This window comes from Sinohyriopsis cumingii, unplaced genomic scaffold (genome assembly GCF_028554795.1).
Source record: "Sinohyriopsis cumingii isolate HCF-2022 unplaced genomic scaffold, ASM2855479v2 utg000576l, whole genome shotgun sequence".
Classification (NCBI taxonomy): Eukaryota; Metazoa; Mollusca; class Bivalvia; order Unionida; family Unionidae; genus Sinohyriopsis; species Sinohyriopsis cumingii.
Window position 1 is genome coordinate 274,929 of NW_028315913.1, and position 72,089 is coordinate 347,017.

The 72,089-nt window shown below is 36.7% G+C and overlaps 1 protein-coding gene across 3 annotated transcripts; it reads left to right on the top strand.

Annotated features, from left to right (window-relative positions):
- Positions 1-12,265: 12,265 nt before the first annotated feature.
- Positions 12,266-48,103, top strand: LOC149773774 (uncharacterized). Of its 3 annotated transcripts, XM_089946025.1 has the most exons (11): positions 12,266-12,351; positions 17,687-17,839; positions 19,298-19,432; positions 21,913-22,015; positions 23,671-23,864; positions 24,529-25,057; positions 26,661-26,839; positions 29,027-29,188; positions 37,149-37,402; positions 40,752-41,704; positions 42,336-48,103. In XM_089946025.1, the coding sequence occupies exons 5-11, from the start codon at positions 23,690-23,692 to the stop codon at positions 43,246-43,248; spliced, it is 3,165 nt and encodes a 1,054-aa protein (XP_089802151.1). In that variant the 5' UTR covers positions 12,266-12,351; positions 17,687-17,839; positions 19,298-19,432; positions 21,913-22,015; positions 23,671-23,689; the 3' UTR covers positions 43,249-48,103. The 3 variants fall into 3 exon arrangements, with proteins under 3 accessions (XP_089802151.1, XP_089802152.1, XP_089802153.1); XM_089946026.1 differs by lacking the exon at positions 17,687-17,839 and having other exon boundaries at positions 12,272-12,351; XM_089946027.1 differs by lacking the exons at positions 12,266-12,351; positions 17,687-17,839 and having other exon boundaries at positions 18,585-19,432.
- The last annotated feature ends 23,986 nt before the right edge of the window (positions 48,104-72,089 follow it).

Below are 72,089 nucleotides of genomic sequence, written 5' to 3' on the forward strand. Positions count from 1 at the left end.
ATGTTGAATTTGTCTTTGCTGCAGTATGTCTTTAATGTTTTTAATAGAATCAGAATTTTTTTACCTCTTGTCCCTAATTTGAATGATTGGCAATGGGCATCTCTGCATCATGTGTTAATTTGACTATGTCACATGGAGGAAAAGATGTATAACCATTGCCTCAGCCCTTCTGAAATTTATTTCTTGTAAAAGATTATGTCAGTTTGAAAGAAACCATGGAGCCATTGACCTTTGTTGGGTTTGGAACTGCATTTTGTGAAATTCTACTGGAGGTGATTATGGTTGAAATAGATTTACCAACTTTTGAGTGGAACATGATGTTAACTGTCACTGACTCTTTCAGGAATAACACTTCTGGACCTTTAATTTAAATGCATTTTTTCCAGTTTGACAATAGTAGTGCATGACATTTTGTTACATCTTTTTGAAACTGGTCCAACTTATGGGAACAAAATTGTCTGCCTTGATGAGAAGGTCTTGTTAGAGCTGGCAGGTCTGGGTAGGGTGTTTTTTCTATTTGATATTTAGGTGTCACTTTTTTATGACTGTTTTAAAAATATACCTTGCATTTCCAAACTCAAGGTGGCAGTTATGTCAGTGGTTAGTGCAGTGGATTTGTACTCACTGGTGTGGACTTTTATTCCAGCCTGGACTAGTCTGAGTCAGCTGCTGTGATGCCTCTCTGGTCTAGTTGCTTTAATTCTGTTACCTGTCATTGAATAGTCTGTAATATACTGATGTGCCATCAAACATTACCAATCATAAAGAGTTATGACATATTATAATCTATATTTTTAATATGGATGCATGATATTTTTGTTTTTAAGGCCCTGAATCAACTGTTTGTCCATCCATTCACAGATCTTGTAAAAACTTCATGTCTACACATAATTGAATGCCATATGGTAGGCAAATTGCCTGTGACATGCCAATGTGCCTTTTAAAGGTTGCATTTCTCATGTCACATCTCTCATTGGGCATTTTAATGGAACTATTGCACTATTTCCATAATTTCTAAATCTGCACTACTGAGATTATTGTAACTAGCTTTCAGCATGTTGGTGTATATACATAATTGAATTCCAGGCTTCTAAACGGTCTCTTTTGATGTCAGGTGCCACTTTAAGGTTACATTTCTCAGTTCCTATTTTGATGGAGTTGTTGCCCTTTCTTCATCATTTAAAAATCTTCACAACAGCAGATTCTTGTATATAAGCCAGCATTTAGCATGCATGTGTATACATTGTCTCACACTTTTGTCAGCCCTTCCTGTTATCAACAACATCTGAAGACGCAAGGTTCACTGCAGAAAAGTGCTTGTCAACTGCTGAGGTTGTGCCCTAGTTGTGGACAAGGCATATGTACCAATAGTGCCAAGGTACACGTATGTCGAGGAAAGAAACTATGTAACATTTGTCACCAAATCATGGACTTGGAACACGAATGCTTCATTCAAAAATACCATTCCAAACTTCAAGATGAAGACGATGACCAAAAGAAAGACAATCTCATCTTTTTAATTTCGAATGCATGCAAGAGACTGGCATTCACATTCCTAATTTCTGCGTGGCTCATCGAGCGTGCGAGAAGTTCATCCAAGAACGCATCTTTAGGCATTGCCGTCACTGCAGCAAAATTCCTGGAGGACGTGAAAAAGTATTTCGGGGACCGAACACTCTGGCCGATTTCGCCCAATGCATCTTAGACCCCATCGACGAAACGTGGAGCCAAGAGGACATCGAACGTTACGGAGATTGTCATCGCCATGCCACGATAATGGCTCACAATTTCTCGGGATACGATGAACAGTTTCTTTTGAGATACTACATAGAACAAGGTACCGAAAGTGGGACAAGTGCAGTTTAAAGATTTGACGAGTTACTTGGCCATGCCTTTGAGTCGAATGCATAAAACGTTTGGAATGACAGAAATGAGCAAAAGGTTATTTCGGCAGTTTTTCAATACCGAAGCCAATCAACACGCCGTTCTACCCACTTGCATGAGGCTCACGACTACGATCCTGACAACATGGTACCGAAGAACGAGAAGCTTTCTACGCTTGGTACCTGGCTCACGCCTCGCATCCCTTCGACTTTCAGGAAGAAATGTTAAAGTATTGTCGTTTCGACGTAGACATTTTACGTTGTTTCTGTAGAAAATTTCGAGAACTGTGCATTGAACACGGAGGGGTAGATCCTTTGAAAGAAGCCTGCACTATTGTCAAAGCATGTTCCTTAGTGTACCGCCAAAGATTCATGTCCGAAAACACCCTGGCTGTCATGAGCAAACAACAAACTTTGTCAAACGTCAGTACTAGGTCAAAGCCCTATGCTGGCTACATTACTTGTGCGACAAGGAAGACAAATGGATCCAGCACGCACGCAATGGAGGAGGCGAAAAGACCATCTGAACGTATTCGGTGGATGGTTGGGACTTCGAAAACCCCAAGATCGTGTACGAGGTTAACGGTTTTTACAACAAACCATGGAAGACTTGTACCACTTGTCAGAGGCGTTCGAAATTAGAACGGCATGGATACCAAGTGGTGGAAATGTCGGAACACGAATACTATCACCGTTTGAAAACCGATCCAGAATTTAAACGCATCGTGGAACGTTACAAGCTGGTGGACCCATTGAACCCGCGGAATAGTTTGTACGGAAGAAGGACAAATGCCTCCTGTTTCTTGTACCACGCTGATAGAGAGAAAGGAGAAGAAATCAAATACTTGGACGTCTGTTCGCCGTATCCTCACGTGTGCAAATATTGTCACTTTTCCGCAGGTCACCCGCAATTGCTGACGGAACACATTCATTTGGACAACATTCGACAATACGAAGGTTTGATCAAGTGCAAAGTCTTGCCTCTCAATGACTTGTACCATCCCGTGTTACCTCACCATTGCCAATGAAAACTGGTGTTTCCCTTGTGCCTTACTTGTGCTGAAACGTGTAACCAAGAACAGCCTTGTCAGCACACCCAGGAAGAACGTGCCTTGACGAGAGCGTGGGTGAGCGTGGAATTGTTCAAAGCTCTGGACAATTCATACCATCTGTTAGAAGTGTATGAAATTTACCACTTTCCCAAGACAGAATAGTACCACAAGGGCGAAGAAACTCATAAAGGCATTTTCGCAGACTACGTGGATGACCTTTTGAAAGTGAAACAAGAATTCAGCGGCTATCGTTCCTGGTGCCAGACTTTCGAAGACGAAAATCAATTCAAAGAGAAATACTGGGAGCAGGAAGGCATCACTTTTGACCACATCGAGATCAACGATGGAAGGCGATCGTTTGCCAAAGTGATGTTAAATTGCTTGTGGGGCAAAATGGCACAACGACCGTGTTTACCTAAAACGGAGTATTTGACAGAACCTTCCATGTACTTCCAGATGATTCACGAGAAAACCAAATAAATGAAACAAGTGGACGTCGTTCGTGAAGATTTGATCTTAGTCAATTATGAAGAAGAACTGGACTTTGTACAAGCCGACGAATTTGGAAATATCATCATTGCGGCCTACGTGACAGCCCATGCTCGCTTAAAATTGTACGAAGCTTAAGAACTGTTAGGTGATCGCGTTCTGTACTTTGACAAGGACAGTTGCATCTACATTGATCGCCCGGGTCAACGTCACCCTGACATCAAAAGAGACCGTTTAGAAGCCTGGACAGACGAACACCTGGACGAGAAGATTCTAAGTTTTGCTAATGGTGGTCCTAAATATTACGGCTACGAATACCGGGACAAACAAGGTGAAGTGCACACGGAGTATAAAGTGAAAGGATAAGCTATCAATTATCGCAACAGTCAAGTGGTGAACTTTGGCGTATTGAAAGAAGCCTTGCAGTCTGGAGAGGATGGAAACTTTAAAGTGACCACCTACGAACCGCACAAGATTATACGTTTACCCACCCACCAAATCGTCAGTCGACCCTTGGAAAAGCTGTATCAAATCGTGTACCACAAGCGAGTGTGGATTCCCAATCAATTCACTTTACCTTAAGGACATGTCGGTATAAAACATTGGTTCCAAGAGGATAGCCACCAGCAAGAATGATGAATTCACCACAGCAAGAATCGAGTGAGACACCAAATGAGAACTCCTTGTTCAAACCATACCATTTTCCTGTCTTCTTGCCCGACTATTGTAATTGTGACCGTCGATTGTAAACGTGTCAGAAATGGTCGTAGGATAGGGAAGGATTACCTACTGAGAATGTTTTAGCTAGTACAGGATTTGTCTACTTAGGACCTGAGACTGAAATGGGATACGAAGTTCAGTGTTTTACTTGTGGTCTGAAGCTGAGAATGGATCGATGTATCTATAAAGATTCAGCTATTCTGGAACATACTCGATGGTCTCCGCAAGGTCCTTACCTTTCTATGGCTTTTCCACCCATCACACTGCGATACATTTATGACGGTACCTTAGAGAAGGTAGTACCGTTGTCCAGGAAGAAAAAAGGAAGACTTCCAAAACCAGACATAAGAAAGGAACGACGTATAAGCTCGATACTTCATTACTGCTAGTATAAAAAGGGACAACGTGCAAGACCAATAGTTCATTGTCACTAACAAGACTACGCGAGAAAGTTCGGTGATTCTGAAGAAGACTGCGATGCTGTGCATTGCGATGAGAGCGATGCCGTAAGTTGTGAGCTCAGCGATGCAGTAAAGCATCAATGGACGTTTACTATAACTACTACTACTAACACTACACCTACCATGTAAAGGGGTGCTTTCCGTGTCGAACCTGACCGATGCGAAAGCGATGTCACTCGTTATCGTGGACTCTTTACTGAGTCAACCTTCATGCGCCATCTACGCTACGGATATCATCCAAAACTGAGCAAACTCCTGTCAATTTCACCCTGCCCTCATCGAAATGAACCTGTGAAAGACGAATATTCGTTCCCTGTGCGTTTGCCTGAATACTGCGACTTTGAAAATCGTTTTCAGACCTTCCAAGGAAAACGGCTTAAATATCTGGGAGGACCTACCCCCGAAGAATTAGCCAGAGCCGATTTTTTTCTACTTGGGCGAAGGGGATAAAGTCAAGCGCTTCAGTTGCGGTGTGTCACTTTACCAGTGGGAACACAAAGATTCAGCATACCTGCAACATGCTCAATGGTCTCCGAATTGTCACCACCTACCTTTAGTGGGATCGAGTTATTGAAGTGACATACCATGTCGTTTAAGAAAGCAGACTGGCTAGGAATCAAACCTTGGACACCACCGAGACCAGTATTTAAACCCCATTTAAAAAGTAATATTCAAGCATTACCAAACGAACTGCAAGAGAAGATCTACAAGGAAGTTTGGCATGGACTTGACAGAACAAAATCTAAATGGGTGACTGTAGAACCTTTGTGTCGAGAAATTCACAATAGGAAATTGAAAAAAGTCAACAAACTGGTCAGATTTCTCTGGATCAAGTGGGCTTTCATCCTATTATTCCGCTTTAGACTATTTACATCAGAAGATTTTATTGACATTCTAGATTGTTACCCTGAATGGCAGTGGTCAGAAATTATTCACTATGTTCATTATTTTCGCTCGAGGAGAAGATTTTAAATAAAATAATACTGACTGACATTATCATAGATACTTTACAATAGAACATTCGTGGTTTGCCTGTAGAGTTGAGAGAACGCATTTACTGAGAGCTGGTGAAAATACAAGTTCAACGCAAAGAACAAATGCATCCGTGACGTCACCGGTGTTTGAACCACTGGTAGGTGAATGCAGTAAGAGGACTGATTCAGATGAAAGTGTTTCAGTGGTCAGACATTGTTAAACTGGACATGGGCGAGAAGGGATGGATTTATTTTTGCTACAAGGTAGATATTCTGCAAAATATTCCAGAAGAAGAGTTAGAGGATTACCAAATTTCTTTACACAACGTAAACATAGTTCAAGAGGAAACTTCTGAACGCAGTCTTATGCAGTGCAAGTTAGTGACTAAACCATTTAGATTTGCGACTGGAGTAAAATCATATCTGTGCAGAAAGTACCCTTATTACCTCCAACAAAAAGGGGTATAAAAACAGACTAACATGCCACAGCCTTTATCAGAAGTGATACAACAGATTCCGTGTAAGGAAATCAATGACACTATTCAGATGGTGGAGGATTACCAACACTTAGTACAATAACTGTGTCCATTTAATTGGGGTGGTTGTGTGGTGTGTGTCTTAGTGACTTCTCTTCTGGGATTTCGTTTACCAGCCGATTCCTTGTGGACTCTTTACGAACAGTAATTACCACCAAATAAAACATGAAAGTGCTCCATTTAAATGAGCACGAGAAACTCATTTTGTTCAAAGCCTTACCTTTTCATCTAGACACTTCTCGACCTCTACGGGAAGAAAAAAAGATTCGTGAACTTTTAGGTACTGATGATGTGTATGACGATGTGTGTGTACCTTGTGACTTACACCCTCATTGGACAGATGTACGTGATAGGGAAAAATGGGGTTTTGAGGCTTGGACTAAAGAAGTGGCCCATTATGCCCAAGAGTTGTGATCTTCAATTCAAACTTCCATGGAAAAAAATCACTTTTTGAACATGTGTTAGCGACAGTGCTAGAAGAACCAGTCACCGAGGACAACCACTCCCTTCAGGACAGGACTGTCATGGACATTCCCGAAAGACCATTCCGGGAGGGCACCTGTGTGACATGACCCCATGTAAAGGTTGAAAGAATATTACACACTTTCCCTAGGACATCTTGGTTGCCAAATACATGTTGTACAGTGACTTGTTTATACTCCACTTTGATCTTTTTTATGTGTTTTTATTGCTGTCCTTGATCATTCGGCTTTCAAGTATTTTTGTATTTCGTGTTGTTCCATTTTAACTTGCAATAAACATGTTCTGAAAAAGTAAACAAAACTCTTGTCTTATCTGTCTTCTTGTCAAAAGTGACATTCCTTGTACTATGGCTACCTCTGCTGTTTTTGCTTCCTCTTCCTCCACCTTCAACGTCATCGACAAATACTTCGTGTCAGTTGGGAGGCCTTGTAGCTTTGCCATCCCTTTAGCATGTTAATTGCCGGCCCTAGTGGTTAAGGCAAAACCGAATTTGTAAAACGTTTGATTGAACATAAACATCATTTGATCGATCGTTTACCTCAACGGATCGTGTGGTGTTACAAAGAGTGTCAATCGGCGTACATCCTCTTGCGAGAAAGTCAAGGCGATTCCATCGTGTTTGTGGAAGGCTGACTTATGCGTACGACAATGCCATTCAAACCCCATACGCCTACTTACTCGTGGGTTTCAAACCTACCTCCCCCGATTATTTGCGATTTCAAACCCATTTGTTTCACCACTAGTGTCAAGACGGAGGGCCTGTCCTGTACACGTCCCCGTCGTCGACTTAACAAATAAAACTATAAAAACCTCGGAGACTTTATGTCTGTCTCATACAGCGTCAAGAAATCCACAAATACGTGCTCGTGTCTTAGAAGCCAGTCTCAAAGAAGTCTTACGATTGTTTACGGTGACGGCACGTCAATTACTGCAAGGCATCATTCACATTCCTCATCAAACCAAACGCTTTTTTGAGAGAAACATAGTAGCCTTGACGCAACTGGCCGATCCCCGCATCGACACTGAAACCAAAAAGCAAATCATTTTGAAACCTGGAGGGAGTGGTTCTCTACGAGGTGTCATCATTCTTTCCCTCTTAAAATGGAATCTTAATGCTCCCAAAGTTCTCGCCAAGAAAAAGAAAAAAGAACCCCGAAAAAAGCCAAACGAAGCCCAAAGAAGAAAAACAGCAACGGTGTCAAGACCATATCACAGCCGCAGAAAAATAAAAGCCCTCAGAAAATAGCATCTACCCGCAAGATAGACAATTCGGCTAGGACGCAACCTTACATTCTCAAACCACGACCTGCAGCGACTGTGACAGTGACCGCGCCTCCAGTAGCCTCAGGTTCTGCCACTTCTCCGTTGATGGTGATGCCTGCCAAACCCAATTTGACACCCGTTCTTCCTCATTTGATGAAACGATGGAAACCCGCGTCCCCAAAATCTTTTCCTCTAGCGGCGACACCCTCCTCCTCCTCTTTAGCTGCAGTAGCAGCTGCTCACAAAGTACCTGCTCCCAAAGTTAAAGGCCAAGAGAGATCGGGCATGTTACAGAGTTTACTGTATTTGTCCAAGCAAGAGCTGTCCCGATTTAGTCCGTTGAGAACCCCTCCTGGTCGCGTGATGCCTCTCATCAAGTTGATACGACCTAAAGACAATCAGTGGCGACGCGTTCCAGTATAAAAACGACCTGAGGAAAAGCATAGGCATCAGTGTTTTTGTGATCCTGAACACCCAAAGATGTCACCCCCGAGAAACCATTCCTCTTCTAAACCCAAAGGAATTAAAAGGAAAGGACTACCTCCTCGTTTAGTCAAAACATGGAGACATGTTTTCCATCCTGTCCAAAGCTTATCCACCCATGCGAAAACACTTATTCAAACTGCCTCCAAAGATGTCATCGATACCGTGTAAGAATGCTGTTTGAACGTCTTGAAAGGTACGATACTTTTGTCTAAACACCAGAATAAATGCTTAGCCAAACATAGTCACGTTCTTGGCCAAATGGTTCAAAAGAAAATACATATTCGTCAAAAGATGTTGGTACAACGCTGAGGAATTTAGCCTCTGTTGTTATGACCTTTGCTGACAGGAGTATTGGGAACAATGTTGGGAGGACTCGTGGGAGAAAGATAAAACGGGACCAAGATGACAAAAGGACCTCAAATCTCAGACATGACCCTTGAAATCGAATGGAAGGATAAAAACTGGCTTTACCAACGATGGATTGAATAATATCGTTGGCAAGAACAACGGACCTGCATTTGCCTCCGAATCTAAATTTGACCGAGATGTTCCAGTTACAACACGAATTGCAGTCGTTGATGGATTGCAATAATTTGTACGAAACCGAAAAATTGCAAATGTACGGTCTACTCTTGCAGCGACTGCAACTCTTTGACCAGAAAGCTTTTGATGAAACAGCTCTATTCACTCTGAAAGATCTTAAGACCCTGATGAAAAGTCCATCACCACAACCACCACCACCACTACCCCCATTGGTCAAGACATACGCAACCCCACGAAAGCCTGAGGAAGAAGGGGTACGAGAAGTCTTTTAAACACCGTCAGCAGCTCCCATTTCCTAGTAAGACTTCGTCACTGTTGACCCTTCCCCCACACCCCAACGGGAAGAACTGAAAGCTTGGGTTAAAAAGATGATGTCTACTCCTCCTTCGAAAGAAGTGAAAAAGAAATAAGGGAAACCAGAAGTGAAAAAAGAAAATAAGACCAAAGCCATTCCATTATCACCTTCACCACTCCCTTCGATTTCTGCTCCCGTGGCCCATCCGACACGTAAAGCCGTTTCCAAACCACCCTCTAGCCCCGTCCAAAGATGCATCAGCGAAGAGTGGGTGACTTATTAAAAAATGGAGAAGGTGTTAGCCAGAATTTACTACGATCCATCCCATACTGCAGGTTACGGAGGAGTTCTAAAATTGTATCGTGCTGACAAAACTCGAGTGAAAAGTCTCCTTTTATCTCAAGTGCAACGATGGTTACAAGAACAAGCCACCAACACTTTACACAAACCCATTCGACGAAAATTGTCCAGAAGTCGCACTCGAGTCAAGGGCATCGATCATCAATGGCAAACCGATTTAGCCGATGTCTCTCATTTGGGCACCTACAATCGTGGCTACAAATATTTGTTTTGTGTTATCGACGTCTTTTCCAAATTTGCTTGGGTCGTACCATTAACTTCCAAATCGAGCAGTGAATTAGTGCGAGCCCTCCAACTGGTGTTGAAACAAAGTGGTCGTCACCCTCTTCAATGGCAAACCGACAAATGCACAGAATTTCTTAACCAAGCTTTCCAAAAAGAATTAAAGACACGTGACATTCATTTTTTTTTCACCACCGAGAATCCCGAAACCAAAGTCAGCATCGTGGAACGTTTTCAACGCACTTTGAAAGGACGCAAATGGAAATATTCTACGCATCGCCACACTCTCAAGTACATCGACATCTTACCCCACCTGGTTCAAGCGTACAACCAATCTTACCATCGAAGCATCGGACGTACCCCGCAAGAAGTGACTCCCGACAACGAAGTGCTCGTTTTCGAGCACATGTTTGGTACGTCCCCGACGGTGGCTGTCCCAAAGAAAAGTGGAGTGTTGGTAGTAGGAGACAGGGTGCGCATTGGCAAAACCAAACGCACTTTCAACAAAGGTTACTTACCCAACTCGACTACCGAATTGTTTTGTGTCACTGGACGAGTGCGTTGTCGTCATCCTACCGTCTATAAATTGGAAGACACGAACGGGGAAGTTTTAAAAGGAACGTTTTACTTGCACGAATTACAACGTGTGACCAAAAAAAGAAGACGACGTGTACGACATCGAAAGTATTCTCGAACGAAGAGCTCGTCAAGTTTGAAAACGCCGTGTCAAAGAAGTCAAAGTACGTTGGAAACGATATCGTCCCAGTTTTAATTCTTGGATCTACGCTTCGCAAGTTATCGACTGTAAAAAGAAGTGAGCATCATGCCCTTCCACACAGCCTCAGCCTCGTTAGACCATTGTGATGGGTAAATGTCCTACTCTCTTATATAAAACAATGTAAATCTCAGAGTGACTTACCTATATCAAGGGGCCCCGAGTGGTCGAGTGGTCTAAAGCGCTCTCCATTACGGATCACTGCCATCTCACCTCTTCAGGGGTTCGAGTCTCCGATTCGGCCAATGTAGGTATGTGATAAAGCTTGCCAGTAGCTTCTCGTGGGTCGGTGGTTCTTTCCGGGGTTTTCCCGGGTTCTTCCTCCACCATTAATACTGTCCGCCATGTATAGCCTATCGTGTGCTCAAGCATGGCGTTAAACCCAACAACAGTAACAACCTATATCAAATTTTAAACTTGTATACAACAGTTTGAATACTTTTTTTTTTTAATAGTAACTTTGAATACTTTATTATAATAATTTTGGTGTAATAATAATAATAATATGGGCCGATTGGTCTAAAGCGCTCTCCGTTACGGATCACTGCCATCTCACCTCTGTCTGTGGGGATTCGAATCTCGGATTCGGCGAATGTCGGTATGTGAGAAAGCTTGACAGTAGCTTCTCGTGGGTCGGTGGTTCTTTCCGTGGTTTTCCCGGGTTCTTCCTCCACCATTAATACTGTCCGCCATGTACAGCCTATCGTGTGCTGCAAAATGGCGTTAAACCCAACAACAATAACAACCTATATCAAATTTTAAACTAGTATACAACAATTTTAATACTTTTTTAACAGTAACTTTGAATACTTTATTATAATAATTTTGGTGTAATAATAATAATAATATGGGCCGATTGGTCTAAAGCGCTCTCCGTTACGGATCACTGCCATCTCACCTCTGTCTGTGGGGATTCGAATCTCGGATTCGGCGAATGTCGGTATGTGAGAAAGCTTACCAGTAGCTTCTCGTGGGTCGGTGGTTCTTTCCGTGGTTTTCCCGGGTTCTTCCTCCACCATTAATACTGTCCGCCATGTACAGCCTATCGTGTGCTGCAAAATGGCGTTAAACCCAACAACAATAACAACCTATATCAAATTTTAAACTAGTATGCAACAATTTTAATACATTTTTTTATAACAGTAACTTTTAATTCTTTATTAAAATAATTTAGGTTTAATAATAATAATAATAACAATAATAATAATAATAACTATTATCATTATTATTATTATTATTATTATTATTCTATAGTCATTAGTTTCCCATTTATTCCAATATTTGGCAAACAGTATTACGAATTCAAAATTATTTTTAGTTCTTGTTATATATGTAACTTAGCAAAGTCTAACTTGCCATGTCACAACAGCCAGGATAAACAATCATTTAGACTAATAACCAATATAAGAAATTTCTTTTCTGCCGTTTCTATTCCAGCAATCGCAACTGACCCAGTTCAAAATTTGAATTTCGTGGAATTAATTCGCAGAGAAATTGCGTCATTTCAAGGAATTCATTAAGCTGTGCAAACTAACTATTATACAATCAATAGAATAATAATGATTGCACAACATTAAATTAAAATTTCCAGAAATTTTAGATAATGACTGAAAATATTTATTTCTCTGATGCATTGATGTTTTTTTAAGTATAACCTTTTGAGCCAATCATATTTTGGCGTTGACGTGTGTGCCGCATAGTTAACCTATTTTGAAAAGAGAGTCGCATGTATACGATGCATGTGCAGTGAAAAAGACAATGTCTAATTCTTGCATGGAACAGGATTCATAAAGTTTAATCGAGTTAATGGTAAGTAAAAACTTACTACTGCATCTACCACTGTTCTGTAATTCAAGAAGGGATGCATCGTAGAGTCCCAAACATGGTACATGTAGCTCTTTTCACCGGTTTTCACGTGTGCACACACTAGTCCTACATGTAAGACCTGACGCTGATATTTATGTTTTGGGCGTCTCACCACGTGTTACGTCTCATGTAGGTCTAGTGCACACTCTTGTTCCAAAAGACAAAATTCATGAACATCGCACGTTTTGGAACCCGTAAGTTCAAATTCAGTTTGGTACAACGCAGAAAAGTCAATGATGGCTTGATGACTAGAAAAATATCTCAGAAGTAAAACTAGCCTTACAGTATGGACGTGTGCCTTTAAGACGGAAATAGCCGAAGGAAGTAGAGGGTCATGGGTGGAACTACGTATTTAGAAGTTAGGTACCTTCATTCTTATATATTATGATAGAGAGTGACCTATGTCAGAACGGGTAATGGGGGTAATCTAATGTATTTTTGTCACTCTGTATGATTTTTTTTTTTTTAACATCAAGCGCGCGTCAAGAACCTATGGTATAAACCTTGTTCAGGAAGTCGTATCTGGGTTTTTCCACTTTAAAATTTAACGCATGCGCAATGAACGTAGGGCAACTTTTAAGCAGTTGTCATCAACTTAGTGCATGTTCGTGAAGAAAGTTTCAAACAAATTTTTATAGGTTTGATATCTTCACATAAATAGTGTGTTTAAAAATCACGAGTACATAATTCAGTAACCTACCGAAAACATAAGATATGAGCACAAAAAACATCAGAGAGGACCAGGGCAGCGTACAGGATTTGTGGGCCCTATGAAAAATTATCCAATAGGCCCCAATGAATCACAAACTGAAACAACGGTGGACCCCCTGACCGTTGTGCCTTGTGGTCCTGAGGAATTTGTCCTACTCTGTTCGCGGTCCTGAATATCATTTACAAAGTTGTATGATCCATTTATGAAAGGAATAAGTTACACATAGCTGATAGTACTGTAACAACTGGCCATTCCAAATATATCGCAGGATGAGCTAACTTTATCCATATTATTTCATGGAGTTAGCAAACTAAGGAGAGAGTGAGAGAGAGAGAGAATAAATGTCTTAGCCAAATCAGTGTATCAATGTATAATAAACAGTTTTGGGATTCACATTCATTCCCATTTAATTTATTACCTAAATGGAGAATATTTTAGGAATCTGCTTAATATGTGATGTGCTGCCTTTGGTGTTCATTGTTTGCAGCTAAATAGACAGGTTAACTTGTTTATTTTCGGATTGTTCATTAGCATGCAGTCAAAAGAGGAGGGGGAAGCGGAGTTAAGATTGAGAGTCACGATGCAGTAACATAAAGAAGTAGATACTCATTTATTGTTAAAAATACTTGATGAAAACGTACATTTCAGCTCTTATACTTGTGTGCTGGCATAATATTGTTTACTTCTATCTACGGCGATCTATAATGACAAATGTTCTATTCTTTTTTTTGGGGGGGGGGGCGGGTTGCTCTCCCCCGTTGGTCGTTTCAGACCATTTGGGGAGGCCCTCCTGTCCTACTTGTGGTTGTGTTGTGCTGTATTCTTTTTATTTATTTTATGTTTTACAATCTTCTGTACATGCATAATTGGTTATATAAAAATTTGTAATAATTGTTTTTTTGTTGTGTTTTTGTTGTTGTTTGTTTTGCTTTGTTTTTTTAATTGAATAGTTAATGGAACTATTTGAGGCATTCGTCGTCTTCCAGGATGTAAGAAGTGTAGGTCACTTCAGTTGCCCTACGTCAAATGCGCATGACCGTACCGGATGCGGCTATGGGATAGGTTTGGCCAGCTAAAAATAGTATCTAAAAATGATCTATGGGTACCAGACAATATAATAACATGATTTCATGTTGCCAGAGATTTCGCCGTACTTTATTGATAAAACGTCAGACACACGTGATCCAGGTTAGGCCAGTTCACAATCGTTTTAAATAAAATATACGAATACACATTGACAAGAGGTATAAAAATAGATTGCTTAGAATTTCCAAGCTATAAGCCAAAATTAGAAAGCGCAAGGGATTTCCCGAATGTATTTTATGGTTTGTTTTCACCGACGTCACGATTGAGTACGCAAATACCCACAATGCAATGAGATCGCACTTGTGCCGCCATTATGAGTCCCTAACAAAGCTTTGTCAACATTAGTCATCATCTATATTCATGATAATACTTTCATTTAACTGTCGATAAGGACAATTACTTCATTGAAACAATACATATATTAAACTTGAAATTAAGTGCCTTATAGAACGAAATTAAAACTAAGGCTAGAAGTTCCCTTGCTTTTATCGAAAGACATAATAGTGAAGCTGAACCGTAATCATGTATATTGCTATCAAATAGAATTGCATTCTTATTTTACAAACAGGCAATATTTACATTTTTAAAAAGTGTGTCGTATCATATCCCTAAGCTTGTCATCTTGAAAGAGTATTTCCGGACAATGAATTTTGGGATACAATAGCAGTTATGAATTAAAATTTTACAGCATGTGTTTTATGCCAGAACTTTTATGTACAAATACTTTTCGCGACAACAGGTGTCAAAACGAAGTATTCCTGAAATGCTTTTAGAAATATTAAATCATATATTATCAATTAGCTTTTTATCTTGAAAGATAACCAAATGATTGATTTCATCCCATGAAAATTAAAAATTATTAAATGTTTCTGCTTGTTTGTGTATCCATTTGTTTGTGCGTTTGTTTATCAATCGATCTTTTTGCTTATGAAAGAATAACAAAGATTATCGAAATTTAAACGTTTTACTTGAAGAAAACACGTAGAAAAGTCACGCATTCTGTCTCGTGCGTTTGACATGCACAACAGAATGTGATGTATTACTATATTCTTACGCACAAAATGAGCTAGGGGCTCAAAATGGCGGGTATGGAAGTACACACGTTTTGTGACGTCACGTGAAAATAACGGATAGTTCGTCAGCAAACAACGTGCAAGATGATTTTGTAGTTTTAAAGGGTCTTTCTAAACACAGTAATGGACAGTAATGTAGACAAAAATACAATATTGCGAAAGATATTATAGTAATGTACACTAAATAGTATATTCTTTATTATACGGACTTAAATACATAAATCCTAAATAAAAAATATGGTTGTTATATTGTTTTATTAGTAATCATGGCTTAATTAAAATAATGCCGAAAATGGAGCAACTCTCTCTCTCTCTCTCTCTCTCTCTCTCTCTCTCTCTATATATATATATATATATATATACCTGGTGAGGTTTCTCCCATCTTGAAGGTGTTTTGTCGACTTTACTGTTAGCTTATTGTACCCTTGTCTTTGAGAAACTTTCTAAATAATGCTTCTCGTTCAGTTTCTGTTTATTGACACCACATGTCAATATACGACATGTGTATATTTCATCAATGGAAGACCAGGTCTTAAAGTGATACCCGTCAAGTAATCACTTTTGCCTCCTAGCGAATGACACTGATGACAGATTTATACCTCATTAATGAAAGACCAGGTCTTAAATGTCTTTTGCTTGTTACCACTTCGCATGTTGAGTGGAACCAATAATCACATACCTGAATCAAAATGTATACAGTCTACATTTCTCATAAGAAGCAAACTGTCGGCAGTCACAAATTGAAATGGGTAAACCAGTAACATATATATATATATATATATATATATATATATATATATATATATATATGTGTGTGTGTGTGTGTGTGTGTGTGTGTATGTAAAATAATAATAATAATAATAATAATAACTTTATTTTATGATGATAATACAGTTTGTTCTATGAAAGTGGTGAGTGTATCTAATTTAGGTATATCAAATTATTTTAGAGTTGACATAAACAGAATAAAGTAATTTGTGAAGTGAGCTCTTGAAAGAATAGAGTATGTTGAAAATAATATACATAATCTAGAAATACATAAAGAATAAATGAGAAGATAGATAACCTGTTTTTTTAATATTTCCAACGGATAATTTTGGGAGTGTAAATATAATACTCTATAAAAAAGATAAAATATGATTTTACTACATTACATTGACCATTTTCAAGATACATGTCATTGGCAACAAATAACATCGAATTGGTCAAATTTTCTTATCAAACACTTAATTAAAAGACGAAAAGATAGAATGCTGATTTAAAGACTAAAATTCATCATTTTGCAGTCAGTGACATACAATAATCAATCCGATAAAAAAGCTAATGATAAAATGCAATTAATATTGAAAAACATCTACTTTGCAAAGTTTAACTGAATTTAAGAAATTTACTGTTATTAATTATTTTTTACATGTGATGTTAACTTCAGTTAACAGGGCATATATACGCTTGGGAACATGTTATTTATTTATTATTCTAATTGCTTCTTTCATCTTTTCTTTTCACAATCGATAGCATATTATTAAAGCAGTGTGTTTATTATAAATGGCAACTGATAATTATTATAAACAATTATTAATTTTATGTAGGTACTGTTTAATGTTAAACACAAATAACATGAGGTTTTTTATATAAATGAATGATTGCACTGACAGCTCAAAGAATTTGCAGGGAGAATATAATAATAATGATATAAATTAAAGATCATTAAATAGAAACTTATCAATATACATTGTATAAGCAATCCAAAAGAAGAAATACCTCACATAAAAGACAATCCGACTCACAAGCTTTCTTACAGTCACCGCAAGGAAACTGTTTCTTGCTCTTTCCTTTTACCATTCTGATATCACAAATTTCCACAAAATTGAGAATTTTAACACAATGAATAGAAAATTGTTTTTCGGTTAGACTACAACATTTTTATACATATAAGGAATATATGTCTTTTGGAGCCTTCTCATTCTTTTCATCTAGAGGCCTGTTATTTACATTAAAAATCACTGTTTAAACAGAAGTGAAAGTTAGTAACAAGCACTATTGTTCATATATAATTTTATCAATTCAAGTCTGTCACAAATATTGTTGATACCTCTATTCAGGTCTATTAATGTTCATTGACCATTATATTGACAGTGTGTCGTTAAATGATCATAATGTTATGTTAGGCCATATATGACACTGCCTGCTGAACTTACTGGATTCTATGTACAGCTAAAGTGGACAGCAAAGACTTGAGACAGCTGTGAATGCAGCATTTAAATATAAATATGTTTCTGAATCTTTTTCTGTTAATAATACATTTCTGCATATAAATCTTATCAATTTACTAGTTTCATTAATTTACTCCATTCCTGTAACTTCTCTTATATTACAATATTTTCATCTACATTACTGTCCATTACAGCCCATTACTTTCCATTACTGTGTTTACGGAGACCGGTTTTAAACATAAGCAGCGAATTCTACGAGTTGACCAGCAGACAGTCATATGGATTGCTAATTGGACTTGTCCAACACAGTATTATATATCTATTAATAGATCTAATGAAGCAAGAAGGTAGGTTTTTTTTATCTACTAGAATGCACACTATGATGGCATTGTGCTTTTATTAAAGAATTTGTTGTTGTTAAAGGGTTTAATGCCATTTTTCAGCACAAGATTGACCATACATGGCAGCCAGTATAAATGGTGGAGGAAGAACCCGGGAAAACACCGGAAAGAACCACTGACCCACGAGAAGTTACTAGCAAGCTTTCTCACGTACCCAAGTTAGCAAATCCTGAGACTCGAACATGCGCAGAGGTGAGGCGGCAGTGATCTGTAATGGTGAGTGCTTTAGACCACCCTGCCACTCGGGGCCCCATTATTAAAGGAAGTGTCATGGCTGGCTGCGGGGTTGTCTTCCTAGTAGTCACCAAGAATTGTAATGCTATGTGTTGCTGGGAAAAAGACAATTATGGAAAGAAACTGAGTCATGAACATAGAAATTAATGACTAATAGACAGACTCTCATGGTAACCTTGAAAATATCTCTAGATACATAGTTACTCTGGCATGTCAAGGCAGATATAAATCATTGTTGTAAAGTGCAAGAAGACACTGAGTCCCTGTGTGTGTGTGTGTGTGTGTGTGTGTGTATATATATATATATATATATATATATATGGCTTTTAAGGTATCGGTATAAAGCAATTTGACATACCAATAGTCTTGGTATATTAAATTGTGATCCATCCTTGGCGCATTAATACGCATATATAAACATTGTTTTGACTATGCTATCAGCTCTCCAGATCAATAATAAATTTAACTGCCCTGGCGGCCTAAGTGGTTAGAGTGTCCACCTTGGATGTGGGAGGTCGCGGATTTGAACCCTGGCCAAGTCATACATACCAGAGTCATATCTCTCTCTGTCTGTCTCTCTCTTTGTTGGTCAGCATATAAGCTTAAAATATCTAACGTGGTCATTCAAGATATTATTGTCAAATTAAAAGGGGCTATTGCAAAGAACCTGACAGAGATCACTTGTCCAGATAGAGCTGTTAACATCTAAGAAAGCAAGAAAGAAAACAGGATTATCCTAAAATATGTTTCTTACATCACACAGTTTCCATAATAGTTTCCCCCTTCTGAAATATATGTATACTGTAATTTTGTAATAAACATCTTAGACGTGGCTGATTGAGTTCTAGGAAACATTGATATTTGTAATCAGTAATATTTGTTACCACTTTATTCCTTGTTTCTATATCAATGCATCTTTTAAAAGATACCACATTATATGCATCTTTCAGAACTGTTACTGTGAATTATTCATATATCAGTCAAGTTTTATTTTCTGATTACACGAGTATCTCATAGTCGTAGTCGTAGTGTTTTCTTATATCTTCATCTTTGTATAGGCAGCTATTTGTTTTTTGTTTCAAGTAACACAATGCACATTCCACAACTTTATTTTGAAAACAAAATGTATTTGAAAATATTACGATTTATGTTATCGGAAACATGTTTCAGATATTGACCAGTTTTCGCAAAGGTTAAAGCCTTAGCTGTGTAAAGTTTGTCACCACGTTGGACACATCATTGGGATCCTGAATGCGTTCGAAAATATATTGCTATTGGCATAGCATTTCAGACGGTTGATGTAAGGTAATAGTTTATTTTTATTACTAAGATGTTGCAATTGTATACCCATGGGTAAACTTTGTAATAGATCATGTGCTGATACTTCATCCATTCTTGCAATGTTTGGTCTTTTATATAAAAAGTCAGTACTCTGAACTTAAAATTAAGTATTTGTTATATAAGAGAGTGTGTGATTTAGATTTTTAATGTAGCTTTAAAAATTTTCCAGTCATATTGCTATGATGTCTGCAGTGTGGCAGTTTAAAGTGATGTCTAGGACTAGGGAAATCATGCCGCAGACATGTATCATGATGTCCCACCCAGTCACATTATCCTGACACCAGGCCGACCAGTCCTAACACAAACCTCTTAATGCTGAGCACCTAGCAAGGCAGCTGTTATTACCATTTTTAGAAGTCTTTGGTGTAACTTAGCCAGGATTCGAACCCACGACCTACCGCATCCGGGGCGGTTGCTTTAACCGCTAGGTCACTGGAGCGGTCCTTTTGTATAAGAGTAGCATTGGTCAATGCGACCCAGTGTTAATAAAGTATATACATGTATCTTCTTTTCAAAAATATTTCAGTAAATAATGAAGTATATAATTTTCATAACACTTTATGGTAGATTTCCTTATATTCCTAATTAACAGCAAGTTATTCATTCATATATCATTATACTAGTTTGATTGCAGTTATTTTCAGTGCATCGTCATTATGGTGTATGGCATGCGCCTTCAATAAGTGACTTGATTGTACAGTGCATTTTAAAGTTAATACTCTATGTATGTAAACTAATTGTAATTTAGGGGTGTTAAAATAATGCCAGGTCAACTTGAACTCCATGACACTGGAGCTTTTGTTTGTGTTCGATGCCTAGGCTAGATAATGTTGTTTTTGTTCTTTAATACCATTTGTCAGTGTAAGATAGGCTTTATATGGCAGTCAAGGTAAAACACAGCAAAAACAACTGACCGACTGGGAGCAACTCGCAGCTTTCTCACATAACACACTGACTGAGTCCAGGTTTCAAACTTATGCAGACAGAGACAAATGCTTTAGACCACGCAGCCACTCGAGTCCCCAGCTAAACTAATAACATCCATCACATCCACTATTCTAAAATGTAAAATATAAATTGAAAAATAAGAGAAGACAGTGTAAAATTTATGCAGACAATTTTTTTCAGGTTTATTTATGACTGAGATGTTCATCTCTTGAAGAATGGGTAAATTAGGGAGCAGTTGTTCTAAAATATGGTCAAAGTAAACACTTGCTCTTTCCTTTCGGAGTATCCTGGTATTGAAAGCATGATTAATGGCCAGCAGGCTAGTGATTCTCCTGTTAAATCTGTTTTCCTCATTTGACCTAAAGTGGGGCATATGCAGAAGTGACACAGAATCATAGGTATATATATATACAGTGTGACTCCACTATAACATGGTAGTTGGGAGCCATAGAACCCAACTGCGTTATAGACCGAATTGTGTTATAAGCAGCCATATCAGTTAGCTGAAGAAAATGATGCACGTACCCCCCAAAAATTGCGAGGTAATAGGTGTGTAGGTAATAAATGCAGACGGTAAAATACATGCTTCATCGGCACAGTTACCTTCTTAAATTGATGCATATTAAATGAGAAATACACCTGTAATGAAAACAGACAAGGCATATATAACAGTTTACTTTATTTAGAGAGCCATGAATTGGTACATATACATGAATACTGTTTATATATACATGTCTAATGTATAACATGAATAGAGGAACAACACCAAGTACTCCCCTGCGAACCTCATCATATACATTGAATCCACAATACACATGATTCCATCGAAAATATGCACACACACACACACAGAGCTTTAAAATATTCAATAATTTTGTCACAGGTCATATTGGTCTGAATTCAGTTGATAAACAGCACAATCACATAACGAATGACGAAGCATATTTATTTTTCAGTATGTCCCAAGTCGGTAAAAGTTAGTTTGTGTTTTAAGTCACCGTTGGTAGCATTCGTAAGCATAAACATTTTCCCTACAAAAAGAAAACTTACATGGACCAGTTAAAAAAATCCATTAGGTTCCATCACTTTTATTTAAAGTTGTTACTGGCTTCCTTTGAAGAAAAGTTCTTGTTTTTATTGAAAGATTGTAGTCGTCTTTCTGTGAAGGGTGCATGCATTATTGAAGTCACCACTAAAGGACAGATTTTGAGAACCAAACAAATGCCCATTTCTTATTGTAGCGGCAACATCAAGTAATTGTATTGCATGATTGAGACTGATTTATTTCCCATTTGCTGAGTACGTTTTCATAACAATCGGTGCTTCAAAGGTATTCTGTTGCCTTTAAAACTTCAGCAAACAATTTTATCTGGGTACTTTTTTAAAAAGGAATTGGCCATTGTTTGGATTATTCTAGGTAGTGTCCCTCCATGCCTATTGAATAAACCAAGTAAGATGTAGTTTTCTGTATTATTATTTTTTTACATTTGTTGTAGCAGCATAATGCCTTCCATGCATGCGTCTGAAAATTAACAAAGGGTCAACGTACGATAGAGATGCAGGTGTTCTGGTCTGATGACAGGGATTATTACAGAAAATGTGAGTGTTCTGAAGGATTTAATTCGGAGTGAAAAGAAGAGGAATTTTACTTACCATCCACATACAAATGTCAGTCTTTGTAAAATATATTAATTACTACCGAGCGGTCAAAAATCCAATGAAAGATAGATAATGAGATAATGTCCGGTCCGGTTGATCTCTGTTACCAGAAATGTCAACAACAAAAAAGCGGATATTTCACAACATACAGTACTCATGCTAGATGTCAAGATAAGCGGATTATATAACGTCACACTGTTTACATGGCTTGTCAGTATGGACAAAGAATTTGTTTATGTAACAATAGATAAATTTAGTGCATTTTATATCCAGTTTGCGGCTTCCTTTCATGGGTCCTCTGAATTTCTGCACTTCAAACCAATGGTTGTATATAAAAGTTTAAACAGCCAATAATGTCGCCAATAAAAAAAATCGCCCCATGGTATATTTTGCCACTAATAAGGAAAAACAATTCAAGTTTGCAACACTGGAGAAGACCTACACAATCCCAGAATGAACTTTTTATGCATTATTTGTCGTACTTTTAGGAAGAATAAAAACTACTTTTTCGTGCACGAGAAAAATGCATATGACATTTTAGGAGCCATGTGGTTTATTTATGATATCTCCTTGGACCAGCAGGGTGTAAAACATTTATTCTAAACCAAGCAGTACCTTGAGGATTATTATCTGAAATTTTTCAAGAACGTGAACCTTTAAATAATTCAGTCGGTTCTTGTGAAACCTTCAAGGACACTAGTGGTATCAAATTTCTCTGGAATAACATGAAGGAAAAACTTTTGGATTTAGAATAATGATTCTTCAGTGGTGCTAGTATGTTAGCACATATATACATACGAGCTTTCATTCAGAATACCTTTGAACAATTTCCGGATAAGCATGAAACTATTTAGGATATTCAAGGAATTCATACACGGTATCTTATGTTTAATTCTTTCACTTTGTTTAATTTTATATTTTATAAATATGCATTTATATTGTATAATATATAATTCTCTCTCTCTATATATATATATATATATATATATGTGGGTGAGTGTGTATGAAGAAACATATTTGAAAATGTTTTTGCATCATACATTGTTTTAACTAAGAACAGAATCATAGCTAAATCAAGTGACTGCTTTTATGATTCCAGAAAGTGCCCTAGACTTGCTACATTTAAGATAATTAGACCTTCATCGATCATGTCAAATCAGTAAAATTAAAGGTCCTTTATACTGCTAAAATATAGGCCAAATTTAATTAAAGGTAGAACGAGATGTATGTAACAGCATGGTCTGGTATGTTTTCCTAATTAACATTTTGTTAGTTTTTTTGGTAGCTTATGAATCTTTAATTTGTTTTAAAGATATAAATCAATTTTGATGCTATTGATATTGTGGTTTTGTGAGATATTAAAGAATGCATTGATATCCATTATCATTTCTCGATATTTGAATTAAATACTGTTGGCTACTATTAGTTTCTGACTTTTATCACACATAAGTGACAAAGTCAGTTTAACCTGGTCCCCAGAATTTTGTATTTATTTACGTTAAACACACACACATACACAATATATATATATATATTTCCATGTCATGTAGAAAAAGCGTTGATTAATCACACAAAAATCTATTTATTTGGAACAGATTAGAGGAAACAAACAACATGGCTTTATTCCCAGTTAAGGAAGAACCAACAAGTCTTACTTCTTCTTTTGAAGAGGATGAAGATGAAATAGTTTTTCATTTTTGCACAGTTGACACATTTCCATTCCCCAAACGAGCACTCTTGAAATTGAGGACTGAAATCACACAAATACCTTTTTTTGATCCAGAAAAAGGTAGGTGAGAGATACATGCTCCTATAATAAATTTTTTAATGGTGTCTGTGTTTAGCTTAGAGTATGTTATTTATTTTCAAATTAAAATAAATGTTATGATTATTTTAACACATAATCCTTTGTAATATGAACATGAAATACACATTAGGACTTAAAACAATGGGTAGCGAGCATTATTGGCATTTTATTTATTTTTGGGGGGTTTATAGTATAGTTGTAACAGGAGACATATGCCATAACTTAGATTTTCAAGTCTATCATACTCTGCATCATCGAGTCTCCTTTAACTTTGTCAAAGGTCGCAATATGATCTAGATTGATACATAGTGTTGTCTATGCACAAATATCATGTTACAAAGCTGGTTGAGTTGACACATGCCAAATAATTCATATGAAGTGAACACCTAGATACTTGACCTAACTTTAATACAGCGGGAACAATTATTATAGGCTACCAAATGATATATGCATAGCAATTGCAGAAATAATGTGCATCTTTTTGTAAATTTATCGGCTTGGTTTTGATGTTCTTTCATTTTCTTTTAATCCTATTATGCTGAAAAAGCTATAAAATATACACAGAAACAAGACTGTATGGTTCTGTTTAGATGCATACATTTGTTTTAGTGAGAATGCTCTAAAAAAATGTATGTCCTTATTATAGGACAGTATGACATAATTCAAATGAGAATACAGCTCCCACGCAAATGTGATTGGATATCAAAATCTGTGAAAGACCAGTTTGTGGATGCTCTGTTGAAGGTCATGAAAACAGGTTCAAAGCTACCCATTCGCAAAGATCTGGAGGATCTTCTAGATATGTTGATGATAGCGGTAACAGCACAAAAAAATTTGAAAGATGAAAACAGTATGACCATCTTCTTCCGACCAAGATCAAGGAATTCCATTGAGAAGCTCCATATGACCATAAAAGATGGACAATTGAAGAAGACATTGGCAAGAGTTCTAGAAATTGACACCATAAGATCAGTGTGGTATGAAGAGTTGATCTTTCTGCATATTACAATATCCATACCTTCTACAGAATATGATAGCAAGAGCAAAGTTTCTTCCACGCGACTATCGTCAATAAATCTTGATAAATTGATGACCGATGTCCAAGTCTTTAATAATTCTACATCGCATACTGAAGAGACTGAATGTAACGTTCTTTCTGAGATGATTACTATCCGGTAAGTAACGTTGTGTATCTAACAGAGGTAGACAACTGTGTGGTTCTAAAATCAAGGGGATATAATTTAAGTGAATTTGAACATTGAATAATATTGCTTAATATTTCAACATACATATAACTGCTACAGAATTTGATGGAAAAAGTCAATAATATATAAGATCAAGTGCAGTTGGCATCCCTGAAACTGGAATAATTCTAAGACTGATGGTAATGAAAGAAAATAAATTTTTCCAAGATAAATATGATGATACTAAATAGTTCATTTTAATCAAAATCTGTAAATCACAAGCAATACCAATAGTATTGTCTATATTTTGAGGCAAAGAAATGTTTGTAATTATTGGACACTACCAGGAGACATACTTGTTCATAACAATTCCGTCATTGTAAAGTAAATCTAGCCAAATAGATGGTGGTAATGGTAACATGTCCGTAGTAGAGAGCACTGTGACAATCGGTGCCCAGTTATTTGATTTTATTTATTTCAGACACATTTGTGGGTAAATTTTGAAACCATTCGAAAAAAAGACAATACTTTCTTTAATGACTTCCTTAAATATATAAATGATACAATACACTTGGATAAAATTTGCTTATGAGATCTGCTGATAGCACATGTTTACTAAATATGATACAATTTCCATGACAAACACAACATGCTATTAATGTGAATGTGTTTTATCGATTCTGTTAAGTAGCCGATTCCTAATATTGATGGCTTTTGTGTAATATACTGACTTCAAAACCTTGAAACAGGGCAAAATTGTGCCAAACATCTCAACTTTCTTTCTGATATTATGATGTTTGAATATCTTCATTATTGTTTGTGTAGTACCAGTAATGTCACTCACAGGACATGCAACATCCATCAGAGATTAAAATAGAGGCATACTATCTTTATTTTCCCTTAAAATGGTCGTGTTTTATATCAGAGAATATGTACATCAAATTGGAATAATTTGTCAGTTCTCTTTTCAAGATTAGAAACCTGCCATGAAATTAGTTTCAATCTTAAAATGTTATTTTTCAACTTTTTCACTGTCTTTACGTTTTGAGGAAATATTTGAATTGTCTGAAGTATTATAATTAAGACAACGTAGAGTCTTTAGATGAGGAGAAATTGGGAATATTTCTGGAAGTGTGTCTTGATTTGCAGAGTCTTGCTGTAAGCCACCGATTCCCAGAGTCTTGCCTTAAGTCACTGATACCCAAATATACCATTTATAGATTTAGCCATAAGTTTAGCAGACATCTGATCAAGCCTATTAAACACATTGGAGTAGATTCATTGGAATTTACTTACTACTCACTGACTTTAAGGCATGGATTCGATTGTATACATATTGAATGAAATATTGATTTATATTATTATCATTTTCATCAGGTCTAACACCAACCCACCGACACTAATAACAAGATGAAAAAAATTGGATGTGGCAACCATACATATACAGAACATTGTCCAATAGAAGTGAAACTTGATTCATCACATATCATGGATGACACTAACTTTTCTTGAGTAAAATCTATGGAATTTAGCCACACATATTCTAACCTTGTTAAAATAGTATTAGACTTATATTTTGTTGCTTATATTAAAGGGATGAAAAGTTTAGGGAGAGAAAAAGGAGTAATGTTCAGAGGCAATTTGAGCATATGTCGACTCCAATCATCCAGTGGACCAAAAAGATGAAAAAGGTGGAGTATGAGCCAAAAACAGACAAACAGGCCACATACTCTTACAGCTACCTCCATGAGAAGCATGACAACCCTCTCACTGGTAATTTTGCCTATTCAATGATAATTGCTCACACAAAAATTTGAGTTTTATCCTGTGTAACTGTTATAGCCTAAGTACCTGTCATGGTCTTCTTTGACATTATATTTTCAGAAACACGAAGGCAGACTGCGGAATCAAGAAGATGCCTGTGTTTCTTTGAGATTCGATGTGCAACTCTCTCTGTATTAATTTCGCTCATATTTAAAAAGGAAATAACTTGAGACTGAATGAAAATGATTTATAGCATAATGAAGAGCATCTATTTAAAAAGATAAATCATCTTTTCAGAATTGGAACTTGAAATAAGCACTGAATGTGTCAACTTGTTTACACTAATTGCAATCTATTGACCTTGCTCTACAGCAGGCCAACATCTTATTCAGTCATTGGATGCCCACTTCTGAGCTAACATCACAAGATTACGCCATACTGTATGCTAATGTTGACAATGAGTGCTTCAGCTATTTCTATTATGTGAAATATATACTTTTTCTCTCTGTGTACTTCTAATGAAGATGAAACAGATCCATGTTGGAACTGTTAGTATTAGTTCCCAGTGTCTTTTGAATAGTAGGAACAATGTGATAATTAAAGCTTTACTTCCCATTAACGACACCATGTTATTGTCGTTATTAAATAGTACCAGTATTAGTATACTGCTGATATATTACTAATAATACTACTCGCATTAATAAGAATGGAAACGATATCAATAGAGATACTACTAGTAGAGTTTGCAGTGGTTATAGTAGCAATAGTAGAACTTATATAAGTTGTATTAGTATAACTATAATTAATAGCAGCAGACGTAGCCCAGGATGATGTAGTAGTTACGGTAGTAGTAATACAGGTAATCAATATATTCTTGTTGAATTATACCAGTGTCAGTAAATTATGAGCAGTTTCATGCTGAACTTGTATAATGCATTACATGATGTTCAGTCTGTCTGACCCATGTTAAAACCAAGCTTCTCAATGTAAATACATACCCAAATTCAGTATTTATGCTGTCAGACTGATCTGTGTTCAGTTTTTAATATTTAATAATGAATGAACTGACTGACATACTAGGGATGTTAAAGTTGAAATTTGTCTTAGTTGGCATCTTTCTAGATATAAGTAAGTATTGGATAACAATTCAATTAATGCAGTGAAGTTCTGGGATGCAAGGTTTCAATTTGTGTGTTCACTCAACTTAACGGAGTTTAGTGAAGTTAGGGCCATATTATATCTTACTTACCAGGTATGGTCTTATATCAGACACTGAATTATCTAATTTAGGGCCTGCAATTTTTCATATGGACTTGGCATGGTCTCATACTAGACTATGTATTACTTAAGCGTTTTGAGCAAGAGAATCGAGCTCATGCTCGGAACCCCTAAATGCATTAAGAACATCCTGTAGGTTCCATTATTCTATCTTCATTCTAATCAACGCTAACATCAGTGACAATTTTCAGAGTTTAAATTTGAGCTTGAGTTTTGTGCTTAAAATTGCTAGAGAATATACACCCTGGTCTTCACCTCAATCACTTCGAGTGATGGAATGAGTTTCTAATACAATAATACTAGAGTAGAAAAGACAATGATAAATTGTTTATAACTAGACATAAAATTGACATACACTGTATATTAAACACTCCTTGTATCATTTATTGTGATTTCTCTGGCATCATAGTACAGGAGTCCCTGGCTGTGTTACTACAAAACAGAATTAAGTGTCTTGTACAACACCGAAGGTAGACAGTGGAAGGTTAAATGTTGGATAATCAAAACAGTCAAACACATTCTGTCTCAGTTGATTGTTTATTGATGTACAGATTGTGTTAGAGTACGTTATGATATGTTATGTACAGTTTCAAAGAAGCATACAAAGAATTGTGAGCAAACACTGCCACAGCAATGATGTCAACCGAAAATGAAACACATTTTAATTCAACAATAACAGACTACATTTGTCGGAAATAAATTACTGAAGACAGTGTAAGAGACATTGTTTAAGTAATAGGTAAATATAGAGGCCCATTACATAAGGACTGCAAGTTGAATTAAAATATGCAAAGTACATACCATCATTTATTCATGACTTATCTGGTCATGACAGCCATCTGCTTACAATGTCCCTTGTAACACATTATCAACTTAGTGATGCATGCACTATACATTGGCTCATGTTTATTTTGTTAGCCAATCCATCACCTGGGGGAAAATATGGACAGATGGATGGGGATCTCTATACCATTTCATGGAATGGATTCCCAAGAGTTTACGGTTTTCTTCAGCGTTTGAAAAGTATCCATGCTAGATGGGAAGGAACAAGAAATCGCTTTTTTGAACTTATGTCTGAAGGTAAATGCGTGCTTTTGACTTTATATAACATTATACACACACTCATGTGTGTGCGTGTATGTGTGGATATATATATATATATATATATATATATATATATATATAAGCAGGGGTGCAGAGCCTACAACCTTATTTTGGTATTTAGTTTGTAAAATCGCTGCTTCTACATGTATTTGTCCGCTACTGGGCTGGGCTACTGGTATATCAATTTCTATAGACTGTTTTCTTTATGGATCTCGAGACAATCATACTGTCAGGTTCACACAACCCCCAACCCCCCATGGGGGCCCAATCCTCCAACAGGATGTGAAATCAAATCCAATATAATCTTTATACAGCTAGCTTTATATGTGGCAATCCCAGGTATTGTTTACATGGTATAAGTTTCCCATGGCTGCCTACCGTGAGAATCAGTTTTAAATGCAGTCACCTGCTCGTTTGTTTGTCTTGTTTACATGTCTGTCAAAGCAAGGGGCAACAACTCCTTCAGCCTTAAAGTGCTTATTTGTTGTAGTGAATGAGCGGAGGATAAAACAAAATGTGGGTTGCTGTCTTGACAAAATATTTTATCAAGACCAATGCGATACCTCAATCTGAGGTCATGTAAATGTATCATGACAAATCCATGTGGTGTCACCTGAGCGAGTGAGAAAAGTTTTTAAATTTGTTTATATCCATGTCACAGGATCGCCAAGCCCAATGAATATTTTGCAGCGTGTGAGTATCAACCCCATTAAATACCACCAGATGATTGCAGTTCATTTATCTCTGATGACTTTATGTATTTGAGTATATCGTTGAGTAACATATAATATCAGTGTTTATATGTCTGCCTTGAGAAAATATCTGAGCTGGATTTGTTTGTTTGTCTAATATCATGTCATCATACACTATGATATTGTTGATATCTCGGTCAAGATCATTAAGCAATGGAGCCTCATTTATATCAGTAATAAAGTCAATAATATAACCCAACAGATTTATCAGCTGCAGTCTCCTTCGCATTATCATTAAAATCCCTCAACAAACTTTAGCATCGTTGATTATGCCACTAAATATAAGATATCCCACTTAAGCTATCTCATTTTCATGTTAAGTAATAATCAAGTCTTTCCAGACCCAGATGGCCCTGTAATAATTGTCGAATAGAGTTTGGTAATGCTGGATGGTGCTTGATGGGTTCTATTTCTCATTTCGCTGAGAAGTCAATGACATCAATATCAGTGCAAATATAACGAATAATATGAATCTATATTGTGTACGGTGCATGTGATTTACTAGTACCAGTGAATTAACAAAAAATAACGATGAGTAATAAAAGGCGTGCACTTAGAGAACAAAGGAACGATAGGAACACACAGTAAGATGATAATAAGTAAATATAATTTAAGCCTGTGGGCAATTGCATTCTCTGTGCTGTTTTGAAGTATTTAAACTCATTACTGTTAACACTACCATTATATCTATTTTCTCTCAACTAACATTACCAATCTTATTCTATTGGCACCATTATCCTAAGACAAGTCCACTTTTTCTCATCTCCACTAAGCAAAAATAGACTATTTAATCGAGAGTTTAATGAAATAAACAAAATTCATTCAGTACCTACATATATTACTGATAGCTCTACCTTACTACAACATTAATAAGCAATCCAACGTACATTAGACAATACCATAAAACCAAAATTTACAATTAAAACCCTCAATTGAAATCAATCTACTCACAAAGTTAACTAAACTTAAAACTAAAACTATCCAAACCTAAGGAATTTATGAAAGAAAGGTCTCAGTAGTAACAAATCATTATTCCCACTTGGTCAAAGAACTAGACAATATGGCTCAAAACAAGTATAAAAAAATGGTGCTCAATGCCATAAAAAACCAAGATAGGTAACTTAACGATATCAGGAAAATATCGCTCACCAACCAAACAGCAAACAATTCCCAATACAAAAGGACAACTAGACACTAGCTTGAGCCCTTCAATAAAACAAATCTAACAAAAAAAGCTAACATTCACTACCAGCTCCCCACACAATCTGTTAATCACAGCAATAAATGAGCTTGACCTGACCTCGCCTATAGACTTCAAGTGCCCTGATTAGACGACACAATACCCACACTATATGTGGAGCACATAATCGCACCCCACCCCGAAATGGACCAACACTTAGATGTCAAAACAACTCAACCAACATACTACTTGAAATTCCCCAATCCAAACCACCAGTTGGCATCCTGATAAAGAACCAAACACCACTATTACCCCACCCGAACCACAGCTAAACCAACCTAATGTAAACAACCCAGCAACCAATTTAAACATAACAGTTCCAACTATAACTCTACAGCAAACTACTACACCCCCCCAACACTAAACACAGCAAAATCCAGCAATAATGGAAAACAGTATGTCTCAAAGAATAAACCAAAAGAAGAACAAATCCACGACAGCCAAACTCCAGGCCCCTCAGGGATCAATCAGGGTAATAAAACCAACCTAAAAACAAACCCCCTAAACCCAACTACCCCTCTACTATTATAAGACAGTTCCAGGGAACAAGTAACCTATTTAGGTAAAGGAAAGCTTCCTATGGAAAATAACCCACCACCACTCCAACCCAAACTGGGAAACAGGATACAAGTACTAACAAACCCTCTCCCCCAGGCAACAACCAGGAATTAAAACCAAGATTTCATTCACTGGAACAAACGTTATACATTAGCAGTAGGGACAAGCAACTGCTCCACCTAAGCAACAACAGCATTATAGGCACCCTTTCCTGGGCACAACGCAGGCAATTTAGGTTAATTAGACCAAAAACTGACTATGTAATTGTTCACTGCAGCATGCTCAAACAAGTGGAAAAATTCCTGCAACTGGAAAACCTATGTCACATTAGAGTTAAAATTGAAAGGCACCACAAAATACAAAATAAGCCTACCAAACCTGACAGCAGAAACCCCTCTGAATTCCAAACAGACAACAAAACTACTAAACCACCCCTAAATAATAATAATGTTTCCTACCTTAAATATTCTCAGCATGTTTTCTTAAATGTTTTTCTAATTTCATGGTGTTTGTTTTTGTAATCATATCAGTATAAAAAAAATTATGTTTTTTTTATCTTGTAGGTGTTGTCTAATGTTGTAAAGCGCTTAGAGCTTCTAAAGATTAAGCGCTATACAAAGTCCTCATTATTATTATTATTATTATTATTATTAAATAGTAACTTCAAAGCAGTGCTAACCCTCAAAGAATATAATAAGGATCTAAATGACCAAACACTACTGAAAAAACTATGAGAATGGTGCAAAAATAGAAAAAGCATACCCACTTAAAAATTGTAAAGGACTACCCACAATAAAAGCAGTTATAGTGTCAAAAGAACTACCTACAGCCTTGATAAAATTTGGTCCCTCCAGAATAAGACACAGACTGGAACCTTTTGTCAACAAACCCCAATTCTGCTCGCTGGGGACACTACGCCAACAAACGTCGATGCAACTATAGATGCAGCCACTGCGGGGGCCAGCATTGAGAGGCAAGTAAAATGAGAATTATTAAATGCCCAACTGCAGAGAACCACACCACCCCAGAGAATCTGAATGCCTCTATACTAAGAAAATCAAATAATTAACCTCATGAATGCAAACATATCAGGCAGCAGCAACAAATATTTTGATAACAGCAACACAACTTACATCAAATTGGAACAAAGGAAGTCACCTAACCTCAACCCCAACCACAAAAAAAACACCTCCACAAAAATATCGTCTGCCCTAAACTGTACCAAAATCTGAATGCAATCAGGACAAAATCAAAGCCATAACAATAGCAACAAGAAAAACAGTCATACACCCCCTACCAAGGTTATCAAAACATCACATGGCAGATATGGATTGAACTGTTCAAAGAGATAATTAAATCTACTAGTCATTAATTATTATGTTCACGACTCAGTGTCATACTTATTTCTGTGCTTGCATCGGGGTAGGGTAAGGGTACTTTTGAATCATAGACAGGATATGTCTGTTGGTTTGTCCAGGCAGCTCTCTCTCTCTCTCTGAATCATAGACAGGATATGTCTGTTGGTTTGTCCAGGCAGTTCTCTCTCTCTCTCTCTCTCTCTCTCTCTCTCAGAATCATAGGATATGTCTGTTGTGTGTCCAGGCAGTTCTCTCTCTCTCTATATATATATGTGTGTGTGTGTGTGTTCATGTACATTTGTGTGTCACAGAGCGTGGTATGTAAATTGTTTAGAAAGAGCCATTTTGAAAATTTTAGTTCTCTTTTAACATTTGCTGTCAAGCTTTTAATAATTCTTTCTCAAATAACAAATGGACTTCACACCATAATTATGTTTGTCCTGATTTATGCAGTTCGGATGGACCCTATAACACATTTGTATACATTTACGAACAACATTTTCTCTTTAAAAGTAAAACAGAAAACAGAGATCTCTAGACATGAAGCACATTTACAATATGTATTCTTTGAAATTTCACTTCAAGGCTGTTAAATATTATATGCCTACATTTTCATAAGAAATATGGGATTTTATCTTTATTTCTAATCATTTACATATTACTTTTAAAATTGACCTTCTTGAAAAAAAGACGATCTAAAACTTAGTTTTGCGTTGAAAGCATGTGGTACATGGACATTGTGGCAGTACTTAAGATAAATAGATTTCCTGTACACACACAATAGATAATAAAATTGTATTTCATGAACCTGAAAATTACATGCTTCATTGCTTTACTGGTTATAAGTCATCATCATCATCTTTATTTCCTTCCATGGAAGATTACATGATATAAGAATAAATCATCTGAATACAATCAATAAATATAAAAAAAAAAAAAAAAAAAAAAAAATTCTATGTTGGAATACAAATTCTTACACAATATCAATCAACAAAGTGTTCGTCAACTCATAAGTTGCAAGTTTCAGTACCTTATTTACAGAAGATAGCTGCACACTGCATGACAAAGTATGCTGCATACAGGACGAATAGCTTGGAGTTTTCTTTGTCGATTACTCCTGATGGTAACCTTTTACCTAAAAGATATTGTAGTTGCAGCTCATCTTCTGCATTAAATAACGTAATGTGCAGGCTCAGGGGAAATTTATCAGTAAGGAAATCCCAGAAAGAATTTCGAAAGTTCGACATATAAGGACAACTAACACAACAATGAAGTATCAAGTCTGTATAAACATTCCCACATCTAATACACATATCAAGCTGTGTTTGTGGAACAGCAGCCCATAGTTTAGCTACATATGTAAATAACTTAGTGTGTTGTCTAGTTTTAGCCGACTGCCACACTGAGGCAGGTCGTAAGTATTCGTGTATCGAAGAGAATCTATCAAAATCTGCTTGATTAGACATACGAACTCTCCAGAGGCTATTTTCAAGACCAACAATTTTTGACCTTACAATTTCTTTCCAATTATGTTTATCTGGAATTTCAGAATGATGTAAATAATCAGTTAGATACCCGAGCAAGTCAAACTTCTTTGAGGTATAATATAAATTTGAAATTAACCCGCAGCTTGACATGCATCCGCTCAGAATGAAGTGAAATAACGCAACGTTAAACACGTTTAGTATGTACATTGTTAGGCATCAAACACAATCTGTGTAAAAACATCAATTTTCTTCTATCAATTTCGGACTGCGCTGATGTCCATCCTAGCATTCCCAGGGCAATGTCTGATCTTGTATGTATTGGAAAACCTTGTAAATGTTTGGCAAAATACCTCAGAGTTTTATCCAATAAAGCGAGGTCACTTTTTGAAATGTTACACCATAATTCACTTCCATAAAACATTGAAGGGAAAATTACCTTTTTAATTACATTTGCAGCAACCAAAGGATTTAAACCATTCGGTTTAATGCCAATACCAAACAGACCGTGAAAAGATTTTTTCCCTTTCTTGCATGCATCGAGTATTGCGTCATGCGACGTCAGCTTTGAGTTAATCCGGTGACCCAGGTGTGTTGCCGAATCGGTGACCGGCAAACATGACGGGCCAAGATACCATTTCATATTGATAAAATTCTTGTATTGGGGTCCGAAAATGATAATGTATGACTTTGTAACACTAAGCTCGAATCGCCACTTATTACTGTAGTCGTATGCTATATCTAACAGCTTTTGTAGATTGCTAGGATATATAGCCAAAAGTGAAATCTCATCAGCTAGGGTTGGATTTCCCACAGCTAAGGATCCAATCTTTGCTCCAAATCCACTATTTTCTAACTGTAGCAGCAAGTCATTTATAAATATTGTGTACATCAAGGTTGACAAAACACCCCCTTGTCTCACTCCTTGGCCAATTGAGAACCAATCTGAAAATTGCCCATTTACAAGAACTTTACTCTGTAAATTTGTATACATGTTAAAAAATATCAAAAGGGATTTACCCGTAATTCCCAACGTGAATAATTTAAAAAGCAGTCCTTCGTGCCACACGGTATCAAATGCCTTTTTTGTATCAAGAAAAGCAGCAAAAACCCGTGAACCCATGTTTACATTATATTGTACTGATTGCAACAGCACAAAACTCGCTGTTGTGCAGCCTAAACCTTTTTGGTAACCATGTTGTTGTGAACTGGGTATACTAGAATTAGTATCTTTGAGCCAAGTTACCAAACGTTCATGAATAATTTTCTCAAAGGTTTTGTAGATAACAGGCAGTAAAGTAACAGGCCTGTAACTTTCGAGGGAGTTCTTTGATTTTCTGTTACCTTTGTACAGTGGTATTACTAACCCTTTTTTGCAATCTACAGGTATGTAAGATTGATCAATCATCCGAGTAAATAAAATTGTCATACACTCGATGAGGTAGTCGCTGCCATAGATCAAATGTTCATTGCAAATTTGATCATGGCCCGATGCTTTTGATTTCTTTAGACCTTTAATGATTTCTCTTACTTCATTTAAACTGATACTGGTCTGTAAGGCCTCGATATGGCTTACTTCGTCCTGTAGACCCCGATTTAATTCTCTCTCTATAAATTCATAAAAGTTTCCGTCAAAACTATGGTTTAAATTCGGCGTGTGAATGTCCTCATAGTATCTAGCAAAGCCATTTGCGATGGAATCATCATCACGGACACAAACTCCATCAGTTGATAGTTCCTGACAAAAATTTGTATTGTTCCCTCTCTTAATGTTGATCATTTTCCAAAAGTGTCTTACATCGCATTCGTGTGCTTTTTCAATTTCTTCATACACCTCCCCCATATATTTTTCCACAGCCAGTTTTTGAACGTTTCTAAAGTCTCTCTTCTTATCTTTATATTCTCTGTAAGAATTAAATTGACTACCCCTCGGTCTTCCCTCATTTATCCAAGTATACCTAGCTTGTCTTTGAAGTTTATGTGCTTCTTTGAGTTCATTTGACCAATATGGTTTGGCATGATAATTAAATTTAGACTTTGGAAGCACGATGTCGCTTGACTGCTGTATTGCATTAACAATGTGCTGGTAAAAGCTATCAACATTGTCCGAAATAGTATCTATATCTAAAGTTTTCAGGCGAAGGTCCAGCTCAGATTGATAGTTTTTCAAGATATCAGCGTTTAATTTATTCCAGGCTATGTTGTTTCTCTTCATAGACTGTCTGAAGTCTCTCCCACAGGTCACTGTACGAAGGGAAGTAAGGATAGGGAGGTGGTCAGATATCGCGTGCTCTTCGTGATCTGAAACAATGTGCACACTTCGTAATCTACCTATGCATTGATCCGACAGTACAAAATGATCAATCATCGTTCTTGCTGGGGTGAACGTATAGCGGGAACCAGTGCATATTATTAAATGTCCAGCACTCACTAGATTATTATATCGCAAGAACTCATGAAATACTCTATCTTTGTGATCTGGTTATAAGTGAATAGCATGCGTTCTTGTTACTTTGATATAATTTCTCAAATTGTTTAATTCAGATCCAGATCACAGATTCCAAATTAGGAAGACGAAGGAATGCATGGACACCATTAAAGGAAATTTGAAGATTCTTGTGGTTGGGGAGTTCAGAGAACAAATCAAAGTTGAGGCTCTTACAAGGAATAAGGACCAACTAGGAGACGACTTCAGCGTAGAGCATGTAAACGCCAGGACCTTGCTCAATTTTCTGAAACTTGAAGATTCACTTCTAGTTGTCTACACCATCAGAGTAATTGCAAAGGATGATATTTCTGTATGTTCTTCTTGAAGCATATATTTGTCTTTTCATGAGATCAAATCATTTCTCCAGCATCCTTAAGGATCCTTTTTTTGGTTATCATTTGTTAGATCTTGAAAGCAACAATTTATTAATTTAAATATTTATGGTTCAAGTGCTTTGACTAAATTGCTTGCAAGAAGTTCAAAGCAGAGGTATATATTTTCTACTCAAATTGAAATAATAAATGTCTCGAGTTTTAAAATGGATGAACTAAGCGTTGATAAACATATTTTCTGCAGCACACAGTTATGTATTTTGCATGGCTTTAAACACAGAAAACTACTGTAGTTTTCATTTACCCCAACCATTTATAAGAAAATGCAAATTCAAAGTGACTAACTGTTGTTGTGGATCTTTTAGCAGTACATTCTGCTGCTCACAGTCAAGGTATTCATGTTTGTTGGCTGCATTGTATAGTCTTTTTACCTATTTATTTTTACTTTTATAACATAGTTGACAAACTTTACATACAGTGTTTGCGATATATTATTATCGACATTACCACATGTTATTTTGAGACTTTCTTTAACTCTAACTGGTCCAAACAAGTCACTGCTGATTTCCTGCAACAGTAGGAGATTGCCCCATCCCACTTGCTGGAACCACTTTATATTAGTATTGCTATTAACTATATGGCAATTGTCTTTCCAGTAGATAGCAGAGTGGATATTGGAAGAGAGAAAACAAGGGTAACTATCACAGAAATGTACAGTAGTGGTTACGTATGTCAGACTATAGCCGAATTAGCCTCTGTTGAAGTCTCGGAATGACTAAAAATAGAATGCAAGTAAATCCACTGCACGTTCATTTGATTAATTAAACCCAAAATGTGGGAAAACCATGACAGTCCAATATGAACATATCGAACATTTGCAAAGCAACCAATTGTAATACAGAGAGTCCCCTTTACATTGCTGTTATTAAGCGGGATTGATCTTACGCCCTACACGCATGACAAGCATGGTTTTAAAATCAACGAATGAGAGAAAATAAACTCTCCTCTGATTTTGGAAAGAACGCAGACAAATGTTAGTCTCTCAAGTGACAGAAATCTATCAAACCAAAGCATTTCTCCAAATTAAATTATGCAGATATCCAGTAACAACAAAACATTAAATCTGGATATGCTTGAGTCACATAAATGCAAATCAGTACCGTCTTATATCATACTTTCTTAGAAGCACCTCTAAATTTAGAGCAATCTATATACATCCAATAATCATCCCTTCAGATGAATATCTAAATGAAAATCTTTTTCTTCTATCATATTCAGTACTGCATGTGTGGTGAATGTCCACTAAGGAATGGACACGTTTTCTGGCAGAAACCTTGTAAACAGATTCATCAAAATCCATGTTAATGGCACCTCAACTACTGGAGCTGGCCTAAACGACCGAATAACATATATCAGAGAAGAATTTGCATTAGAGTTCCAGTGTTGAAAAATGAAGTTTTCTCTGCCAATGTTCTATTGCTTGGAAAGACACATTCATTGAATTGTAATTTGTATTAAAATTTTACTTCTAAATGGTATCGGTTATCGAATTGTACAAAATTGATTGAAATCGAGTCTGGCAGGTATTGTCATAGTTCTAATGAAAACTCATTCTCAAAGAATTCTTGGATTTCTCTTTGCAGTTCTAAATTTCTAATTTGATTACACATATTAATTTTATAACTTATAAAATACTCAGAATGACTCAACTGTGGACTCAAATGTTGAGGGTGAAGAGTTCATAGTTTCCTACTTAAATCAATTATGCCCAATCTTAATATGCAGTATATCTTTACCAATATACAGCAAGAGAGCTAGTCATCAAATATGCATTGAAAATTCAAATGTCGCCATTAATTTGCATCTAATTTGGAAGACATGGCTGTTAAAACTGATTTAAAGTTTCACAAGAGAAAGCTGTTTGTACTGATTTTTATATCATGTACAAATTTGATGTAACATCATACAATCTGTATCCATCTTAAATGTCCCCAGTAGAAGACGACGTTATCAAATTGTTCATTAATTAGTCAGTCAGTAAATGCTAATTAAAGTTAATTAATCACATGCTCTTGTATTTATTCGATATATTTCTTTTTTTAAATATAGTTTTATCATAGAAAAAAATTAATCACACAGATACTTCACTAAGCATTCATTTTCACATGATTAACTTACTAAACTATTGTCATCACAATTACCACAATTTATAATAATGCTTGAGTAGTTTGATTATATTATTTTTACTTAAGTGTCTTTGAGAAACTTATTTTTTTTGCAGAACCAGTAATATTAAATTGTTCAAGTTTACATCGTGAATTTCTTAATGAAGTCTGCCAAAAAATATATTAGTTGCAATTTTCAAATCCCATGTGTTTTATATTTAGTTAAGAATAGCCGCCCGTATAGTCATGACAACCCATACTTGACTTGGCAAGTACTGCTTCTACTTATTGTATAAGTATGGAGAGGCAATACACATTTTTGACTTCATTGAACAAGTAAAAATATGAAAATGGTATAGCAAAAGGTGACATTAAATTTACTATAAATTCCACCACAATAATGTGTGGTGCATACACAATATGCAATCATTTATCTATGTACTAATGGGCATGGATCACTTTGCATATATTCTACACAAACGATGGACATTACCACAAATGGAATAAAGATCATAAGGATTAGATAACCTAAAATGTTGAAATTAAACAAGCCTCGACAGTGAACATACCTGAAAAAGCTATTCAAAATTCCTCTGTCGTTTCACTCCTCTCAAAAGTAAGCTGTCTTTTAAAAAGTCCAATAATTTGCGTTTCAACATTATAGAAGAAAAATATTTTCAGATAAGAAATGTGGACATGCAAAATTATATGTCCGTTTCTAATTGCAAATGTAGGTATCAATTAATATCGAATTAACATGTTCTCTATGGACCAAAAAAACCTGATTTTAAGACTTCTTCCACATTCTTATACATTAGTCCGACATATACGGAAACCATATACCCCATCATACACTATTTTTTCTATGGGTTTTCTAAGCTGAAAGTAGATGTAACAAGAAATTCAGCTGTTCTCATAGTACGCTGAAAAAATAGTAACGAATAAGGCAAACCATGCCTTATTTAAAATTGTTGTGTTCCTAATATTAGTAACAGTTGCGGTACTAGTAGTATCACGATTATAGTTACTATTATTGTTAGTGCAGCTGCTGTTCTTGTTGTAATTAATATAAACTACTAACTTATAACAAATGCTTTTGTTCAAGTGATATCCCTACTAGATCAGTTTTACGTTTTCTAATATCTTAATTTCTCTTTTTCAGAACTGCCTAAAAGATTCCAAATATTGGCTCAAGTATTTGTCCAAGTGGAATGAAATTGATGTGTTCTTTGCATTGGATATTGATCAAAGTATCGACCAGGCATCAAAACAATTTAAAGATTTAGAGTCAAAACTTGTTCAGATAATTAAGCATATTAAAGGTCATGGTCAGTTAAACTACCTGGATGCTAAAAATTGCATTATCAGTGAGTTGTCATCAATAAATATTCTCTCCAAAAAGATCTCTGACATGCTTGAGGAACGTATAATCTCAGTGCTGAACGTAATAAAAGAAGATCTTACAAGAAACTTGAGAACCAAGCCAGTTCAGTCAAATGCACGTTTTTTGAGTCGAGAATTCTTTATGTTGATCAGAGAAGCTGTAAATCTTCTCTTTATCGATGGTCACTTGATAGCCAATGAAATTATGCTGGGATTCTTTGATAAGGATGGGTGTATTGAAATTAATTCCTTGAGAGAAACTCTTCTAAACTGCTTGATTCGGGTTATAGAAAGAAAACTGGTGAACCTATTGTCCTCTTCTAACGATTTGGTGCACGACTCGGTGACCAGATGTTTAAATCAAACAAGATTTGAAAGGCAATGCAGGGAGAATATAGCGGAAGTACATGTGGATGAACTGATAAAACTTTTTCCACCCGCAGTGATTGGGTTCCCGTGTGAGTATTTCAAATGCCCAGAAGGACGCAAGACATTTCTTGACTTGTTTACAAAGATCACAGGTGAAAATCTTGTGGATAAACTGATGGAGAATTTGGCCAATATTATTGAAGATGTAACTTACAGAATCCAAATGCTGGAAGTAAGGAAAAATCAAGCAATTCATGAAAAGCTAGATTTTGAAGTTGCTACAGTTTTGAGTAGAACCATTGGCAAGGAAAGATTTCAACACCTGCTACCACTTGTAGAAATGCCATCTGTGGATCTACTGGCGTAAGTCATTGCTACAGCTCTCTTTTATGTCGGACCCAAATAGTTTGCTTTCTTCACCTATTTCAAAACAATCAAATATATATATAACCTAATACGATATTTCAACATAACTGATTGGTTTTGGTAAAATGGGAACAGATGATTTTAAATTATTTTACTTCCACAAATACTTTTCATTGAGTTTGAAAAATATGCCATAAACCTTTAACATTTCTGTTGCGTAGAGATGAAGCTAAATTTGTAAATTCTCAAAATTTAGCTTTAAAAATTATAACAGTCTGGCAAGGAATGGATGGAAATAGATTTCCCATGTCATAGAAATAGATTTCCCGTGTTATAAGATCCATCATTTAACAGTTAGGTCACATATTCTTTAGATAAATAAAGGCAGGGGTGGTTCATAAGTAAAATTTGTATTCATTTTAAAATGATGAAGATAGTGTGTAAGCCAATATGTCTTTTTGTGTAGCACCTTTCCACCTAGTATGCCACATTGAATGGACACCTATCTTCATCTGGATAGATGATTTATTACAAGTATCCCTTTTACACAGATACTTGCTAGTTTGGTTCAGAACAGTAATTTTGCCATTCATTTTCGAGACTGTAATGTCATTTGTCTATATTTTAGGATACATGGGGTGAAAGGATATGGTATCATGTACAACAAACTTCATGTACACATAGAAAAGATGGATGAAGAGGATGAGAAAAAAGTGCATGAAAAAATAAATGCCATGCTGGTAAATTACCCACATCCACATGAGATAGGCATGATAGTAGAAGGTCCTAAATCCTTTTTTTATGTCGGAGATAAGTTATCAGCTGCATGTTCCACAAACGGAATCGAACACACATATGGAACTGTAGGGGCATTTATGAGAGATCAAAGTGGCGACTTGTACATCCTGACATGCAAGCATGTAGTTGCTCTCGCTGATTGTCCTTCATCTCTGTATTTGACAAATGACATTGTTGCTAATCCGGGTCCTGTTGGCATTGGAACAGCTATTTATATTCCAACAAATGACAGCAAGGTCAATCATGCAATAGAAAAAAATAATTTAATTGATATAGCTGCTGTCAAGATTAGAAAGGACATGATACAACAGTGCAGTGTCAACTTTAAGAGACCTGATGGAACCACAGGGCCGTCACATGTTTACAAAGGATCACTAAAAGATGTGTATGGTCTCAGCGTCTACAAGTGGGGAGCCTCTACTGGGAAAACAGAGGGAATAATAGGTTCAGCCAACTATCGACATAAAGATCTCATACAGTATCCAGATTGTAATCTCCTGATCGAAGCACTACCGGGAAATGGCCATTCCTGCATTTTTGCGAAAGAAGGTGATAGTGGATCTACTGTTTGCTCTTTGCAGGAGGATGACGATGCCAGCATCAATGTTATTGCTATGGTCAGTGCAGGAAAGATGACAATTAAAGATGACTATGGACAGAAAAATGAAATTGTGTTTGCCTTCTACTTGCAGAAAGGGATTGAAATACTTCCCATCGAATTATATCCTTGCGAGTGCAGATGATGAGCATATATCTATTGGGTACATGCTTTCTATCAGATACTAGTTACTATGAATAACATGTTTCCCCTGGCCAGCAGCGCAGTGGGTGCAGTAACTCTAGGACCCTGGTTCGACTGGTTCGAGTCTCATTTGGGGATGAATTTAAACTTACATATCCTGTATGATAATGCTTGTTCCAATATATAGATATATATGTGTGTGTGTGTGTGTGTGTGTGTGAGCTGTGTGTTGTATAAAATGAAGCAAATACAATACTCGCAGGTCATGGGGTTTATTATCCATCAGGGAAACATGTGAGATAAAAGAAAAACCTACAACGAAACAGAACGAATGCTTGAATATACAATACTGAAACACTATAGATCAAATACCTAAATATACAATAATAAAACAGAACAAATATGATACACAACCCACACGCCTGTATTTCAGTATATCAACACGATACCACATCAGTGATAACCTACCAGGCACGAAAGATCCTAAATATTCTAACGTTACAATTCTCTTGAATTGCAATGGCCACCTTAGGCCTATACAAAATGAGTAAGGTGTTGTTCATCCCGAGCCGATAGGATGTTGTTATAGTCCTCTTCATGTACTGATTGATCACTCACTCGCATGCTTACTTGTGACAAACACGTACCTGGGTCACACTCCTACACCCATATATATATATATATATATATATATATATATATATATATATATATATATATATATATATATATATACATATCTTAAGTGAGAGAGGTGTATGTACAGTGGGACCCCGCTGTAACACGGTAGTTGGGAGCCATAGAATCCGACCGTGTTATGAACTGAACCGTGTTATATGCAACCAGCTCAGTTAGCTGAAGAAAATGTAGCCCCCCCCCCCAAATGGGGGGGGGTAATACATGCGGGCGGTAAAATACGTGCTTCATCGGCAGTTGCTATCTTGAATTAATGCATATTAAATGAGAAATACACCTGTAGTGAAAAGAGAGAAGACATCATACTTTATTTAGAGAACCATGAATTGGTACATATACGTGAATACTGTTTATATATAAATGTCTAATGTATAGCATGATCACAGTATCAACGCAGTGTACTCGCCTGCGAACCTCGTCATATACATTGAATCCACAATACAAGTGATTCCATCTAAAATATGCATACACAGCTTTAAAATATTCATTAATTTTGTAACAGGTCATATTGGTCTGAATTCAGTGGAAAAACATAGCACAATCACGTAACGAATGATGAAGCACATTTACTTTGAAGTACGTTCGAAGTCGGTAAAAGTTAGTTTGCGTTTTAAGCCGCCGTTGGCATAAACTTTTTCCCTACAAAAAGGAAACTTTCACAGCACAGTTAAAGTGTTCCAGTCACGTTGGAAAATGCAAAAATCCATCAGATTCCATCACTTTTATTTAAGTTTGGTACTGACTTCCTTTGAAGAAAACTTATTTGCTGTTATTGAAAGATTGTAGTCAGCTTTCTTTGATGAAGGCTGCATGCGCTTTTGAAGTCACCGCTAAAGAACAGCTTTGGAGAACCAAACGAATGCCCATTTCTTATTGTGGCGGCAACATCAAATAATTGTATTGTATGATTGAGATGGGGATTTTTTCCATTTGCTGAGTACGTTTTCCTAACAGTCAGTGCTTCAAAGGTAATCTGTTTCCCCAAACTGTTTTATCTGGATACATTTTTGAAAGGAATTGGCCGTCATTTAGACTATTCAAGTTACTGTCCCTCCATGCCTACTGAATAAACCAAAAAGAATTTTTTTAATTTTTTTTTTTTATACATTTGTGGTAGCAGCGTGATGCTGCCTTCTACGCATGTGTCTGAAAATTAAGAAAGGGTCAACGGAAGATAGAGACGCAGGTGTTCTGACGACATGGATTATTACAGAAAACGTGAGTGTTCTGAAGGATTTAATTCTGAGTGAAAAGAAGAGGAATTTTAGTTACCATCCACACACAAATGCGTCTTTGTAAATATATTAGTTACTAGCGAGCAGCCGAAAATCCGATGAAAGACAGATTACGAGAGAATGCCTCGTCCAGTTTATCTCCGTAACCAGAAATGTCAACAACAAAAAAGCGGATATTTCACAACATACAGAACTCGTGCTAGATGTCAGGATAAGCGGATTATGATATAACAATGCACTGTTTAGATGGTTTGTCAGTATAGACAAAGAATTTGTTTATGTAACAATAGATAAATTTCAGGGCATTTTATATCCAGTTTGCGGCTTCCTTTCATGGGGCCTCTGAATTTCTGCACTCCAAACCAATGGTTGTATATAAAAGTTTAAACAGCCAACAATGTCTCCAACAAATAAAAAAAGCCACATGGTATGTTTTGCAGCCAATGAGGAAAAACAATCCAAGTTTGCGACATTGACAAAGACCTAGAATAAACTTTTTATGCGGTTTTTTTCTTCTTCTTACTTTTAAGAAGAAATCAAAAGTACTTTTTCATGTATGATCGTCTTGCATTTTTTTATTCATATGCGATCTGTATCCCAAAATGATAAGCAGCTTTTTACGTTTTTTTCGTTCTTTTTAATTTTTTTTTTTTTGCACAAGAAAAATACATGTATCTAAAATTTCGGGAGCCACGCCACGACCGCGTTATATCCGAATTCGCGTTATAACGGAGCGCGTTATAGCGGGGTCCCACTGTATATAGGTTTTACAAGGTGTGTACCACGAAGTTCTATTTTTAAATGAAGATTTGATTTATTTTTTGACACATAAGTACAAATTAGGGAGGAAAGCTCTCATACATAAATCCTACATTATATGTCTGCATGCATGAGTAGTCGAAACAAATTTTGCACTGAATGATACTAATAAAGGTAGTTATAATTCCTTCCAAAATGTCACATGTACCGCCCCCTAAAATAAAATTGAAACACAAGCGATGGAGTGAATTCTGAACATCAAAATGTATACATTTGCATACATACCACCACACATACACTGAAATTTAGTAATTGCTAGAATTGTTACTACTACTGACTAGTGTACATTGACTATTTATTTCATCACACTCACACATTTTATATATATATATATAGAGAGGGGGGGGGTAGACCTGATAAATCAGCAAACATCAAATGAAAGAGAATGATCAATAATCTGACGATTGTTAAATTATATCAGTGTTCAAATAATATATTTTGTTTTCTGAAAGAATATATGTGTTGATGAGAAAATTTCATTTTCTTTTGTTGCAGCTCATACATTAACATATTACACACAAACCATAACCAGGCCCCATTGTCATGTAAGTTTCAGTACAGACTGTAAAATGTGACTATATTAAATCAAAACATTGTAACATCGCTGTCTTAGTAAGAGGGGTGATTAATTGGATTTGGCTGGCGTTATCTAGAAAATGACCTCCCTCGATATTATAGCCCGGTGGGAGTGGAAAGATAGAATTTCAACAGAACTGAGCAAGACTATTAGGAAGAAATAAAGCAACACAAGCCCCCTTGGACAAGAAAAATAACAAATTTACTCAAAACAAATTAATAGCGGCAATTACAATTCAACTTGAGTTATGTCAACAGAATTTAGTAGCAGTGTCTAATTCTGATTTATTTCATCATAATAATGAATGGTAAAAAGAGTGCAATGTCCACGATTGATTACATTACCTTCCTCCCTTTATTGTCAGGGATCGTCCTGGGCTTCGCCAATGTCGCAAATTGCGATTTTTTTTCCTTATTGGCGACAAAAATATCCCATCTGGCGATTTTTTTGGCGACATACTTTTTGGTTATTTAATTTGTACACAATCATGGATTTGGACTGGATAAATTAAAAGCGAGAACGAAAGGAAGCCACAAACTTGACTAAGCAATGCATTGGAATCAATCTGTTACACAAACGATCCTTTGTTCGTATTGACAACCTCATCTTTACAGTGCATTGTTACATCATAATCTGCTTATGCTGACATCTGGGCTGAGTACTGTATGCTGTGATCAATCATGCTACCGCACTATACCTACAACTGACTGACTTCTGAAGACGTGAATAGAACAGATACAATTAAATTGTATGGCAAATCCTTCTGTGTTTTTTTTTTTTATACATATACCAATACAATAGTTTTGCTAAACCTTCATAGAAAACTTATAATCTTTGAAGTACCGACTGTGTATAAATACAAAGCAAATGGAAAAAATCTCAATCACAATTATATCTGTCGCCAGTGCAGCATTTTACTCATTGATCTTTTCCTTTTGCCATCAATTCCGTGTTACGGCTGCAGAGACTTAAACTCCGCAACAAGAAATAGCAAAAAAAAACCAACAAAAGTTTTGCATAATTAATAATAATTATTTATTTCTCAAAATACAGGAGTGAAAGAATCCCTAAATTGGGTGTGAATTTATGCTTATATATACGGTCCAATATTGCCAGGTGTTGACTCGTGTAAGTTTCATTTGTGGGAATGGAGATCCTATTTTCCTTGTCGAGAAAATTTATACCGCATTCAGTGATCATTCTTGGGATTTAGGAAGCAATTCACTACAAGCTTTGGGATGCTAGCTATGGGGGGGGGGGGCTGCTGAGAGACTACTGGTGTCACCTGTCAGCACTGTAGACTGTGAACGTGGATTCAGTAAGATGAACTTCATAAAAACTGACATCAGAAATAAGCTCTGCATCTCATCTCTCGAGAATTTAATGAGAATCAGCATGTACAGATGTGAAAAATTAGACTTTGAAACTGCATTCAACAAGTGGGCAACTCTAAAATCGCGACAGATCTTCATGTAACAGTTTGTAACATTTTGTTAATGCTTGTTGTAATTAAAGTATTAACTAACACATCTTTTGTAATTTTCATTGCCTGTTACATTAATAGACTAAATTAACACTTGGAAAAATGTACACTACTTGTTTTGGCGACACTTTTTGAAAATTGGCGACAAAATATTGAGGTTGGCGATTTTTTTGGCGACAGCTTTTTAAAAGCCAGGACCATCCCTGATTGTGTATCAATGTCTTCCTATTTCCTCCTGCATTCCTATTCTCTACGGTTCACCTCTTCCTGGACTTCCTAGTCCTTTATTGTGAACTCGTCACTTCTTTTCTTTCGACTTCCTTCTTCGGATTATCCCATCTCTCCCCAGACAGCTGTTCCTTAAAGGACAAAATTACCCAATAATCTCTATATGTACCACTTTCTACACATACATAAAATTCCCTCACGTTATTCAGAAGCATACTAGATATCCACACTGCATAAATTCTGAACTAATCCGATAGAACATCACCATTGCTTCACAGCAACCAACCATAATTAACACCTCTAACGTTACTGAATCTCTTTACTTACGCTACCACATGCTTGATTACTACTGCATAAAATTCACAGAATTCTAGCTCACAGCAATCCCTAACTTACAAGATTATTTAAACATTACAAAATCAGATATAAATATGCAATTATCGTTAACTCACAATAATCAATATCGTTCTAACAGACCAAGAAAATTATTTCATATAAACCTATGAAATCCTACACATATGAAAACCTGGATAGCATGCAATCATCAGTTCTGTCAATGAACTAGTAACTGTAAAATTAAAGAGATAAATTGCATAAGAACTCTAGCATCAACAGATTTCCATGCAATTGAATTTACGACGCATAATATGAATCCTAGTAATACCAAACACGTTTGCATAAAACAAACAATAAAAAATAGAAGATTATGTGGAAAATTAAAATTGCATACCTTAATGATGTTCTTTCTACGGAAATTGTACAGCACTAAACCCTGACTTTTCTTACAGACAGTCACCTGTCCCCTTTTCATGTTTAACAAGGAAAGCACTATTCTTTTTTAGGCTTCCCCCAGAATCAGACTTCTCTCTCAGGATGTTTAAGACTAAAGAATTTCGACCAAGGTCATCACTTTAAATTCACATAACTTCTAAAGTGTACGCATTAATTTACTCTGCCCAGTCGTAAGCAGCATTTCCAAAATTTGTCTCAAGATAATCATTTCTTTCATCAGATCTTAGACAGCTTACGGTGCATTTCAATTTCCCTTTAAAAATGATAATGTGACATGGCTTCCTATCAAGCAGTTATGGTTGGTAGCTCAAACGTTTACTTTCTCAGGACAGCGTAGCAATGCCCTGCTTAATCTCACTAAGTCATAGATGCTAGCCTTTCAAATTTTAACACTGACATAGGGGGAGAAAAGAAGAAAGATCGAAGTGACCCTTTACAAAGACTTTTTCTGGCTTAAATGTGATAAAATTTTAGTGCTCAATGCATTCAGCTTTAAGGTTCAATACAATTCAAAATTCGGCACTTTACAAATATATTGATTTTAAATTACTTTATGCCATTTAAGTGTAAATTCCCCATACTTCCTAAATTTTCTGAAGTATCGTTTCAGCAGATTTTTACGAAGTTTCATAGATTTTTTAAGTCTTCAGTTTGTTTCTAATTTGTAGTCTTCTGTTTCAAGCTAATCTGTTGTAAATGTGTCTTTGTTAACAGTTTTTTTTTATTACTACTATGATAAGGTTTTGCTTATCAAAGTGAATCTGAGCTAAATAGTTCGTTTTCAGACAGGTGCTTAATAGTATCTGGAGTCTGGGTTTGCCTGTTACCTTTCCTATGTATTTTAGAAATTGTGCTCAAATCGTCGTATTAATAAGAGTTTTGTAAATTTTTTTAGCTTAATGTGCATCTAATTTGTACTTTATCAACTCTGGTAGATATATGCGAAAGGTAAGTCTGTATAATCATGTAGGAAAGTATAATTAATATTTTAGTGATAAAATTCTCCTTCGAACAAGATTTTCATTCATATTATGTTAAGAACGGTACCAACCTTGAATGATTAATATGTGATTTGCTATGTCAGCTGTAACGTGGCTTAACATGGTGAAACGCGACAATCATATAATTGATTCAATATGTAGCAATATATTGGAGGGCCAGTGCACACACTACCCTCTGTTCAGCTTTTCAGAAATGTTTTAACTTTCAGTGATTATCAACTTGTTTACAATATCATTGTTTACATGATGGTGTCAAGGGCATGTTGTATGCCTGCGAACAAACTCTTACTTAAATACCACTACTTGTGGTTTACAAGTCATGTAAACATTGCAAACATTTGTAATAAAAAATTCCCATTATGAAGCAAACGTGCATATCTATTTAGGTTATTGCTGTAGCTGAGTGAGCTTATGGTTTGGCCTTGTGTCTCCTGTACATTTCGTCTGCAAACAATTGTTACTTTAAATTTCTTCTCTAAACCCCTTTGACAAATTAGTCCAAAGTTTAGTGATAGTGCCATAACACCGCTCTGTATTAAAATAAGCTGCTTTTTTAAAAAAAGAAACTTTCCAGTTTATGTTATGTTTGTACTGTCGACATTTATTAGTTCTTGTGCCACATTATTGTCAAAGCGTTATTATTCAGTGTTTTTAATATGTCACTACCCATCGTAAGGTAGCATTACTGTCTGAAAGTGTTTTATTTTATTTCAGAAAATAACAAGTCTTAAAGAATTAATAAATATTATCAGGTTTGACAATTGTGTCTTATAAAGCAAATTGGTTAAAAATTTTAATTTCTAATTAAAACTTGAAATTTCATGATCTTTATTTTGACTGCTCTCAATTTTATAGATGATTTTTGTATGTAACAATACATTTTAGATATCAAAAATATATCAAAAAGTCATATTATTCTAATACAATAAGCTACTGTAATATATATGCAATAAGGTTTTACTTTCTTTTCCTCTGCCTTGGATTTTATGAATTTACCTGACGGCAAAATTGATAATTCAAGTGCGAAAAACTTACTGTCATGTGCATCGACTAGCATGAGAAGTATGACACAGTGGCATAGTTACTGATTTTGTAAATATTTAAAGGCAGTAACTAAACTGAATAGTATACACATGTAAGTGTTGGGGGGTAACTAATAGAGTAAGATTCACTATGATACAACACGGATAACATCTTGAGGTAGAAGTCTGTTGTGAATTTGTTGCTATTGTTTGTAGAACATAAAACTCCTGAAATCTGTGCCATACAATAGTGAATTTCTGAATACATTTTAACATTGAATTCACATAATCTTCTATAACTCAAAACCTCTTGTATTCTTCGTATACTATTTTCTTTCATACTTGAAATAGATCATTATTCTAATTAGAGGACAACATTATCATGCATGTATGCAGTTTATTGATAATATAGGTTTAGGTCCCAGGTGTAATAGTGCAGCTGGTGGCATAAATATATGAATCCACTAAATTACACAAACTAGTGGAACACTGGTGGAACAGTGAGCATGAATAGCTTGCCAAGACTTTCTGAGTGAATCAATGGCCTTTGCTGAATATCATTTTCATCTTGTGAGTCCCTAAATGAGTCTTTGTCTTTGCATTAAAGAGGACTAGTCGCGAGATATGCTCTCGAAAGTCACTAGCGACAGCTTTTTAATTTTACACAAAGACCCAAAACCTGATGCCGGCTAGTATATGCAAGCTTGGTGAGGCTCTTTTAAGACTTTACCTTTTGTTTGATGCTATTATTCGTCAAGTAGAAAAAGCACAGCTATTCATTTGAAACCTTTGAGCGAGTGCACAAAGCATGTCAATAGACCACAGCCTTCAGGGTTGACCAGAAATAGACCCAAGGTTTTTCTCGACTGAACATGCGGCCTGTTGTTTAGATGTACAGCAGAGTAAATAATGACGATATAATTATAGTGGTATTTAAGTACAGTGTACTAGTTCGATCAGTTTGCAGGCATACAACACACCCTTGCCATGGTGGAGGTGGTCGACAATCATGGCACTTTCATGGCACAGTGTGTCTGTAAGTTATAAAAGATCACCATTCTAGCACTGCACCTGCGTAATGCATGTCATTCTGACTGGCTAGTAGATAGTCAACAAAAGCGGGACAGTTTGTACATTAAGCTGTCAGTTCATGCTGATGTACATGTACCAGTAGACGTTTAACACACCTGCCGCTCGGAAGCCTTTTCTTTTTGCAGCGTTTCAACTTCCCTAATGTTTTGATGCGTCTTCACGACTCTTTGAGCTTGTTGCCTTCTGTTGACGTAATATGGAGTAAAATGCGAACCACTTTTTGGTAAAAGGTACCAATATTAATCGACGACAACTTTGTGCCCTTGATAAACTCACTTTCCAATATTTTGGGATATCTTTCAGCTGCTGGCAATTTGACTGCCCCTAGGCATAGATCTACTTTGGGTTGCATTCACTCGTCACTGACTTGTTATAAATTCTACGTTTCACATTCAAAGACGGCGTTGCTTGCCTCATACTCAAAGATATAAACTATTGCCTGCAGTGTTTTTGCTGGCATATTCAGGTTACTATTCCATGTATTATTGCACTCATTCACAACCGACCCGAGATGGTCTAACACTTGGATGTACACTTTATCCATGTGTTGGCTTTTTGTCTTTCTTGATAGGCAGCGTTAGTCTGCTCATTATCTATCATTGATCCCTGTAGACATCCAAAACAGCGCTGTCGTCAATGCAGGTCAATTCATTTTTTTCCTCCGATTTCACACTAATCATTCTGATGATTGAACGGCCGAGGTATTTTAAATTTAAACAGATGGCTGAAACATTTAAGCTCATACCAATTGTAAATGTCAGCCAAACGGTGCAGAACACAATGACATTGCTGCTGGGGAGAAATGGAAATCTGAAGATAAGCTGCCTTTTTGGCCTATAGTTATTATCACGTAGTCGGTGCTCTGTACTCCTTTAGGCCAAGCTGGCCAAGGAAGCTAAATGGGTGGAGTTTCTTTCCATACCCAGACATATTTCATGTTGGTTCTATTGCAGTTAACATGCCCTTCCTTTAATAAGCAAAGAATTTGTCGCCATGTCTCATACATGCTTCCTAAAACATGGCACAAGAGTTTTAAATGACCAACACTGGTGGTGGGGAAGATTTTCTACCTGTGTAAAGTTAAACCACACTTGCCATATAAACCAGTGGGAAAGGTGAGCTACACATGGAAATTCCTTGTTGGACCGGCCGCTATAAGCAGGGTTCCCACGCTACTGGGAATTGGGAAAAATGGTAATTTTTTCCCCGACCATGAAAAGTCTTGGAATTTCGCAAATATTGATGAAAGTCTGCACAAACCCGGGAATTTTACGCCACCATTTGACACCCGAAACAATCACGTAATTGAGTTGTAACTAAACTGATCCAGAGTTAAATTTATGTTTTTCTAACCAGAGTATTCGGAAGGTGTAGTATGGATCATTTGGGATCTTGCAATAATAAATATATGCAGAGTCAATCCAAATGGTCATTGAATTAGATTCATCTAGTAGACTTGTTTTCAAAGTCAGCTCAATATCCATATTTTCCTTATGTGGAAGGTATGAAAACTACTCTGGCATCACAAGAGGCAAACATCATGGTGGCAAAGTGTAGCCGCTTACCGGATTGTCTAGTAAACTTTAAACGTTGTTAGACAGAGTGATACATGCATGAAATGGATATAGAAAATACTTATTTTCTCAGAAATTGTGAGTACTAAAATCATTATGTCTTTGCTGAAAGACAAGATAAAACTACAGCGTTGATGAAATGTGACCTGGTACTCATGATTTGTATTGCTAGTCGCATGAGTACACAAATCTAACAACCCACATTTTCAAATGTAGTAGAGAAAAAATATTTGAAAAATGTTATAGGAAAGTCGTATACTGGTTGTAAGAAAAATACAAAAACGAAAGAACACAAACTTTTCTATTCTGATATATTCCGAGAACAACTTCATTCCACCACTGAAGACCGAGGAGAGAAGACATACTCTGGGTGCGCTCAAACCTATGAGGAAAAGCTTATATGTTTTTGTTCGACCTGTCAGGATGGATCAGGGTCAAAATAGACCGGTACCAAAAAGCCCCACGACCAAAACGGACTAGTGCTTAAAAGGCCCTGTCCAAAAAGGCCCATTTATGTATTAATTACCAACTACTAGTATCATGTCTAATAAAAGTAACTAATACGTAAATATCAAATCTTTGTTTTACTGGTAAATGTCTGTAAATATCGTGAAGTAGAGAATCATTGTGCCGTATGTTAAATCGTAGGTCAAGTGATCATGAAAATAATTGTGACACGCTACTACATGTTCTATGTGAAATGAGCAAAGAAGGCAAATAATAATTGTGTAAGAAAACATTGTATGTAAAGCGAATCAATAATATCTTTGTTATAACATATCAAGACTGAATATGAGTTAGTGTCACCCACATGTGGTAATTAATGACGATTTCATTTATGAGATGAATATCTTCATTTGCAAAGACTATTGACTCTTCCTGTTTCACATACATTCAATATCGTTAATACATGTGTATGTGTATTTTATTTGCGTTGATTATAAATTATGCTTTCAATAGACATTTGTTATATTCTGTGCCTCATAGGCACCGCTATTGCGTTGTGGTTGCAATGAAAGTCAAGTCACAATTGGAATAGAATTAAGAGGTTATCTATACAAAAATTAACAAATTTATATGATGGGTTAGGAAGAGAAAAAGAAATTATATCATGTCTAACTAAGCAAAAAGAAAGAAAAAGAGAAAAAACAGACAAACGCTAATGCCATTTGAGATTTATAAATTTCTTAATAATAACAATCTTTATCGCTAATACATGAATATAAAAATTTAAAATCACATACTACAACAGTATGCTCATATTGGCTGTCAAATAAATTTAACAGCAAAATATAGTAAACAGTTCTACAATAACAGCAACAAATAATCATCAAACTATAAAAACATGCATACATAGATACTTTTCAACCAAAAAACTTAACAAAATTGCACAACAGTGGCTGCCGAAGTTAATAGTACGATATAAGATGCAATCCTATATATTAATGTTGTTCACGGTTATTAAGCTTTTCTAAAGATAAATTTCCAGGGTATTTACAGGATGAAATTACTTTTTCAACGTTCACATATAACCATTACCGAATAGAATTAAAGAACATTTTATATAATATAACATGCTTTTTCTAAATCTAAAAATGTTTCTCTTTCAAGGCTCTCCAAAAGCATCAAAAGTCAGAAAAGATGATCATGCACAAAACCACAAAATGTATCACACGAAACATGTTTGATTATATTCCTATAATTTGGCATGTAAAGTCATTTCAGTGTACAGAATAAAATTCTAACTTTATTTTGCTGCATTATGCTGCTAACAGGAACAACATAATGAACATAAACTATGTTTTGTTTCCTTTCAAACCTTTAATTCTAAAGAATTTTATATATATATATATATATATATATATATATATATATATATATATATATATAGAATAGAAAGTAACATTTCCTATTAAAATATATATACAAAAAAACAATAAACGCAAATAACAGGAATTTTGTCTTGTAACGAAAAGAGTTTAACCCTGAATTTATCTGTGCCAATAAAATCGCAAACAAGGTTTTTCAAATAACCTAATCTCCATGAGACGATCTGGCTAATACATCGATAAAAAATATTTTCAAAAGGATTGATTTAAATTTTAACAAAAGACCTTAAAATTATATACTGTTGTATAAACAAGGACTGAATTTTTTGTAAAATCAACTTCTCTTGTAATTTGTTAAACCTGTATTGACACAGGGCTCGAACAGCAGAGAGGGTGGGGAGCTTCTTAATGGTTTTCTCTCCGTTTCGCAAAATAAGTTCTCCTGGAAAAATCAAAAAAAAAAAAAAGAAGAAAAAAAAATCGTGATATCCAATGTAGGACAACCCTGTCAACGAATTGACTTACCCAGCCTGTCGCTGATTGCGATACATCGAAGGAAAATATGTGATTGCGTCGGTGTCAAGTTGGATACAGCAACGTCATTGCTGCTATAAATTAAATCATTATTATATCAATAATGGCAAACATCAGAGAACCATATTCCGCTAGATTGGCATGAGAGCGACTAGAAGGAATAAAAACAATTCTTCCTGTTTGTGATTCTGTAAGACAAAAACGGAATTCTGTAAGACAAGAAGCACAAGTTGAATTTGTAGAGGGTACAGAACAGTTATTTAAACCCATTACAGTGGTTACTGAAAATGCTATATGGGGAGATATTAAGGTTGAGGGTGAGAGGCGGAAGGGTATTCTTCCAGTATTAAAACAAACCGCTGCACAGACTGAAAAAATAGCAGCGAGAACTAAAAAAAACAAAAAAGATTTTATGAGAACTTCCAACTGATATAGCTGCAGCTCAGCCTCCACCCGTTGGCGAAGAAATACTTGAAGGTTTTGGAAAAATTCGTACTGAAGTTGCCGATGTGAAAAAAGAACTTGCATCTAAACAATTAAGAGAAAATATTGAACTGATTGCAAGATTTAGGGAAGGTTTTGTCGAAGATATTAGAAATAATAAAAGAGAAAAATTACCTGAAAAAATATTAATTAGTATGTTTAATAAATCTAGTATCTTAAAACCCGGTTCTGAAAAAGTAAATGATGATAATCTTATTAAATGGATATATCGTATATATAAAAACAAAAAACAAGGCAGAGATGATGATTTAGAATACAGAGGTCTTTTTGAAGAAATACAGAGACTTTATAAAGAGAGTGTGAAACAAATAGAAAAGCAGCAACGGATAGAACAACAACAATCTTCTCCACTGCAACAAAGGTTGATGTCGGAACTTAAAAAGTCTTAGGAGCTACTTAAAAAAGCAAAAGAAGAAAGATCACCCTTAAGACTTTAAGAAAACCACAGAAACAACAGAAGGAGCAACCGGAAGTGGTTTGGGAAGTGGTCTTGTTTGTTCTAACAGTATCCTCGATGACGTGCAACGGTTAGAAGATCTCATAGGAGGAAAACGAGCTGGAAATAACTCACCAGAAATAATTAAAGAAGCAGCTGATATCTGTCGACGATTATTTCAAGGCAGTATCGTGGATACTGATATTTACCAAGAACTTATTGATGAGCTCGTTGATAATTATCATAGTGACTAATTGTCACAGTGATTAGATAAATATTTAAATAAAAATGATCATACTCAATTCTCATCGTAGACCAGTTATGGTCAGGTGGTAAATTCATGATTGCCAGTATACAGGATGCCTTACGGAAATGGACTCGGTGATGTTGTTCGGGGTTTATTCACAAGGATAACCTCTAAAGCAATGCCAATTGCAAAACAATCGATGAAAGCCATGGATATTATTCATGATAAAGCTCCTGGTGCTGTTGGTAATGTTGCCAGTAAAGCATTCTTGGCAATCAAGGACAGACTAGCACAATTAATATGCAGACCAAAAGCGGAACAACCACCACCAGTGAAATTACCCAGTACTGAAGTTATACCCGCAAATGTCAGTAAAGTAATAAATCAAGCCAGAAATCAAAAACTAGCAGCCTTGATGAATCAGGGTACTGAACAAATAAATACAAGTCTGATATCAGGAAGTGGTCTTCGTTTTAGACAATAAAAAATTATAAAATGTTTAAACATGAATCGGACACAGCGTTTGACATAGATGAACCGGTTCTTAAAAATGAATCAGTGCGTGATTTTCAGTATTATTCCTATGACGCACGAGATCCAAGTCGGCAAGGATGAACTGAATTACAAGTTCAAGATACAAGTAAATATTTCTTACCCGCTGAAGCATTTATTGAAGTAAAAGGTGTAGTTATAAAAACAGATGATACAGAATACGGAGACTGTGTTAAAATCAATTTTGTTAATAATGGAATTATGGCCTTGTTTGAAAGTGCTACGTACACGTATATGATTGACAGAAAAAAAATTGAATCAATTGAAAATAATGTTGATGTAACTACAACAATAATAGATATTCTGATGATTATATAAGATCAGCTGGTCCATCAATGATGTTTGCTAAAGACTCTTCTGATTTTCCTTACAATGATCAATACAATATAAAGCGGCCAAGAAACAATGCCAACAACGCTGACGCTGATGTATGGCCGGTGGTTCATGGTGCTAATACAGAATTTAATTTAGGATTTACAACGCGTAAATTAATGTTGAGTGGTGATCGTAGAAGATTTTCGTGTGCAATTCCATTGTCACACATTTGGATTTTTGTAGGGAAGTTAGAAAAGTAATTTTTGGAGCAACAAATACAGTTGTGATTTTTAGAAAATCTACTGACGATGATGCTATCTGGCGACCCGCGGGTGATGCTGTATAAGTAATACTAACAAAACGTTCATTGTGGATGCCGATAATGACTCCAGCAATAGCTGAAGAACAGCAATTTACTTTCTCTTATGAATCAAGGTGGTAAATCGTTGTTGTCATGGCTTACAGTAACCAGATAGTGCCCAAAGTAGTATTAATGGTTTATTTACATGGCATATAGCATCGCAGCAGGGAGTTTCTGCACCACAACATATTTTCATTGCTTTTCAAGATAATGCACGATTAAACTCACAAACACGGAGTCATATGATATTTGATAAACTTTGTGTTTCTGAAGTTTCCTTAAGAATCAATGGACATCAAGAACCATCTCAGAATATGCTGTTAGATTTTAATACTAATCATGTTGCACGTGTATACTACTGTTTGATGAGATATCTAGGACATGATCTAAATATAGATACTTGCTTGCAAATATCACAATTAGATTTTACAACATATTATCCAATCTATTACTTTTCACTGGAACATCTTGATTTAGTTAGACAATCTGTCGTTGATATACATTTTCGAGCTAAGGTAACAGCCCTTCCTCTTGATATAGCTGGTCCACCCCTTATTCGCGGCTCCTACAGAGCAATCACAGTTATCCTCAGCAATAAAGCAATGTTACTTGCAGGTGTTGGCGGGCGAATGAGAGTTATTGATGCACCAGTGGAAAACATGTAGACAATTAGACCAACCACGTTAATTACAAAAATGTCATATAGTCACATTAAGTGAAAAAATTACAATCAAAAAGCGCGAGCACATGCGAGACAAAAATCACATTGAAGCGAGATCAAATTACAGGTGGTCCAAACACGTTATCGTTGACTAAAACTCAACTAAAACATTTCAATAAAGTGCAGCAAGCAAAAACCGGAGTTCAACTTGATTTCGCTCCAAGTGCCATCAAAGACATGATTAAAACCAGTGGTATATTTTCACTTTTTGAAGCAATAAGAGTGCTGATAGCAGCTGCTAAACGAGCTGTTGCAAAAGCAGCCGCGTTAGGCGCTGTTGGAACCGTTGCTGGAATGGCATTAAAGAAAGCAACTGGGTAGGGATATAAAAAAGGAGCAGGTCTAAGACTTCCAGGAACTCCGCCCTCATTGGATCCAAAATGTTTTTAACAACATCCGCAGCTTGTTTTGCACCATTGTCATATTTTGATTTACTCGATGCTGCTAAACAATTAAATATTAAAAAAATTAGAGGTGTTTTTATGCGAGATCAGTTATCGAGATAACCGAATACCAGCGAAACAGGAATTATCAATCTCGATAACAGCGATGGTCTAGGAACTCATTGGGTTGCTTACGCGACTGATCCATGTGGAATTGTTTATTTCGATTTGTATGGGTTAGCACCGCCAGTTGAATTTCTAAAATATATCAGCAGAGTACAAAGTACTCCATTTCAAATTTCAGTTTGGTACTCAACGCTACCAACACAAACATTAACCCATCCACCAATATGTGGCCATGAAGTAATTAATGTACTTGACGCGTTATCAAAATCAACCAAACCACCTCACAAAGTCGTGTACGATTATACCGCTGATAAATGAAACATTTTAAAGAATCCCATGGATAATAATGGTTGATATTTACGGGAGATCTCTCAGCATGAGTAAAAGTAAAAAACACGACGACGTAGATTTATCAAAATATGCGACCAAAGATGAAATTGATAATCTTTTAATCCTCTCCGAAATAGACCCAGATGAGGTTATTTTTCAGGATCTTGGAGCTATCCCAGAAAACATCCCTGTGTTTACTGACAGCAGAAAATTCAGAGACTCAAGTATATCGTTTACAACCATCAGAGATCAAATCTCAGCAAGTGCTGATAATCGCTTAAAAAATACTGGTGACAAAATGACAGGTGAACTCAACATTAATGGAAATAATAAAGTGGTGTTAAGACATCCAACATCCGACGAAGATGCAGCAACAAAAAATATGTTGACGTTAACTACAGCACCGTTGATGGTAAATTATCCACGTTGCGGGCCGAGCATGATGTTCACATAAACATGTTTACAAATCTTCGTAGAAACTTTAGAAAAATTAATGAAACCGCAGAGGAATTCGTTGGTACCCTGCTCACCATTGACACAAAACTTTCTGATAAAAAACAAAACAAACATTGGATACGATTAAAAAACACTCAAAGATGTTGTAAGTGGAATTCCTGAGATTGTTAACAAAATTAGTCTGATTAAAATCTCGCCCGGAGTAAATCCCGGGCATATTACTAACATAGTATACACGGTATCATCTGGATTCACAACATGGTCGGCGCAGAATAAAACTCTCAAATATACCGCAACAGTCACTGGTGTGTACAGGCTGTCTGTGTTGAGTGCTGCAAAATCTGGTGTTGTGTCTATCATATTAAATAGCGGAATCGAAGAAACATTTATACTGGAAGCAGCGGATAAAAAATTAACTGCAACATATTACTGGTGGTGTTTGGAATTTGTTGCTGAAACACCTCAGTTGGTTACTGCATAAAATAATAATGGCACTGACAGCGTCAACAACAACATTAGATGCACAAAAATATAGATACAATCAAGTACGCGAATGGCAGTCGGAGTTAAAAACCATCATTGACCAGTATATGCTTAAAGTAAAAAAAAATACAAGCGGCATGTAATCGCGCTGGATGCTATAGTTTATTCGGTATCTGTGGTAGTTGCGTCCACCGGGGTAGTATTATCAGCGTTAATGTCAGTAACAACTGCAGTAGCAATAACAATATGCGTTTCATCATCCACTGGTGTTTTTAATATTATCGCGAAAATGATATCAACGTGCACAAGCACACAATTGCACGATTATGTTACACGATTAAACACAGCCAGAGCAGCATATTCTAAATTATCGTCGCTGTTATCATCAAGATTAAGATTCCGAATTCGCGATATGGATTAAGACATACAATCAAGTCTTCCATTTGAAAAGGAAAGAATATAAATAATGACAGAACTACTGCAGCCGATAGCCGCAAATGCAACCCCGCCAATAACCACGATGATAACAGTTACCTCAACCAAGCCTGAATTCAGTATCAATTTTCTAACTGAGATTCAGGGAAGCGAGATCGCGTTAGCACAGTTGCGAGTATACCACAACTGGCCAAATATTAGATCAAAATCATTTGGTGTATTACCAGCAAATAATTCGTTTGTGTTTGCAAATAAAAATAAACCAGATGGTACACTCGACTGGAACGTTGTTGAAATACCAACCGGATGCTATCAAATCGAAGAAATCAATGAGGAATTCAACATAGAATAAAAAAATATAACTGGGAAGGAATCCAAAATAGCAATAACTGCTCATGAACCAAGTGTGTCTTCCACAATCGATATAAACTCTCCTGATTACGCCGTGGATATATATCATTCATCGATCAGAACAGTGTTAGGTTGGCCTGAAATTAAACCACCGACACCTCCACTGCCACCTAAACCAAAAAAGTCCGATTATACCACGAACATGCAATCATACCACGAAGCTAACCCACAATGTGTGAATCTTTTACGTGAAGAAAGAGAAGCAACGGCGGGTGAATTTTTTTCGTTCGTCAATAAAGATAATATAACTTGGAAAATGATATACAAACCGGGAGGAAACAGATTAGGAGTTAAATTAAGTGAATTTATTAAATGTCTCAAGGAAATTAATCAAGAACATAAATCACAACTACAGCTGCTACAACAAAGTTTTCAAGAACATCTTTTTGATATAACAAGTTCACGCAGCGACATCATTGCGCGAATTAGAATATTAAATCAACTCATATACGACATCGAATATTTAAACTATCGAGCAATGCTGGCAATAAGTAATCCGCATCTTAATCCTGTTCTTTTACCTGACAAACAACAATTTTTATCTGTATATTCGATAACAGAAGCTGATCTATTGAATTTTAAACTTCCCGGGTGTAACGTAGATGAATTAAGATAATTAGTTTATGATGTAATCGATAAAAACTTTTCTGAAATACTTACGCAGTGGAGAGAAACACTGCCACCGGCAACTATTCTAATATAACTTCAACGGTCTCGGTCAATCTTGTGTGTGATGTAATTGATGGGAATAACAGCACGGACACAAAGATGTCAAATCAAGCGCAGCAAGGATTTATTCTTTATTCGTTCACACCGAAAGAACCACCCGGATTTCTGATCGTACAAGAACCGATCAATCCGGTCTATCTACGATGTCATAATCATCTGTTATCAAGAATAAATTTCAAACTAACTGACTCGCGTTTCTTCTATCGTAGCTAGTGACTGAAACAAAGCTGTCTGAATTCGTTTTACAAATCTGTATTGAGATGGAAGCACATATGCAAATATTAATTTACTTGTGAAATCTTAATATTTCCAATCGTGAAAAAAAAGCACAAAAAACAATAATGGCCTTTTTGTTTGGTTTTTACCAGTGGCTTTCTCTCGGACTGGACGATTTCCACGGAAATCAGAAATAATTTTTTCAGGATTTAATTCATCGGATATATTTATCGCGTCGTGTTCTAATTTTTTTTTAGCAGAAATTACATCATTGATGTTTTCGTAATTCATTATATATATGATGAGCGGTTATCATTCATGAGCGAAATGAAATGTTAGAATATTCAGAAGGTTGTCTGTGCATTTCAGTTCATCTTCTCCCCCCCCCCCCCCCGATCAAACCCCGGGTAGTGTAAAACTCCACTCACCAAGTGTTTGACGTGATGAGAGTGGTGATGTACATGAACGCATTTCGGGCTTGCTGGTGCTCCCAAGCAGCAGGGAAGTTCTACAGACCAGACGTTCCAGACCAAATAAACCTTCCTACGAGAACTTTCTCCGTAGAAGCCTCAGAAAGCAAAAATAAAGCTTCCTACGAAAATTAATTTGCGTAAATTCGTCACCGAGTGCAATTTTTGTGTGCATTCGAGCAAGTAAAAAATGAAGATTTTCCGGGGGGGGGGGGGGTCTGGGAAATTTATTTGGTGTCAGTGTGATTTTGCAAGGTTGGGCTGCGATTCTCATGAATAAATTTGATCAAGACCAATTCGATACCTACTACGCGGATCATGAAGATTGATCGTGATGAAACCATGCGGCGTTGCCTGAGCGCGACTGAATAAATTTTTGAATTTGTTTATGTCCATGTCGCCGTTACACCAGGTCTGATGAATATTTCTCAGCGTGTGAGTATCAAAGCCGTTGAAAACCGACAAGATATTGCAATTGTCCCTAATTACCTTTGGAATCTGCGTGTATCGCTGCGTTACGTAAATCACATCGGTGTTCTTGTGTCTGCCACGCGAGAATATCCTAGCCGGATTAGTTTGCTTGTCCAGCATAACATCATCGAATACGACGAGATTATTAACATCGCCATCTAAATTTTCCACGGATGGAGCTTCATTGATGTCTGTGATAAATTCGATTGTGCCGTCGTCGGTATTGTCGCTAAATTCCTTTAGCACCTGATAACATCGCTGATCATCAACGGATAGCGCAACCAAATACAACTTATCCCATTTTAGCCATCGCATTATCAAATTCAGCAACAACTGCGTCTTTCCAGAACCGGACGGGCCAATAATTATCATCCTTATCGAATTTGGTAATACCGCGTTATGTTTTATTTGCTCGCGTCGCTTCGTGGCCGAAAAATCAATTACATTCATGTTACTAGAATACATGGATCTATATTGTGTTAAGTGTCGCACGCACACAGCTACGATAAATCCAACCGAAATCGTCACACGCAACAACAGAAACGCAATCAAGGGAGAATGCGAAGTTTGCAGCACACGCAAGTTCAAATTTGTAAAAAAAAAAATAGAACCGGAGGAGACATTGCCGCCTCCTTGTCAAATCTACCCGGAACTCCCTGGGCAAAATATCCCGGAGAGAAGCATCTGCCAGGATACAATTACTGTGGACCCGGAACAAGACTCGATATAAGACTCGACGATAATAACCAATCAAATCCCGGCGAAGATCCAGTAAACGCCATCGATAACGCGTGTTACTACCACGATCTTGCGTATCGTAGCGGGGATTTACAACAGCGGCATCTCGCTGATATCAGGCTAATTCACGCACTAAACGCGATTCCTGACAAAAGTTTCAAAGAAAAATTGGCAACTTGGTTGATAAAAGGCGCAATGAAAGGTAAATTAGTACTCGGCGCTGGTAAATAATAATGGAGCAGATATATTATTCTCCGCGAGGATTCTGGCGAGGAAAATCAGCAATTGCCAAACTTGCCAAGGCCGCAAAAGTAAAACAATCCGTTGCTGAATCGTGGCTATCGAAACAGGCAGTCTGGCAAATATATCTTCCTCCGCCTAAGAAAATACCATACGCGAGTTTCACTGTCAGTGTCCCTAATGAGGTCCATCAGGCTGATCTTATGTTTCTTCCTTACGATACCGTCGACGGAGTCACATATAAATATGTCCTGACAGTCGTTGATATCGCTAGCAGGTATAAAGAAGCCGAGCCATTATCGAATAAAACAGCAACGGAGATCGCTAAGGCGTTTAGCGAAATTTATTCACGATCCCCGTTAACATGGCCAAATCTTCTTCAGGTTGATCCAGGTCGAGAATTCCTCGGCGCGGTTACTTCACTGATGAAAAAGAATAATGTTAAAATCCGTCGCGGTATTGTAGGTGTTCATCACAATCAAGCTATCGTCGAAAGATTCAATAAAACTCTCGCGGAAAGATTATTCGGATATCAGTACGCGCGTGAATTCATTCAAGATAATCGATCTCACGATTGGGTATCGAGATTGCCTCATGTGATTAACGCGTTAAATAACGAAGTAACTCGAACAATAGCAATGAAACCTGCAATTGCAATTACAAAATCGAATATACCACTAAAGCGAGATTCTACAATTCAGCCTGTACTAGGTAGCGTCACAGTCAGATATTTATATAAAGAAGGTGAGGCCGAAGGAGGAAGAAAAAGAGCAACCGATCCAAACTGGAGCGTTACAACACACAAAATATCCGCCGTAACAAGATCATCGGGAAGACCAGCAATTTATATCCTAGATTCGCTAGCGCCACAACGCGGATTTACCAAGGAAGAATTACAAATAATACCGAAAGATACTCAACTACCGCCAGCGTCACTAATGTGATTTATTCGAATTCTACCTAACTGAGATAATTTTCTTACTCTCGACACGGCCAAATACACTAAATTTGACCAGGAAATTCTATCATCGACGATCCAGACCTGGCCATGCACGGTCAATCCCTGTGATGAATGTATCGTTGTTGCGTATCCAAGTTTCCATGGCGATCTTTCTGCGTTTATCGCGTCATTGACAAGACCAATATCAACTCCGATGACATCGTTCAAGACCAAAATCTTTTCCTCTCCGCAGGGCAAAGTAACACTGATATTTTGTCTTCTAGTATTAGCGGGCCTATAACATAACGGTACCTGCAACGTGGGAAATTTCTCGCAGTGCAACTTAAATAACATTTCCTGAATAGTATCACGAACAATTTTCCTACTAGCGACGATCAAATGATCGGGACGCCACAAATTTAGAAAATCACCCATCGGAGTCTCGTCGATTATTCTTCTCATCACATCACATTGAATTTTATTCGGTTGTAATCGAATTATTTTTTTGAATTCGGTCAGTAAAATATCATCGGATCTATAATCGGCGTCGATTTCCTCGTAATAGTCAACGAAGTTTCTGAGCCATTCATGAGGCGATTCACCATCAATAGGATCAGGCTGACCATGATCTCCACACGCTACCACGGCGGTATTTTTCCCCTCCAGCCAGGTCAAGATTGATTTTAGCGTGACAAGACTTACCGTGCAAATTTCATCAAATATAATAATCTTGTTGATATATTTGTTTCCCATGCGAGTCGAATCCCACAATCCACCGCTGTATTTGAAATAACTATGATACGTGCAAGAATCAACCCCGCGTTGCTTTATTTCTCGCGCTAATCTGTGAGTTGGAGTCAGCACGATCATATCGGAATTTGCAAATAAATTTATCGCTCGCGTTGTTTTACCGCTACCACCAGGACCATTCATGTAAACGAATTTGTTACGCGAAATCGGGTCAAATGCAGATGCAGCCTTCGAAAAATCTTCACATTTATCTCGATGAAATTTATCGCAATCTTCGACATCGGCGTCCTCGCAATAATCTAGAATATCCTCGTTTTTTATCCTCCAAGTTCCCCAAGAGCCATCGGTGATTAAATTTTCTAGCCTGTACTGGTATTTTTTATCGATATAAAACGAATCCGTTGAGACCCTTACCGCGATATCAGAAAATTTATTTATCATCGACAGCAAATTTATACTAACATAAGCGAGCATCGACGACCTCAAATGCGTATACTGCGCTGATTCTCCATCGAGGTAGCTAATTACGGTACCTAACTTTGCTCCATCAATGATAATATTCTCTCTGTTGCAGAATATTCCTCGCGATACTGTATCGGCGATAATAAAATCCATCTCGGCATCATTGATAAATAACCTAGCATGTCGGTGTTTATGATCAACGGATCCTCCTTGAGTAAATTTACCAATTATTTTTCTTCCGATATCTTTCGCGTTGTCACAATCCGTCGGTAGCCACACCTTAGTTTGTTTCCTATATGATCTAATTGCCTCGCTCACCGTCAACGATACTAACATTGACGAATCCAGCATATATCTCAACAACACCGTGGGAACCCAACGGCGCTGCGATAAATGCCGACCGAACCAAATATAACAGATTTTATGTAAATTTTCAGCAAACTCGAACGAAGTAACACAAGCGAATCCGGTCATAACAAAATCAGGCAACGGTCCGTTAATCGCTACTCTTGTCATCTCGCTGGTAGGATGGCCAAATTTAGCAAAATAATCCGCACAATCGCCATATCCGAGGAAACTTCCAGGATAACACGCGCTCATGTCAACGGAGATCATATCTTCGAAATTGTACTTGGTATTCCACAATCCGCCATGGCCGTATTCGATACAGCTAAGTTGAATATCAGCGAGATATTCATTCCTCGTAGGTTTCCACGAGTTTCTCTCTCTGGCAGCGTGAGCAGCAACAGATGGAACTGTAAAGCAATTCGTTAATAGCTGATCTGGATTTGACGAATATTTCACCGCGAGTTTTCTCATCGATTCATGTAATATTTCATCACGGTAAATATCTCCGCGTGGCAAGATAAACTGATCGTACTTTTCTTCGCTCGAGAATAACCAAACCGATATCGGATCAGACGCGGCTAATATTTTGATATATCTGAACATGGCATCGGAATTGTCCTTCGCGGAATTTTTCACGGGATAAAATTTAACAGCACGATCCCGCGAAAATATCATTACCGATTGCGACCACGCATGTGAATTATGATCGACAATCTCGATTGGTGCTCCTCGGGATCTGTACGGAGACGAGTACAATATCTCTCCCGATAGCGTTTTCACCGTGATAGGAAACTTAAGTTTCTTGCTCAACACAGCCACATCGTCCACCGATGCACCATCAGCGACAGTCTTTGCCCATGCGTTAATTTTATTCAACCTTAACTGAGTCAGACCAGATCCACGTCGTGCGTTTTTCATGTGTTCGATAACACGCTCAGCCACGCAATTTATCTTCGGTGATTCTTTCATCGCAGGTAGATTTTTCGCATCAGGATTATTATTCAGCCGATAAATTCCATAAACAACTGCACTAGATGGATACGCCCTAGCATAATAAGGACCGTCGATTCCCAATAACAATCCATGCTTAGAGCTTTTATCAAGAATAACATTTTTCTTACCGCCACGCACGGGATCTCGTTTATCGCGAATAATCCAAGTGTCGTCCGGCATTTGTGCGATAAATTTTATTCCGAAGATAAATCGCTCTTCTTTATGTTCGGTTTTTATGTGCTCGATTATTTTCTTGGCTCGCTCCAGATTCATCGTAGCATCAACAGAGTTTGTTTTCCATGTCGACCAAACATGAACAGCTCCATCATCGAAGAATTCTTTCTTGGCTCGATCAACCTCAGGTATAATATATTCTGCCTCATCAAGATCAAATGCATCCATGATTATATTTTAGACAAATGTTTAAATTATAATATGCATTGCAAATGGATAACAATCGGATCAACAAAATCATGTGATAAGTCCTGCAGAGGCGATTATTGTGGCGCTCACATATATGCAATTCGACGTGGCAGTAAAGGACCACAGCGATGTTTAGTTTGCCAAGTTGGCACTCGAGGAAAGACCCGATTATGTTTATCCTGTGGAGGGAAAAATTATCGAGAATTACGGAGATATTACGAAAAGAGATCCTCGTCGGTGATAACCTGCGAAGAGGATTATATTAATCGATTCAAGGCAAATTATGATTTAGACATATAATTATTATATAATGAACTTGAAATCAATGATTCCTCCAGCAACAATCACACACGAGTTCAGATCTCATCCAACAATTACCAAGTACGAGTCATCATCGGATGGTATCGTTAGGCATATCAAAACGAAGAATCGTGTTGGTCATGTTTGTAATTCAGGTTATTTATTATTTACCATCAGAGAAAATAAAAAACAAAGACATGAAGGTTATTTCTGTCACAGATTTGTGTTCGAATGTTTTCATGGACCTATTAGGGATGGGCTTGTTATCGACCACATTGACGGAAATAAACTTAACAACAAACTTTCCAATCTCCGAGCAGTGACTCCGAGTGAAAATTCAAGATTTGGTAATACCGGTGGCGTACGGCGACCAGCTAAGGCAGTCAAATCGGTAAATCGAAAAACAGGCAATGAGCTTATATTTGAGTCGATAACAGCCGCTACGAAATATTATAATATTAATCCAGCATCGGTGCATCGTGCGGCAGAAAAAATAATCAACGCGACGTTTTCATATAATTTCGGTGCGTGGATCGAATTTTCATATATCCCAATAATATTCGATTCGGAAAGTGAGATCGAAGATTTTGAAAATTAATTGAATATTACAGGATTGTATAATATGGACGAACAAAACATAAATAACATCATCGAAGCTATCGATGACCTGAGAAAAAAAAATATAAATCTTCCCTCGGAGTTGGACGCGAATAAAATCCGATCCGAATTCGAGACGATTGTTCAGGGAAAACTCGAATATAAATACACGCTGCCGTCAGAGTACAAATTAATAAAAAAGATCCAAATTGCCATGTATCAATCACTTGCGACTGTCAGCGATGATCAAATCGAGGATTTTGTTAAATTATCGACGCTGGTAGAAAAAGCTAGGTTGATTTTATCAGACGCATACGAATCGAGAAAAATTACAAGCTCGCGTGTCAGGCAGCTGAAAAAGCTGGTCGACGAAAAAGTCAAGGAATCTTGAAGATTTCTGCAACAAAAAAAAAACAAAAATTAAAAAAATATATTAATTTTGAAAATTTCCTTGGTTTTTATTTATTTTTTTGGCCTGTTTTTTTCCGTGGACAGATTCAAAATTCTTCTATTTCAAATCTACGATCTTACCAACAAATTGATACTTAGTGTTTCTCCGCGTATATCAAGCAAATGTCCATTTTGATCTGTTAGTTTGAAATTTATCCTCGACAATAATCGATTGTGGCATCGCAGGTAAAACGGATTTACTGGCTCTTTTATTATCAAAAAACCCGGAGATGCGCTAGGTGAAAACGAATACAAGATAAATCCCTGCTGTGCTTGATTTGACACAGACGAATCCACGTTGTAGCTGTTTTCAACGACATCCGCGTGAAGATAAATCGCGATAACTTCCGTTATGTTAACGATACCCGGCGAGATATGCCGCCCTTGCCCGGCGGGATCATTATTGTGTTTGAGAATCGATTCTGATTGTATTTTTTTAGTCCACGCGGCATGTAATTTCGGAAATAAATCATCGATGGTATCAGTGACGGATTTTCTCATTTCATCAACATCATAATCAGGAAATTTGAAATTTGGTAGCGTTTCCTCGGTTAATTCAAATACTCTCATGAATTTTTGTTTTTCTCCTGAATTTTTGATCAACTCGAATTTGCTAATAGGAAGAACATAATCGGCAATTGATATATCGTCGACTATCGCCCGAATGAACATACCGTGATAATATTCAATATCATTCGCGAGTTGATTTAAAATCTTCACGCGTCCGATAATTTCGCTACATGAGCCTGATTTATTTAAGATGCATTCATGAAAGGATTCCCGCAATAAATTTAATTGTAATTTATGTTCTTGAATAAATTCGTCGAGGGTTCTTCTTACCAAGATACCGTCTATGGGGGCTATTATCCTGTTAATGTTGGTAGCGTCGAAGATTTTCACACCGGGGGGAATTTTAGGAAGAGGCAACCACGAGAGAATTCTTTCGTTAATAAAAGTAAAAGCGAACATTACCAGGTTAAATTTGTGGTTATTCATGAGGTTGATGGCGCTACCGATCAGAGGCTTGTGTTTGATATCTCCGTACCATCCTTCGTCGGTGGTAAAATCTGATTTTTTTGGCTTCGGTAGTTCTGGAGGAGCTTCCTCGTGCCAACCTGGAATAATAAAATCTGATTTTTCTGGTTTTGCCAAAGGTGCGATTTCGGGCCAACCTAGAACTGTCCTAATCGATGACTGGTAAATATCAACGATATATGGCGATTTTACTTCGATTATCGACGACAACGTTGGATCGTGCGAGGATATTTTTATTCCTGGAGTAGCATCGCCAGTTATATTCGATATTCTACTGGTAAATTCCTTACCTAGTTGCTCAATTTCGTAACTGCCTGTTGGTATGCCAACGACGATCCAATCGGGAGTTCCATCGGGACGGTTTTTATTGGCAAAAACGAGCGAATTATTCGACGATAATTTACCGAACGATTTCGACCTAACATTGGGCCAGCTGTTATAGACACGCAGCTGCGTTAATGCAATTTCCTTGATGCTAATTGGCGTTGGAAAGTTAATGCTAAATTCTGGCTTGGTTGAGCTTGCCGATATCAGCGTTGTTGTCAGCGGAGTCGTGTTTGTCACGATTTGGGCTAGTTCGGACATTATTAATATTCATTTGTTCAATCTCGGAGTAAATACTTATCATCGAAGAAAATTCTAGATCGGATATAACGCCGTCGTTGAGACTCTCAGAAAGCAACGACGATAATTTTGAATACGCGCCGTTGACCTGGGATAATTTACTCGTGTATAGAGACAATTTCTCATTCGTGCACGAGGATATTTTTTTCGCGATGATATTGAGAACACCAGCGATTGTTGTTGTCGATGAGATTATTATCGTTGCTGCGATCGGCGCGATTGTTGTTACCGCGGATAAGATTATACCTGCACCGGCGATTATTGCACTTACCGCGTACACGGCGACATCGATGGCAATTAATCTGCGTTGATATTTCTTTATTTTTACCTGATACTCGTCGAGAAGTTTTTTTAGCGAATCCTGCCATGAACGCGCCTGATTGTATCGGTAGTCCGATGCGGTCATTTATTAGT

What these genes read in the sequence shown, in the direction of transcription:
- LOC149773774 (XM_089946025.1), top strand. Translation starts at nt 23,690, where the DNA reads ATGGCTTTATTCCCAGTTAAGGAAGAACCAACAAGTCTTACTTCTTCT. An exon ending in GCATGACAACCCTCTCACTG is followed by an intron (nt 26,840 to 29,026) that starts GTAATTTTGCCT and finishes TTATTTTGTTAG; the next exon opens with CCAATCCATCACCTGGGGGA. An exon ending in TTTTGAACTTATGTCTGAAG is followed by an intron (nt 29,189 to 37,148) that starts GTAAATGCGTGC and finishes TGTTTAATTCAG; the next exon opens with ATCCAGATCACAGATTCCAA.